Below are 72,089 nucleotides of genomic sequence, written 5' to 3'. Positions count from 1 at the left end.
CACGCCCCCAACCACTTCTCACGACTTCCATTGCTCCCTCCCCAGTCCAAACCACCAGCCTTTCCCCTCAGATGATCATGGCAGCCTCCTAACCCGTCTCCCTTCCTCCACGTTTGTCCCCGAGTTCATTCTCCACATGGCAAAGTGATCCTGTAAAGACAAGTCAGAGGGAGAAGGTCAAATGATTTCCTTCATTAAGTAGTAGATAATAATAACAATAAACAAACACATAGAGACAGACATTGGATTGGTGGTTACCAAAGGGGGTAGGGAGGAGAGTGAAAGGGATAATTCGGCACATGTGTGTGGTGATGGGTTGTAATTAGTATTTGGGTGGTGAACATGATGTAATCTAGGCAGAAATAGAAATATAATGATGTACACCTGAATATTTATACAGTGTTATAAACCAATGTTACTGCAATAAACAAAAAATTAAAAAAAAAAAAGACACAAGTCAATCATACCACTCCTCTGCTCAAAATCATTCTCGCTCAGTAAAAATAAAAGTCTTCACATTATCCTACAAGGCACTGTAGTCAGGCCTGCAGATAACTCTCTGATCTCATCTCCTGCAATGCTCACCTTCACCAACAATTCTGGCCTCCTTCCTGTTCCTCAAACAAGCCAGGCATGCCTTTGCCTCAGGACATTTGCACTTGCTGTTCCCTCTGCTTAAAACACTTCCTCCAGGTACCAACACGGCTCATTCACTCACTTGTTTCACAAGACCAGAGACTCGTACCCCTTCCATGTTTTATTTTTCTCCATAGTACTTATCACCATCTACCATTTAGTGTATTTTACTTATTAACTTTTTATTGTCTTCCTCCTTCTCCTAGAACTCGATTTCCATGAAAGTAGTGATCGTTGTCTCTTCAGTTTATTATAGCATCCCTAGTGTCTAAAGAAGTGCCAGGCACAGAGCAGAAAATCCGCTGTCTGTTGTATGAAAGACTCATATTTGCTGCCGTCAGGAGATGATGCTCTACCTGGTGGATGGACTTTCTCTCACTACCTGCAGTGAGATCTGTCCCCTGCCCCCAGCCTAGACTCTCCTGGTCTGTGAGGTCACTGGATGACTCTCATGTTCTGAGCTACAGCAGGTTTCTCTGCTGCTGATAGAATTAAAGCAAGACCCCAAAAAGCAGAGTGGCCCAAATCTACTTTTGATATCAAATTTGAACCAACCTTGGGATGCAAGGATCACTAAATTCCAAGTTTTGGCTATGATTACTCTGGAGAAGTAACACTATATAAATTGACAATGCTTGTATAGGATGGCTATGCTTTAGTTTCTCCCTGAGAGCTTTTAAAAAATTCCAAAGCTTGACCCTGCTGCTAAGGGATTCTGACCACATTGTCTGAGCTGGGTGTTCAGGCATCAGTATTTTTTAAAAGCTGCGAGGTGATTCTAACGTCCAGCCAGGGTTGAGAAACACGTGTTCAGTACTTTATGACTAACAAAGCACTTTCATACATTATTGCATTTGCTTCTCACGACGATTCCATGTGACAGGTGGGATGGCAGGTGTTTTTGTTCCCATTTTACAAGAGATCCAAGAGGATAACTGACTTGGCCAGTCAGGAAGCCTAAGAGCTAGAATTTGAATCCAGTTCTGGCCCCAAACCCAGGGCTCTTTCCCCCCAGAGTAGAGCAAAAGTCATCTCTAAATGAAGCTGTATATCCATGTATAACAACCTCTACTTCTCCTTGATAACAGATTTCTAATAGCGTTTCATTGTCTGTTGTCTCCATTAGACTGAAAAACTTGAGAACAGAGACCAGGCTGTCTGTTTCGCTCAGAGCCTAGCACATTCTAGGCCCTCCCTGCACATGTTATTTATTCAGTGAATGAGTGAGTGAATGAATGAATGAACAAATGAACACAGCCCTTGGCCCATTTGCTCTGTTGTTCTCAGCAAATTCACTGTCAGTTGGAGTGTCTTGTCCTGCTTTGGTGACGACACTGCTCAGTGAAAGTTACACTCAAATGCTGGTTTTACTCCAGGAACATTTGAGCTCACATTTTACCCAGGTCAGAGGAGCTGCCAGGAACCCTCTTTCCTTCCTTTTCCCCAGAACATTTCTGCAGGTGAAAGATTGACTGAAGCTTCAGCATGAAGAAATTAAATTGAAGTCCCCGTTGAAGACTGCTCAGAAGTCCCAAACCAGCAGGCTTGTCATAAATAGGTCTCAGTGGAATAACTCTCTTTCCCAGCAAGTCGAGGTGGAAAGAGAAGGAAGAATGATCTTCATTAAGATGTTTTCACCAATCAGTTTCTTTCTGGATGAATCTAATGGCTGCCCACAAACTGGAAAAGTGCCATCACCTCCAGTCACTGATGTGATAGTCACATTACCAGGTCTGTGGCTAGAGCCTGTGGACCAGCGTTTCTCAACCTTGGCATTACAAACATTTGGGGCTGGGGAATTCTTTGTTATGGGGCTGTCCTGTGCATTGTGGGATTGCAGCAGCATCCCTAGCCTGTACTCACTAGATGCCAGTAACCCCCACCCCCGTGATGATTAATTTTGTGTCAACCTTTCTGGGGTACAGTGCCCCCAGCTATGTTGTCAAACGCTATTCTGGATGTTTCTGTGAGGCTGGTTTTAGATGAGATTAACAGTTAAATAGACAGACTTTAAGTAAAGCAGATGGTCCCTTTAATGTCGATGGGCCTCATCCAATCAATTGAAAGCCTGAATAGAACAAAAGACTGACCTCCCCAAAGCAAGAAAGAATTCTGCCAGCAGACTGCCTTCGGACTTGAACTGCAACATCAGCCTTTTGGCTTGAAGTGCAGATTTTGGAGTTGCCAGCCTCCGTAATCACGTGAGCCGATTCTCTAAAATCACTCTCTCTCTCTCTCTATACATACACACGGATCCTATTGATTCTGTTTCTCTGAAGAACTCTGACTAATACACCCCCAGTAGGAACAACCCAAAACATTTCCAGGCTTTGCCAAGTGACCTCTAGGGGGCAGAATAGTCTCAGTTGAGAACCACCGCTGTGGACAGATGAGGCTGGCTTTCTCTCAGGACGTAGTTCCTAGAGAGGCTGAGCTAGCTAGAACAGTCCAGAACCTACTAGAAGCTAAAATGTCTCCTGGAAGGTGTTCTCTATGTGTAATTCGGTTGGAGTTTGTCCCAAGCCTGACTCGACAGCAGAGGGCTCAAGGAATCTCTGGAACATCTTAAGCTAAAACTACCCAGCCCTAGCCTTGAGCCAGAAAATTCTCTCTTCTAGAAAAAGTGTATCATATTTGCCTGAATTTTACCTCAAAGAAATATAAAGGTGAATCACCTTTTAATCCAGTCCTGACAAACTTTCTTATTGATAGGGCTCTCTCTGTTACTTTATGTTGAAAAATAAAGTGTTGCTTGAGAAGGTGAGCCATAAACTAGCTCAATCGATGCAGATTTTGGCTGCTCATAGAGGGCATCCAAGAGAATCAGTTAAAAAAAAAAAAGGAAGGCCAAGAAAAATAATACAGTCATTATTCTTGAGCTGTAAACTTTAATGTTGTAGGTCCTTTCTGAAAACAGCATTGGGTGGCTCCAAAAGTGCCCCTATGGATGACAAAGATACTGGCAGCAAACAAGAACATGAAGACTTTATTAAATGAAATGTGAGAGCAGGAAAAATGGTATTTCCAAATTTGTGTGTTATTTTAAGGGTGGCTTTAAATATGTACAGGTCACTAAATGAATTAAATATTACCAGGAGACATTTGGCTTGTTCACCTATATCTATAAATATTTAATTAACCAAGTTGTCCCAAAGACACTTTGGAGATTCTCTTGCTGACAGAGTGTTATGACCCAGGTTCGTTTTTGCCCATTGCCCGGAAAGCCAAACACCAAGACGATGAGATTGCCGCAGGGAGAGGGTTTTAACACAAGGCAGCCAAGTGAGAAAATGGGAGAACGAGTCTCAAATCTACCTTCCTGAAAATGGGGACTCAGGGATATTTATAGGGTGGGGGCAAGGTGGTCTGAAGTGTGGAGATAGATGATTGGAGGTAAGGAGAGGTGAGGTAATTGATGATCTGCACAAGAGTAGTCAAGCTTCATGACCCTTCATAGGACGCATGTTCACAAAATGGTGGTGTTAGCATGATCTGAGGGTGGAGTTTTTAGCCTCTTGACATCAAAAGGTCACTTATCGGGCATCTGTGGGGGCCTAGCTGATGGGTTGGTGGTCTCAACCAGCTTGAAGGGGACAGGGGGTTCTAATTCCTGAAAAACAGCTCAAACACCCATTACCATGGTGACCCAGGTGCCAGGGAGATGTTATCTATAGGAACCTAGTGGGAGTCAGATAGCATATTGCCTAAGCAGCATAGTTATCAATGGGTGGGTGAACTGCTAAAAGCTATAATCAGTAATTGTAAAAAAGAAAAAAAACTTCAGTTACTAGCTACCTAATCATCAATGCCTGTTTCCTGGTTTCAGGAGGGAGGAGCACATATATTCAAGCATACGTGGTATTTGCTAAGGTGAAAGGATCAACGTTCAACAATCCCCTCTTCTTCCTCTGCTTGTCTACTCTTTCCCTTTTTTCTCCACTTGCCTTCCCATCATCCTCTGCTGCTTCACTCTCACTTTGTCTTCTTGTTCTCCTCGCTTTGCTCGCTCTCCTTCCTTTCTTCTTATTCCTTTCAAGTATGCACCTTTCAAAGATCTCCATCCCCTTGGGTATATGTACCCATTCTTGTTCATACATCAATATCTGATGGAAGGAAGAGAAGAATTTAGAAGAGGTGGAAAAAATCAATTCTTGTGATGTCACTGAGAACGTCAGTGTGTAGGAGCCTACACAGACAAACAAGGTCTGAGAAGAATCATGCAGAGGATGGTTCCTTCCATAAACTTGGCAAAATATCATTCCTTGCCCTCCCATATGAATCTCAAAACAGGGCTTCCTCGCACATAATTTCAACAAAGAGAACAGAAAAAGAAAGGTAAAGGTTACATCTTAGTTATTCCTTCTACTGCAGGTATGAATTTGCTGCAAGAATCAGCATTTTTTCTTTTTAAATCAGATTGATGTGGCTAAGCTCCTACCCACCAGAGGTAGGGAAATTTTTTCAGTTGTGTTTGAGGAAACCCTTCCCTTGCTCATGGATCATAAAGAGTCCTACAGGACTTTAGGTGCCCATGAAATTGAGGATTGGGGTCTTTAATCTTTAGTTCATTATGGTTGCCAAGGAAATGCCCATTCTCCAAGCCCCATGACCTTCTGAAGGCAGATCCTTCTGCTCTACCTTGTATTCCCCCACATTTAAGGAGTTCTACCCTCTCGACCCCACTTCCTATCACTAGTCAGATTTTGCCCTTCTAACACCATAATGTCTTCTCTCTTGGAGATTTTAGCTCTATTTTTCCAGAAGTCTAGCTTTTTTTTTTTTTTAAAGTCTATCTGTCTTGCTGAGGAGTAAGGGGGTGAGAGAAGGGGAAATTATCTCTCATTCTTTCAGTTACAGCTATGAGAATGAGACTAAATTAATGCCTCAGTTAATTATTCTCTCATACTTCTATTTTCTGACTTTCAGACTTTGGTGAGTTTTCTCAAAAGCTCCTGCTTGAAATATTTGAACAAACTGTTAGGTTGTACTTACATTATTATTATTATTATTATTATTATTATTATTATTTTTTTTTTTTTGGTGAAGAAGCTTGGCCCTGAGCTAACATCCACTGCCTATCTTCCTCTTTTTGCTTGAGGAAGATTGTCCCTGAGCTAACATCTGTGCCCATCTTCCTCTACTTTATATGTGGGATGCTGCCACAATATGGCTTGATGAGCAGTGTGTAGGTCCACACCTGGAATCTGAACCTGTGAACCCTGGGCCGCCAAAGCGGAGCATGCGAACTTAACTACTACGCCACTGGGCCGGCCCCTTAACTTATTTTTTATATCAGTTATTCCTAGGTGATATTTTGTGATTTGCATTATTTCTTCATTTTTTTTTCTTTTGTTCCCATGAAAGAGACAGAGTGGCCAAAATGAGCATGTCTGGAATTTGGATATGTGTTCTACTCCTCTCCCGTGAGTATGTTTATAAGCTTTGTCACACCAGATCCTTTCCTAATGTGTGTAATTCATAGGCAATTTAAAAGATTAGTCTTATAAATACTTATTTTCTCTACTGTATCAAAAAGAATACATGTGGGGCCAGGCAAACTTTTTGCAAAGGTTAACTCCAAAGTCATTAAATGGCCGGAGTCATTTGTCACCTTATAAGGCAAAGGTCTGTAAGACCAATGCTGGCAATTCCTCCTTTATAAATCTCTTAAAATCTGTTCCTTCTTTTTACTCCTTGCTGTCAGCACATTTGTCTGGACCCACGTGGCTTTCTGCGTAGGGAACTGAATAATCCACTGTTGTTCCCGCCTGTAGCAGATCCTGCCAGGAGCCTGTCCACATCCCACACCCTTTCCTCTTCATTGCACAGTGTCCAGCCACCCCTTACCAGCAGATGCATCTTCATCTGAGGTTTCTCTGATGCCACCAGATGCCATCTTGATGCCCATATGGCAGGCTGGGAGTGCTGGGGAACCCCCAGGAGCGGCTTCAATTAGTGACTGATGGGAGTTCATGTACAAACATCCCAGCTTCTGCGCCCCTTGGATGGGATACCTCTGAGGAGTATGTTCTACACTGGCTCCCAGAGTCCCCCAAATAGATTAATCTCTGGTTACTCACAATGGTAAATCACTTGACAATGAACGCTTTGTTGGCTGCCTTCTGTTCCCTGTCTCTCTTCCCCAGTCTCACACTGGTATTTCCTAGCATCACCCCCAAAATCAGCTATTTGTACTTGAGTCTTTGCTTTAGGGTAGATTTCTGGAGGAACTTACTCTAAGACACTGCCTCCCCCGTCAACCCCCACAAAACCACTTAGACATCATTCTGTTATATTGAATTTTCTTAAAAAGTTCAAAGAGATTTTTAAAAGCTTTGCAAACATCACCACCTCCGCTCAGAAATCATTGGCAACTTCTGGTGGATAAAGTACAAATCGTCTTAGTCCGTGGCCTGAGACTCTGTGTAATGTGGCCTTTTTCTACCTGCCGTAATCCTGTTTCCTACGACCCCCAATCAAAGAGGAGCTTCCAACCATTTGAGTCTACTCACCCATTCTCAGGGGACACACTGCTCATCTTGACCCCCAAGCATCCGTCACCACCTGAATACCCCTCTCCCCCCATTTTGGTGTACCTAAAGCTATCAACCGTCACCACCATCCTCCTCCTTGTGAATGTGTTTGCTGAACATACCATGAATTTGGCACCTGCCTCTACTTCTTTATTCTGATATTTACCATATTTTTGTTTATTCCTATCCTGGCCTCCCATCTAGACTGCAAACCCCTCTTAAGGTAGTTAAACTATTTTCTATCTTTAGGCCTTAGAATGCAGCGCTCTGAACACTCGATGAAGGCAAAATTCTGCCATTTATTAACTGTGTGATCTTGGGCGATATATGTATATCATCTCTCCGAGCTTCTGTTTGTTTCTTGGTGATATATTTGTGATGTAATACCTACTACACATAGTCGCAGTGATGATTTGAGTGACATAAGAAATATGAAAAATGCTCTAAAAACTATCAAACGGTTTCCAAAAGTTAGTCATGATTAAGTGGTTGCCAAATAATTCTTCCTGCTGCTGCTACTGAAAGTGGGAATGATAAAGTTATATAAGATTAGCAGCTCTACTGAATAAATATAGGCGCTGAATTTGTTGCCTTAAGTTTTTACTATGTGCCAGTGACTGAAATGGACACAATCCCTACGCTTATGGAATTATAGTTTAGCTGTCACACTCATTTAACAAATATTATTGACAACCAACTATGTGCTGGGCAATCTGCTAGGCCCTGCAGATATTACAGCAAACAAAAGACAATTTCCCTGCTCTCCTATGGCTAATGATGTTCTAAAACTACATGTATTAATATATTTGAAAATCTTAGCCACCAAATTTAAAATTCTAGCTTATTTTAGTGTCTCTGTCTTGTGCACAGGCACCAAGAGCACCCTGCTTTGCATATATTAAATTTCAACAATAAGGTGTATTAAAACAAACACTGGAGTCGGCCCTGATGGTCTAGTGTTTGAAGTTCCGCATCCTCACCCCTGCGGCCCGGGTTTGTTTCCCGGTCACGGAACCACACCACCTGTCTGTCAGTTGCCATGCTATGGCGGCAGCTCACATAAAGAACTAGAAGGACTTACAACTATGATGTACAACCATGTACTGGGGCTTTGGGGAGAAAAAACAAAACACTGGATTGTGTAGCTTCCCAAGACCTAACTTCTACTTTCAATGCTAAGTCATATTTTGATTCAATAGTTTATATATAATTTATTGTCCAATGAGTTTTTTTTTTTTTTTAGGCCTTATTGCTTTGAGTCGCTAAATACTAGATAATACATTGGAGAATATATGGCAGAAATTAATCTTGTCAAAAAATATATAAAAAGGGCAGAGGACTAGGCTTCTAAAACCCTGGTGATGGTTCTGGTTTTTGTCCTGGTCTTGCCGCTAAACTAGTCACATGACTGTGGCAGCTGGAGAGAGTGCCCCACTCAGATCTCCCTGCAAGAGAGAACCTGCTGTGAGGAGTGAGAGGGGTGGTTAGCTGAAGGCCTCCAGCTCTCACACCTTCAGGATCCACCATGTATTCAAACTAAGGCCACAGTATCCAGGGGCTACTCCAGGCCAGCGACAGAGCATGGCAGAGGTATCAGAGCCAGGCCATTCCTGCCCAACTCGGGACTCTTCTAACGGTCAGTCTTTGCTTTGGGGTTCCTCACTGGCCTGTCCAAAACTTTCTCAGAGCCTTTCTCCGAGTCTCCTCCTACACAATCCTTCCTTCCCACATTGCAGTCAGAGGTTGTCCCGTTTACCCTGTTCCCTCTTTCCCTTATTTTTCACAGGCTATTCCCAGCATAAATCTCCTACATTTCTAACTCTGTCTTTGCTTTTGCTTCCCAGAAAACTTGAAATACCACAATTGATATCAGGAGTGGTTCCAGGAAGCTGGTGAGAAGATGGGGTTTTGAGACTGGATCACACACCACGAGCTGGCAAGGAGGATCACAGTCCAAGTGGTACGTGGGGCACGGCTAGTCCTTGGCACAAGATGGTTGCACAACTGCTAAAAAAATCACCACTGATGACCAGAGGCACATCTGGTGGAGAGGAATGCCCTTGCCAATGCAATGGTTCAGGCATTTGAAAGTTATGAGGGGTACAGTGTATAAAATGAGCGTGGAGTTGGAGGATTTCCTGCAGAGTGATAATGAGAACAGTTAGATAGTTAAGGGCTAGGGGGAGAGCCAGAGGAGTCTTTGGAAGCTTGCAAAGAGGCTCCTATCCCTGCAGGGGAAGAGGACAACATGAGTAGCAAGCACAAGATTTCAAAGAGTCATAAATCTCCAGAATCTTTAAAATGCTCAGCCAAGGCAATCTGTCACACTGAGGCCAGTGCCCTGATTTGGAAAACCTGAGACCCTGAAATATGGAATGGGAACATGGGTGGATGCCCCCAAAGATTTTGGCTCCACTGACTGCCCTGAACATGCAGAGCTTGCAGAGGTGGCCTACACCTCCTTGTTAAGGGCTAGCTTCTCCTGAGCAGGAAGACACTGCAGAGGCCTCTCCCTACAAGACAACACCTGCTTCCCCCACCCCTGCCCTCAGGAGCTGCCCCTACTGCCTCTCCTGGCTGCCAGGCCAATAACTAGGGTTAAATCCAGCATAACCCAGCTGAGGACATGCTGGGCCTGATGAGGGATCAAAAAAGATTATACCCCAAAGGACCTGCAAGAATTGGCCAGCATATACTGTCAAGAGCATTGGAGTACCCAAGGACTAGATTATGAGGGCTCTTGACCAAGAGACTGGAAAGTAAACGTGAAAAAGGAGGAAAACATTGACGTGGGGTTACTTTCCTTGGACATGGGATTTGGTACCTTGGCAGGGACCCCAGGGGATGGGGCAGACATTTTGGTATGTAGCTTTCCGAAGTCTGGAGAGAAAAGGTGAAATGCCTGAGTGGCCATAGCAGATGGTAAAATAAGATGGAAAAAATAGCTGGTAAATAGGATCAGAAACAATTCACATTCCTTGGAATGAACAACAATATTCATTTACAGATTTGTACCAGGGCTATGTGAGCTCGCCCACCTTCTGTCTTAATATAGTCCGAAGAGATCTGGACCATCTGGACATCCCGCAGAAAATCACATTGATCCATTACATCAATAAAATAAAGACATGGCTAGTATGCTAGAGACTTTAGTAAAAAACATGTGCTCAGAAGGTGGGAGAGAAACTACAAAGATTCAGGGACAGGCTACTTCAGTAAAACTTTCAGGAAACCTAAAAGCTAGGACTAAAAAGAAGGAGGTGGGTCAGGGGCATGTCACGATATCCCCTCCAAAGTAAAGACACATAGCTGTGTCTTTTATTCCCTATTACAAACAAGCAAATGCAGTGCCTGGTGGGCCTCTTCGGGTTCTGGAGGCAACATATTCCACATCTGAGAATCCTGGTCCAGTCCACACACCAGATGTGGAAATTTGCCAGCTCTAAGTTGGGCCTGGATCAGGAAGGCGCTCTACAGCAAGTCTAGTGAAAGCAACCTTGCCCACTTAGACCAGAACATTGGGCAGGCCCTGTGGTGTGGGAGGTGTCAGTGGCGAGAAAAGGTGCAGTGGAGAGTTCATGGTGAGCCCAAGCAGGAGGATGACAACACAGGGCCTTGGAGTTCTGCAGCAAGCCCACGCCGCCTGTAATGGAGAATTAGACACATCTCAGGAAACAGCTCCTGGCATGTTACTGAGCCCTGATAGAGACAGAATGCTTGACTATAATGTACCAGTGAGCAACCATCCAGAACTGCTCATTATGAGCTGGGCTCTGTCTCACCTGTCAATTCATAAAGTTAGATGGACTCAGCAACAATCCATTGTAAGATGGAAATGGTATATCAGGGATTGAGTCCAAGTAAGACCAGAGGGCATGAGTTATCTACATGAACAGGTAGCCCAGACCTCCATATCACCCACATGATTGCACCAGCTCCCCTTCCTCAGCTCTCACCTATGGCCATATAGCAAGGTGTCCTCCAAACAGCTGGAGGAGGAGGAAAAAGCTCAAGCATAGTTTACAGATGAGTCAACTCGGTTTGTAGGTGCAAACTGAAACTAGGCAGCAGCATTACAGCCTCATTCAGGCTGAAAGACAGCAGAGAGGGAAAATCTCCCTAATGGGCAAGCAGGGCACCTGGCCATTCACTTTATGTGGAAGGAGAAGTGGCCCAAGGTAAGACCATATAGAGATTCCTAATCATTGGCCAATGGCTCAGACAGCTGGTTGCAGCCTGGAAGGAAAAGGACAATGGGAGACAAGGAGGTCCAAGGTAAAAGCATGGGAATGGACATATGGGAGTGGACACAAAATATGAAAATTTTCACATTAGTACCAATAAGGCATCTGCCATAAACACTCAACAACCAAGGAGACAAAGTGACTCAGCCAGTTGACATCAGTCAGCTTTCAGCATTAGGCACTCTAGAATTGGCATGATGGGTACATGAATGGAGTGGCCACAACGGTAGAGATGGAGGCTACACATGGGCCCAACAGCACAAACTTCCCTTCAGCAAAGCCAATCCAAATAGTGCTTCCTCTGAATGTAGAACCTGCCAATGACAGAAACCAATGCTGAGCTCCTGATATGGCACTATTTCCCAAAGAGACCAACAGACAACTTGGTGGTAAGTTGATGACATTGGGCTCCTTTTATTCTGGAAGGGCCAGCAGTTTCTCCTCATAGGGATAGAGTCTTATTCCAAGTATGGGCTGACCTTTCCTGCCCACAGAGCCTCAGCCAGCAACACTACCCAGAAGCTGATGAAGGGCCTGATCCGTAGACAGAGAATCCTATATAACACAGCATCGGAACAGGGGACACACTTCATAGCAAAGGAGCTCATGTGATCCACAAGTCCTAGCACATGCTGCACCATCCAGATCAGCCAACCTGAGAGTCCCTTGCAGCGACCTGTGGAAGGTGCAGCTGAAGCAGCAGCTTAGAGGCCGTAGTCTGCAAAAATGGGGTGCTGTCCTCCAGAATGCAGAATAAATAAATCTAAATCGGTGCCTTGCCTCTAATAAGAATAATACATGGGTCTGGGAAATGAGAGGTAGATGCAGCAATGGCCCCACTTGCCATCATTCCCAATAACCCTCTGGGGGAATTTGTGTTTCCTGCCCCTACAACTCTGGGCTCTGCAGGATTAGACATCCTTGTCCCCAAAGGGGACACACTCTTGCCAGGGGACAGAGCAAGACTTCCACAGAACTGTGGATGCCACCTGGATGTTTTGGACTCTTTGTGTCCAGGACCAACAGTGAGAAGAGGAGCCACCATTTTGGCAGGAGTCATTAACTCTGATCACAAGGAGGAGGTAGGCTGCTTTTATACAATGGAAACATGGAGGAATAAATGTGGAGCCCAGGTGACCCACTTAGGTGCCTCTCAGTACTCCTTAGCCCCCACTGTAACTGTAAATGGACATGTGTAGCAACCCTTGCCTTAGAAGGGCATGATTACCAGGGTCTCAGATCCCTCAGGAGTGAGGGTTTAAGTCACCAAGCCAACAGTGTCACCAAGACCTGCCAAGTTAATAGCTGAGGATGAGGTGAAAATAGAATGGGTAGTGTAGGAGGGAAATGACGAGTATCTGTTGCAGCCCCCAGGAGGTTTTAGTTCATCCCACTAATCTCTCTCTTTTAACTTTCCCCTCCTATGGAAGAGAGAGCCATAGGAACGGTGGAGGAGCTGTTCCCCTAATATGGATGGAGAAGTAGATCTGTGCTGTGCAAGGGGTGGTCTCTGGTGGCCAGGGGAGTAAACTGCTCTGATCTCCTTTCAAGAGACAACCTGCTGCAAGAGGTAAAGTTAGCTGACAGCCTTCAGCGGCCACAACTTTGGGCTCCACCACAGCATTCATGCTGAGGCCGTGCTCTCCTTGGGTTGCTCCCACCCAGTGATTGAGCACAGAGGGGTACTAGAGCCAGGCCATTCCTACCCAACTTGGGTCTCCTTTAATGGGCAATCTTTGCTCTGGAGCTCCACGTCGGCCTAGCCAAGACTTCCTCAGAGCTCTACTACAGTCCGAAGATCTTTCTTTCACATCTTCCTCCCTTCTGTCTCTCCCTTCACAAGTGTCAGATCAGTATTTTGGTCTGAGGCTCTTCCCACTTACTCCTACTCCCTCTCTCCTCGTCTTTCACAGGCTTTTCCCCCAATACATTTCTTGGCTTCCTAATTCTATCTTTTCTTCATCTTAAAAGGAGGAGGAAAGTTGGGTAGGTAGGTAGACCTAGATCATCACTGTAAGCCCTGACTTCAACTTTCTATAGTTTTAAAAAGTAAAATGGGAGGAATAAATAGAAAATTATTAATTATTAATATGCTTGGTTATCAAATCTTTATTGCTCATACATCAAGGAAATCATAAGCCAAAACCAGTGACTACTTTCCAAAGGAAATACTTATCAAGACTAAAAAGAAAATTTACACAAAAACTTAAACCAAAAACATGTCCACTGTTCTCATTCTGGCTGCAACAGGAGCTGATGCATGCTGCTGGAGGAGCTTTGTTTTACAAAACCACAGTGCCTTGCAAGCGCTCTGTGTGTAAATGATGATTCATGGGCTTTAAGCGATATTAACTAATTTTATTTTTATTTCTCCATCACATGTTGACATGATCTTTCATGAAAGGTGGGACTTCATACCACAATCAGATAAACTTTCATTTTGGTCATATGATTTTTCTGCTGCTCCTAAGCATGTCATCAAAGCAAGTAAATTAGGACAAGGCCAATTTTGTGTTTACTAGGCAGCAACCAGAACATTATGAATGTGCAATTAATGTTTAGACTATATTAGTGCACTTTTTAGCAAACTTATGGTATTGAGAAACATAATCCACTGTACTCAGAAGCGGTTCTTTTTTACTAAAGGAAAATGTATTGGCAACTGCTCCGTTTCCATGGATTTATGATTCTAATAGGTCCTGAAAATAAAACCCAATCTTTGCCAAAATCTCACTTATGCTTCATATCAATAACATGCCCTTTATCTCTGCTTATGCATTTGGGAAACAAAGAAACAACACCAATTAGTTAAAATCCATTAATTAGAACTCTAAAAACTGATTTTATGGAGAGGAGATGTGTGGGAGCTGATACTTAACACACTTTATTTTTATGAAAAAAAAATTGCACAAAATCATGAGGAATTTTTTAAAAAAGCAAACATTTTCCAGAAAACATTTGCAAGTGCATAGTTGAAATTTAAACCATTTTCAGTATCTAATGATATTAAATCACTTCAGTAGACCCCAGGCAACAAGAAAGATGCAGTGATGTCCAAGACATTCTACTTACAGAAACAAGTGTGTTATACCTTTAATTCTGGTGACTGCAAAAGAGGGACCAGAAGGTTACAGGGTTTAATCCTCAGTTAACTAGAAAATCAAATCAACAACTTGAACTAGATTCCTTAAACAAGTAGCTCTTAGTTTTAGCTGCATGTTAGCACGATCTGGGGAACTTTCCAAATTCTCAATGCCCAGGTCCCACTTCAGACTAATTAAATCAGAATTAGTGGTTGTTTTTTTTCTTTTTAAACTCCCCAGGTGATTCTGATGTGTGGTCAAGACTGAGATCCACCACCTTGGATACTACAGTTATTTTAAGTTTTAAACCAGATTAGTTTAAGTTACAAATTAAATCTCTACTGCTGGATGGAAGCATATTTGCCAAGTGATCTTTAATTTTACTAGAGCATTGGAAAAAAAAGAAATCCAAATGCCTGGTTAACATTACGTCTGATGGTCTTCCAATCCTGGGGGTGGCCATGTGACCTAGTTGCAGGCACTGTAAAAAAAAAAGTGAATTTCATCCTTTCCCCATTCTCCTAGCCCTGAAGTCTGATATAAATCCTGAAACTGAGTACATCTTGCAATCAGAAAGAAACTGTGAAATAAGTCAGACTGAGAAAGACAAATATTGTACAGTCTCACTTTTACGTGGAATCTAAAAAACTCGAACTCATAGAAACAGAAAACAGATTGGTGGTTGCCAGAGGCAGGGGGATGGGGGGTGGCGGAAATGGGTGAGGGTGGTCAAAAGGTACACACAGAAAAACAAAACAAAAAGCAACGTGTGTGAGAATGAAAAGTCGACACCTTGAGGATGGTGGAGCAGAGAAACTGTGAAAGAACTAGGGTCTTTGATGACATCCTTGAGTCACTGAACTAGAGCAGCCAACTACCTTCAGAATTTTTGTCATGTGAAGAAAATTATTGCTTAAGCCACTATCGCTGAACTTTCCATTACTTGCAACCAACAGCATTTCTAATGAATGTGTATTCATTATACATTCACTTGGTTTTCTCTCAAGCTATGAATCACTTAACATTTACTATTGGCTATGACTTTACAGATATTATCATTTTTGAACCACACAGCAACCCCAAAAGATAAGTGCTGTTATTCTCTTTTACATATGCAGAAACTGAGGCCCATACAAATTAACTGTCTTGCCTATGGTCATACAGGCCTTGGATTCTAAACCAGATTTGCTTGATTCCAACGCCAATGCTCTTAATCACATTGCTATAAATCTCCTGGATGTGTACAAGTGAAGTTGCTCTGATTAAGTTGTATGTTATATCATTTAGGAAGAGCATTTTATGCTTCTAGGAATATACACAATGCTTGACATTTAGATCATTACATATGTGAAGAATTAATGGGCTTAACTTGCTTGGCTAACTGCAAAATTATAGGATAAACTTTTTTTGTTGCTGTTCTGCAAAACCACAAGATACTTTCACTCCAAACAAAACACTCAAGTCAATCCACTTTTTACAGCGCAGAAGACTTGATAAATACCATTATTAACAATAATTTAGGACTTTGGTATGTGATAACTTTTTTTTCCTCCCTGGTGAAAAGGCAAATGAAGAGTAGGGTTTTGATGTATGTTTAAGACAGCTACATGGATGTGTCTGAGAAGATATGGGGTGCTGCCATCCGTGGTGTTAAAAATACAAAAGTATCCCTCCAGGTGTTATGTGGTAGGCTGTATTTGGCAAGATTTTTTTTTTTCGGCTAGGAGGTACCAGACTCTTTGCCTAATAGGCACTGCTAATGGACCTCCTCCAATTATTGCTCTGTATTCTCTTCTCTTGAGCGTTTACTGGAGAATTAATGGATTAGGGAAAGGAGTCCAGAGGCAGCCATGTTGAGTTTGGAGTCAGGCTCACAGGATCAAAACTAATGTATGTTTCCCCTTTCTCCATAAAATGAAGGGAAAAGGCCTACTTGAACTGTTCTTATGAGATTTAAATGAGCTGAAATGCAAATATAATACTTAAGGCAACAATAAGTCTTATCAGACATCTATGTGCTGAGTAGTGGGATAGCCTGGGAAGTAAGGATGGCCCCTGCTCTCAAGAAGCATACAGTCTAATGATTTACTAGTCTCAAGCCTCATGCCTTAAGGAGCAGGAAACAGTATGAGTTGGAAGACAGTCAACTCTGACGCTTGTCACACCTGGGATCAAGTTCTGATTCCTCAACTTTCCAGGGGGCCCTCCAAAAGATATGTCAGTGTCCCAATCCCCAGAACCTGCAAAAGTGACGGTACTTGGGAAAGGATCTTGGCAAATATAATTAAGGACTTCCAGATTAGATCATCCTGGATTATCCTGATGAGCCCTAAATCCAAAGACAGGCGTCCTCATAGCAGAAGAGAAGACACAGAAGAGAAGGCCACGTGAAGACAGAGGCAGAGATTGGAGTCATGGAGCCACAAGCTGAGGAACCTGGAACCACCAGAAGCAGCTGCCAGGGGCAAAGCATGCTTCCCTAGAACCTTCGGAAGGGGCATAACCTTGCCAATAGTTTGGTTTTGGACTTCTAGCCTCCAGAACTGTTAGAGAATAAACTCTGTTGTTTGACATGAGCAAGTATGTGGTGTCAGCTTCTTCATCTGTAAAATGGGGATAACATCCTAACTACAGTCTCATTTGCTAAAATGGAAAATGGGATAACTGCCGTCAGAAGGAATGGGCAGACGCTAAGAAGGGCAAACGTTCATTGAGCGCTTTTCATGATCCTTCACTGTGCTAAGCGCTTTCCTGTATGATTTAGCTATCTACTCTACTGATCACGTCACTAAAGCTCAGAGAAATTTAGAAATTTGCCCAAAGCCACACAGCTAGCAAGCGGAAAAAGACAGAATTACAATTCAAACCGACTCCCGAGATATCGCTTTTATCCTCCACACTAGACTGCCAAAGAGGATGCAAATGAACACACTGTAAAGACGTTAGCTATTTTAATATTAGTTCAGGCTATAGTATTAACCGCACCAACTAAGCCTCCCCTTCAACAACAAACTGACCAGCCCTCGCGAGACGCGTCGTTTCTCCCACGGCGGGGGAGTGACAGGGTTAATGACGTCACTTTCAAGAGCCGCCAACACGACCTCGCCCTACGGATCCTTTCAAGGGCCAAACAGCGTGTGTTGTGGCGGGGCCCTCGCGCCTCTAGATGAGGTAAATAGAAGCGGACCAATAGAAATGCCGAATTTCCGCTTTTCCGGCTACTTCCCACCGCTTAACCCTAGCTCTGCTGCGGAAGAAGGAAAAAGCGGACCCGGGGGCGGGGCAAGGCGAGGAAGCGGAAGCGGCGGCTGCGCAGCGGGATCTGCGCCTGCCTAGGCCCCACGTGCGTGGTGAGTGCGGTGGGCTTGGCGGCTGCTCCTGGGAGGGCTTCGCCCCCTGCCCGGCGCGGCAGTGGGAGGGTCTTTCGGGGCTGCCAGAGGGTAACGGTATTCACACCTGTCACCCGCTGGACAATCTTCTGTGGCCTTTTCTTTCTGGAGTTTGGGGGTTGACGGGAGGTCGGCGACTAGGGCAGGTTTACTGCTCCTTTTCGTACCACGTTGCCCTGAGAGTGCTTGGTTAGCCTGAACTACCTTCACGTTCTGAAATCCGGGCCGTGCTAGTTGCGTTCAGCCTTTCTGTCGTGTGTTGGACAGACATCCACTCTGCGCCGGATCAGTGCTGAGTCTGCGTTTACAACCTGCATGTACAGATGCAAGTTATAAGCTCTGGGAAGGAAACGAACTGGTTGCTGAGTTGGAGAATAGGGGAGTCGGAAGAAGTGATTTTTAAGCCGAGACCTAAAGCATGACGAGAGGCAACCGTGAAATCTGAAAGCCCAGGGAAAACTACTTTAAGCAGAGATAGTAATTTAGGGCTAATCCCGTGAAGTGGGAGCTCTGGAAAGGGGACCAATGTAGTGAGTTAGGAGTACAGCGATACAAAATCAAGTTAGAGGGGTAGGGTGGGACGAGGTTCTGTAGGACTTTGAAGACCACAGTGGGGAGTTTAGATTTTCTCTATAATGGGAATAGGTTCCCATTTCTAGAAAACATTGAAGGCTTATAAACAAGGCAGAAACATGATAGGCCCTGGTTCTCTTTAGAAAATGTATACAATTTGGATTATTATTGATTATATAATTGGAGATTATTGATGATGGTTTGGATTAGGGTGGTGGTAGTGGAGACGGAAGTTGGAGGGTTAGAGGTATTTTTAAAAGAGATTCAAGAAGACTTACTGCAGGATTGAATGAATGTAGCAGACAAGGGAGAGGAAAATGTCAAAGGTAAATCTTAGGTTTCTTCCTTGAGCAGCGGAATGGGTGATGTGCCATTGGCTGAGATGGGGAAGAAGAGGGTGGGGAAAAACAGAAGAGGATGTTATTGTTTGGAGGTGGTTTGCAATGGAGATCTAGTTAAAGAATGATATATTTTGAACCTATTACATATAAGGTGCCTGTTAGACATAGAAACAGACATGTAGGCAGTTAGATACACAGGTTTGGAGCCTAAGGAGATGTTCCTAGTTGAGAAATAGTTTGGGATTCTTCAACATAGAAGACCATGGGATTGGATGAGGTCACCTAGGGAGAAGTGTGGAGAGAGAGGGGAAGATATGAGGAATGTCAGCATTTAGGGGTTGGATATTCAGTGTTTACTACTTTCAAAGCTCATTGCTAAGTCTCCTGAGAGGAGTAAAGAAGGATCGATCAGATGTCCCCACATCTCTGAGGGGTCTGCTGTTTCCCTTCACAAGGCAGAATTGGTCTCTGTCGGCCCTGTGCTTCCCTGAATACTTTATATATGCTTCAATTATAACGCTCAATTACGTTGTGTTTTAGTTATCTGCTTGTCTCCTCAAATATACCACACTTTAATTTTTTTTGTGTATTTTTTTCAAGCCAATAGCTTTCTAGTACCTAGTGTGTAGGTATTCAATACATTTCAAGTCAAAAGTGTTAAGTTATAAGAACGCCATCAAAATGTGCCATAGGAATAAGGAGGAGAATCATTTGGGAAAGAGGAGGCGTGTGGAGAAATGATTGTCCTTTAAGCTGGATTTGAAGGATGGGTAGGGTTTATATTGATAGAGAGAGTGGCTTTAAAGTTTGGATCCTGAGAAAGAATTGTGAGGAAGTAAGTTTGGCTTCAGTGTGGTATTTGTGATGGGGGTAGGTGTTAGGACCACATTTTGAATGGCTGTGAATGTCAGCTGAGTTTGAGATTTTTCCTGTGGGCAGTGGGAAACTTTTGAACTTCTCAGAGCAGGGAAATGGCATGAAATAGGGGTGTTAGTGGAAGATTAATCAGGCAGTGGAAAGTGTATCACAGCAGACTGGGTCTAATGGTAAAAACTAATTTGAGCCAGGGGCTGGCCCAGTGGTGTAGAGGTTAAGTTTGCGTTGGCCCGGGGTTCGCAGGTTTGGTTCTTGGGCATGGACCTACACACCACTCATCAAACCATGCTGTGGCAGCGACCCACATACAAAATAGAGGAAGACTGCCACAGGTGTTAGCTCAGGGCCTGTCTTCCTCAAGCAAAAAAAAAAAAAACTAATCTGAGCAAGAGATAAAGAGCCTGAGTGGGATAATAGAGGGAATAGAAAAAGGAGACAATTCCAAGAGACACTGGAATGTGATAGTTGGATATGAGGGTACAGGGTCCTCAAGCAAATAAGTGCATTTTGCTAAGTGAAAGCAAGACCCCAAAGTCTGTATATTATCTGATTCCATTTATATGACATTTTTGAAAAGGCCCAAAACTAGAGGGATCGAAAAACAGATCAGTGGTTGCCTGGGGAGCCAGGAGAGGATGATTATAAAGGGACTAAAGAGGGACTTTTTGGAGTTATGGAATAGTTCTGTAGGGTGGTGGTGGAGACGTGGCTCTGCATTTGTCACAGTCAGCACTGTGCACCCAGAAGATGGAACTAGACTGTGTGCCGGTGGAAAAACACAGGTCTGGAAGTGGAAGTGGAATGCAGACTGGGACAAAATGACTCTAACTGGTACAAATGTGTAAAAGAACCTCACTGAAGAAGGTGGGGAAAGAGAGTTGACCTAAGTAACTTTGGAAACAGTAGTTTGAATGGCCACTGTGAGGGAAAACACAAAAAGAACTGTAAGTAAACAGTGTACTATATTTGATAAATTTGTTTCTCATACCTGTACAGGTTAGCAATTCTGAAATTACTTTCCATGTGTGCTAGAGTGGAACAATACCAAATAAATTGTAGATACTGGGAGGCAAGTTTCTCACTATAGAGAAGGAAGCTACAGATAAGCAAGAGAGGAAGATGGGAGTGAACCCTGTGGCACTTGATTAGAGTTGGAGACATGAGTATGAACTTTTTTAATAGATAGATACAGAACCACAGGTTTGTGTGTACATATAGGTTAGTATACATACACAGATTACCCAGCCATGTCTGCTGAAAGGACCTAGAAGCAGTGACACCCCAGTGTTAACAAGCATATGTGGCACGCAGATCCTGGTTTTTAAATGCCATTCTCAATAAAAGGAAACAAGGTTCCTTGGAGAAATGGCTGATTTCAGGGCCAGTGCAGGGAAAACACAAGGTGAACTTGGAATAAGAGCAAGGAAATAAGGGCATGCTAAAAACAGAGGGATGGACCATGTCAAAAAGACACAGGAGCAACCTGAGAGATTTCCCACTGGCCAAAGCTGGAACAATTCGAGCAACAAAATAATCATAGTGTTAGGTTGTCAGCCAAGTAATAAAATATCTATGAGGCCATACTGATGTAAATAAATGATTGAATAAATAAGTGAGGAAGAAGGAACAAATTTTCCCCACAGAAGGATTCAGAATAATAAAGGTCGAAGTAATGAAGGAAATAATAAATCACCATTACAACACCACAGTAATTGCTGCAGGCAAGACCCACCCGAGAGTGCTAAAATCAGTGGGAGAAACACAGGGTGTTTGCATAATCTCAAAATACATCGCCCAAAATATATATTAATTGCGGTGATTTTAATAAAATAGATTTTAACAAATTATTTAATACTCCTCTCTCTAGGAAGTGGAGCTTAATTCCCCTCCTCTTGAGTTTGGGCTGAGCTTAGTGACTTGCCTCTAATAAATAGCGTATGGAAAGAAAAACAGTGGAGAAACCTGGCAGACACTACCTTAACCAAGTGATCAAGGCTAATATCACCAGTCACGTTGATGTCATGTTCCTCCTAACATGATGTAATGATTCGTCTCCGTGGTATTCTTCCAGAAAATCCGTAACGCCAGTCTAATCATGAGAAAACATCAGACAAACCCCAAATGAGGGTCTACAAAGTGCGTGACCAGTACTCGTCAAAATCTCGGTTGTGAGAAACAAGTAGAGATCGAGAAACCGTCACAGATTGGTGGAAACTAAGGAGACTTGATGATCAGATGCAATGTGTCCTGAAACAGAAAGAGGACATTATTGGAACAAATGGAGAAATCCAAAGTTAATAGTATTGTACTGATGTTATTTCCTAGTTTTGACAAATGCACAGTGGTAAGACTTGAACATTAGAGGAAGCTGAGTGAAGGCTATACTGGAACTTCCCGTATATCTTTCCCAACTCTTCTGTAAAACTAAAGTTATTTCAAAATAAAAAGTTAAAACAAATACACAGAGAAAATGTGTAAATGAATGGATTTTTAGAAAACTATATGCACAGAAGAGCTAAGAAATGCAGATATGATTATGGTGACTTTAGCCAAGTAGTAAGTGACCCTACAGTCATAAATGACCTAAGGAAACTGAGTAATTCAGGGGCCATCCATTTTTCAGAATTGTAATAGTGAAGCCTAGACTAGTGCTGCATTTTCCGGAGAGTTCTTTGGAACCCTACTGGTCCCTTGAGATGTTCCAGGAAAAAGGAGTTCAACTCGGGTTGGAAAATCCTGCATACTTTAGCCTGTGCTTGGTGAGTGATGGCGTAAATTGGTAAATTAAAGGACTCTGAAAAGCCTTTCCTTAAAGAAGCCTAGTTAATTATTTTCATTTAACTCACTATTTTCCAAATATATTTCATCCTGGAACCCCTTTTCTCTTATACCTATTAATATCTTGAGAAATTAATTGTTCTTCAATGGAAAATTCCTGTCTAGAAATATCTGATATTGTCTAGGGATCCCTAACATCTACTCTAAAGGGTCAGCTTTAGAAATTTAGAAATGAGTTGAATGTACCACTTTGGAAGGTAGAGAAGTAGCCAAATGACTCTTTCTCTTGATGCGTTCGACTGCTTTCAGGAGCCTTGGGTAGGTGAGGGATTATCTGTTGTCTGCCCTGTGCACTGGGGGGTCTCTGTACCCAGAAGTGATGTGTTAGGCAGATGCCTCAAAATGAAATATTAAATATTTCAACATAATCTTATTTTGGAGGTCACCGAAAATTAACTTGGTTGCCTCTAAAAGAATAACAAATTAAATATTTGAAGTTAGTCTTTGTTTTAGCTACATTGGGCTACGTAGGGAACTTTTAAATATTCATTTGTTTATCTTTCCTTTCATTAAATTTGAATGTATGGTAAGTGCAACCTATTGTTTGTTCCTGGCTTTTTAGGATAAAGACCAAGAAATCAAATGGTAGTATTGTCAGTTTCTTATCACAGATTCTTCCCAGGTTACAAGAAACACAAACTCCGACATCTGCATCATATTTAATGCAAATAATGGTCTATTTTTAGCCAATACTGTTGCTGAAGTGTTGCCTGCAAATACATCACACGCTAGCCAACGTGTGCGTGTTCTTAGTTTTTGTGTTGGTATCTTGTTTATTTTCAGTTTTAAAATCTTAGAAGAAGTGATTTTGTAGTTCCTGAGCTTGTGTGGGTGCCCATGCTGTACCCATGTGATTGGTTCTGCACCTATGAAACTCAAGGACTAAATGTGGCAGTGACTACTTAATGACTCTTATTGAGTGAGAGCAACTCAGTGATTGTTTTTGGGTTTTGTTTTTGTTTTCCAGAGTTGCTATGATGGAAGTTAAAGGGAAAAAAAAATTCACAGGAAAAGGTACAAAGACATCACAAGAAAAAAACAGATTTCATAAAAACAATGGTAAGATAGCCATACCAAAACATGCTTCCCATGTGGTTGTTTTGGCCCTTATCATTGGAGGGAGGGGTTGGTGGGATGAGAGGGTATGGAGCAGATTCCTATCTGCGTACATAGGTTAGGATTAGGATTAAAGTAGTAGAAAAAAGTAGGTGTTATTGTGTATGAGTTGGCATGTTCCCCATGAAATTTAAAGACATTTAAGAAATTACAAGGATAGTTGGATCCTGCATTCACCGAAGACCCCTCATCTCAGCTAGTGATGCTGTTGCCTGCTTTCAGTCACACTAATTCACCACAACATTTTATTTTAATGTTTGATAAATTATGGCTAATTAATATGTACTACTGGTAAACCAAATACTTTTATCTTCAAGATTGCTAATTGTGGTGTCTTTATGATTCCATCAGGTGTCAGTATTGCAAAATAGAAAAGTCAGGGACTATAAATGACTGTTTCCTAAGCAATCTTGTTTTTTTTCCTTGGAGCAGTCTTAGGGCATAGCTGCTACAGTTTCCATCTCATTTGTTAGGTATTTAATTTGCAGGCTTTGTTAACCAAAGAAGATTTTTATCAAATACCTTTATTATAGACTTTGAAAAATTTTTTTCGAAGCTAGAAATTTTGAAAAATTAATATTTTTGTCTATGTGATATACTTTCTAAATTTCAAGTGTTCATTTTATTCTTAGACCCCTATTGTGTTATTGAACCATTGAAAATTATGTGTAAAGACTTTAATGGAGTCATTAAAGTAGAATACAAAGATATATAAATAATATCTCTACTGCGTGCTTAAAACAGAGAAATACACCAGACCCACAACTGGTTATCTCTAGAATTATGAGTAGTTTTTATTATGCATTTCTCAACTGTCTATATTTTCTATAAATGAACCTGTATTATAATTTTTTAGTCAGAGAAAGTTTTTATATTTTGTTTCGATTTTTTAAATCCCACTCTGCTCCATATTTTGAGGGTAAGACAAAGTACGTTTCACTCAAGAGCATGTAATTTTCTGAAACAAATACAACCTAGTAGATAAAAGAGATTTAGGCCTAGGATCATTGAACTAATAATTATTTATTTTTGTCACTAGATTCTGGTTCTTCAAAGACCTTCCCAAGAAAAGTTGTTAAGGAAGGTGGACCTAAAATTACATCTAAGAACTTTGAGAAAAGTGCCACAAAACCAGGGAAAAAAGGTGTGAAGCAGTTCAAAAACAAGCAGCAAGGGGATAAAATACCAAAGAACAAATTCCAGCAGGCAAATAAATTCCACAGGAAGAGAAAATTCCAGGCGGACAATAAAAGTGATGGTAAGCACTGATTCTGTCTGGATAGTTTTTGCCGAAGCCTTGCCCTGCCTGAGCTATTGCAACAGAAAGCATCTTCCCTGGTCAAAATTGTCCTTGGTGCTTAGAGTGCCTTATCTCCTAGGCCCTTGCTGGATTGCCCTAGCTGTGGAGTTAGGCTAAGTTGTAATGGCTTCGTACAATGGAACCTCAGTAAAACTCCTCAATAAAATTCCTTTCTGTAGGCCAAAATACGTTTATTTATTCATTTATTCAACAAACAAATATTTGAGTTTTCTATGCACTGTGCTAGGACATGGGGGAATAAATTAACCACCAGTAAGAGTACAGGCCCAGACTAATCAGCATAGAAGCTAGCCTTAAATAACCAGTGTGTTCAGCTAGATAACTGCCTTGGCAAAGGATGCCTTGGTGAACAAGAGACATAGAGACCCTGCCCTTAAAACCATTGGATGGCTCGGATCCAGTAGGCAGTTCCAGAAAAGGTGTAGTTTACATATGACAGATTTTACTTTAATTGGTGCTGGACAAGTTGTTAACTAATGGGACATGTTAACAGAGCTCCTATTTGTCTATTGGAGCAACCTGCTAATCTCTTTATCATGATGTTCGAGGGGTCATTTCTAACCCAGAGCTTTGCTGTCTATCATACACCATGCCCATCTTGTACATTGTCTTGCACTGGTCTCAAACAAGCAGTTTCCAGTTTACATGTGCTGCCATATATATACCTTCTCTGCAGCATCATGAAAATTTCTCTGGTGTCTTTCATTCTTTTTCTTCAACATGGCATATCCTAACACTGCTTCTCTGCTGCCAACTGAGACCACTGCCATGGGGCCTTCTCAGTCCAGTCCTCTAGCCCTGTCCCTGCTCTGTTCTCTGCATAGGGCTGTTCGTTACTGGGACAGCGGCCTTAAGACAGGGAGGTGGGGAGAGAGGAAGGAAGGGAAAATTTCATTGTTTCTCATTAGGCCTGTAGGATCCTTTTATGCTCCAGCCCCCGTGTTTCTCTGAATCCTTTTCTCTTCCTCTTCCTTCTCTCCACCCCACCCCCGCAGCAGTTTTCTCTTCCAGCTTCTCTTTCCTGGCCTCTCTCATAGGTCCTGAATCTTCCTCTCTCTACTGGAGTTCTTGACACCTGCATTTTAAACACACATTCTCACATTCAGATCCTGTCGTGCTGTAGCCCCAGTTCCTCTGCTGTGGGAGATATGTTCCTGACATCTCAAAATGGAACTCTGATTTTATTTTCTCATATTTTTGTGCCAGCAACTGAGGGGGACTGGAGACTAGACATCCCCAAAGTTGGTATATCTACTGCCACCTAGCATGCCATATGTCAAGGGGGCCCAAATATTTGTGGAGTTAAATGAGCTCTGGATCAGATATTATCCTCTGCTGTATAGTACATGATACCCTAATTATTCATGGTAAATATGCCCTCTGTTGCCTATAATCCTCTATTACCAGGCAGGGAATAAATAAGTAAACAGTAAGGGGAGTAATTAAGTACATTGTAATATATTGTATAGCTATTAAAAATTATGTTCTTGAGGAATATTTAGTTTTATGGAAGAATGCTCACAACATAATGTTTAAGTGAAGACAGTAAGATTCTGAGTTTTAAAAGAAGATTAAAACATGCATAGGGAAAAGGGCAAGAAGGAAATAGAATGTTAGTGGTTATGTCTAGATGTGGGGATTATTGGAGAATTTTGTTTTTGCATTTTCCAGGTTTTTTAAGATTAGTGTATTTTCTTGTCAGATAAAGGCAGATATTTAGAAATAACTAATTCTGCAAAGAGTTCTTTGCAGGATGCTTGTGTAAATCATACCCATTTTATTAACTTGTTCTTGGGCCTTATTGGGCTTTTTGGTTTAATTGGTAAGTTATTTAGATTTTGAGGACAAAAAAAGTATTAATAGAAGGATACCCAACTTTTATAACATTACTCTGCTTGTAGAGAACATAGAAATTTTGATTATGTATTGTCATGAGTAAGAGTCAGCAGAGCATACAGTTTCAGAGTCATCTCTGGGTTTCAATCCTGGCTCTACCACTTATGAGTTGTGTGACCTTGGACAAGGAACTTAACTGCTTGGTACATAAAGGGTAGATAATACTAGTGCCCACCTTGTAGGGTTGTTGTAGGAATTAAGTGACTTAATATGTAACCGTACTCAGAATAGTGTGTTTTTGAATACATTGTTTTGTTTTTTCTATTTTAATTTGGACTAATTTCTGTTTCCATTGAGAACTGAGTATACCTAAAGTCCAATGATCTTAATGTTCTAAAGTAGAATTTTATTTTACAATTGAAAAAGATACTTAAAATTTTTCAATTGCTTTTACAATCATTTTAGTTTCCTTTTTTTTCTTAATAGATATCCTGTTAAGAATCAATAAATAGGGGCCGGCCCCGTGGCTTGGCGGTTAAGTGCGCGCCCTCCGCTACTGGCGGCCTGGGATTCGGACCCTGGGCACGCACCGACGCACTGCGTCTCCAGCCATGCTGAGGCCGCGTCCCACATACAGCAACCAGAAGGATGTGCAACTATGACGTACAACTATCTACTGGGGGGCTTTGGGGGAAAAAAAAAAGAGGAGGATTGGCAATAGATGTTAGCTCAGAGCCGGTCTTCCTCAGCAGAAAGAGGATTAGCACCGATGTTAGCTGAGGGCTGATCTTCGTCACAAAAAAAAAAAAAAAAGAATCAATAAATAGCTGTTGAATGAATGAATGATTAGTTTCAACCAAATTTAAAATATATAAACTGCTCAGAAAGTGAAATAAAGTATAAGTTTATAGGGAATGATATTTTTCCCCCTCTATTTTCCACAATGCGTATAGATCCTGATTAGTAATTGCCCTATGTACCTAATTTATACTTGTTTTCGGCACTCAGAAGGTTCAATGTAATTGAAAATAATTTCTATAATGACTAGATTCAGCAGCCAAGAAACCCAAATGGGATGACTTCAAAAAGAAGAAGAAAGAACTGAAGCAGAGCAGGCAACTCAATGATAAAACCAACTATGACATTGTTGTTCGGGCAAAGCAGATTTGGGAGATCTTAAGAAGGTAATACTATCTAATGGCATCTTTATTAGTCCCTTTGAGATGATGGAGGAGTAACAGTGTGCCTTGTAAACAGTGAGATGTCCCAAAATAAATGACATAGCACTTGAGTTATTTAGGGAGTACTCAGAACACTCCAGTAGACACATTGGTATTTGGGAGTCTGCCCATTGCAGAAAAGTGTGGAATCATTAGGATGGTGTCAGATATGTTTATGAAAATGTATGAGAGTTAAAATGGATTTGACATCCTTCTTGAGAGATTTCTGAGAAAATGAAAGATAATTTCTTATCGGCTAGGTTTTGAGGTACTTAAGTGTTTGGTATCTTGGACTTGTTTTATTATTTTCTTTACTTTCGAAGTTCTGGCTGTTAAGATTTAGATTGATGCCTAAAATTATACCTTGTGAGATGAGTTTCTGCCTTTGAGAAAATTACTTTTCTCTGGCTGCTCTGGAGCAGTAGTTTTAATGTCAGAGCTTTGCTGCCTTCGAAGAGAAAATATTACTGAACTGGGTGAACGTGTACTGTTACGGTTTTTAGTTTCGGTGTTTAAAGTAATGTCTTTACTTAAGCTATGTTTCCTCCTTCTTTTCTCATTTATAGAAAAGACTGTGACAAAGAAAAAAGAGTGAAGTTGATGAGTGATTTGCAGAAGTTGATTCAAGGAAAAATTAAAACTGTAAGTAGGACGTACTGATGTTGCAGTTTTAACAATTGAAATTGACTCACTCTCAATGGCTGACAACGACAGATGAAATTGTTGTTTTAAATGTTCTGGCCAAAAACTTCTAATGCCTTTTATAATACTGACTAGACAAAAAATTTAATAATGAGGGAGCTTACTGCTGGGAAATTGTGAAAAGACTATCAAGTATTTGTGTCATTTTTTAAAATAATTTACTTAAAATAAATCAGTGTTCTTTAAAGTTATCTTGAGGAATTTATTAGTTCAGCAGTATTTATTGTTTTGCTCTGAACTCCATTAAATTGCTGGCTTTTTTTGTGTGATATAAACATATGATTACTTCTTTCATTTCTTCCTTGCTTTTGTAAACATCAGGCAAAGATCTTTAAAATATAATAGATTTAGGAGTTCTGAAGTAATTTTCATTGTTGCTGTTCAATCCTGTTTTATAATAAACTTCCACTGAGTCTTGTGTATTTGGATAAAACTTAGTGACTGTTCACTTGTAAGACGACAGACTCAGTTGCTTTGGGGACCCTGGAGGGGTAGCCTTTGCCAAACCATGTATATCGGTCTAACGAGACGCTATATTGCAGTTTGGAGCAATATCCTGAAATAGGAAGTTCCCAGCTGCTGCTTATAAATCCAGCACACGTTTTTTTAGGATAAAACTCCTCCTCCACTCCAGAGTAGTCTGTTATCTGCAATTTATAAATATTTTACACTCAAGATCCTTTCCCAGCTACCCTTAGCTTATTACTGCATGCTCAAGGACCTGGGAGTTAGTCTGGAGTTCAGATCCTCACTCTGCTGCTTAAAATGTATGTGCCTTTGGACAGTAACAGCCTATTCACTGATTATTTACTGTGTGCTAGGAGTTGTGCTAACCAGTGCATACGTTGTCTCCTTTAACTTAATGTCATCATCCCTATTAGACATTTGATACATCTGGGGTTCAGAAAAGTTAAGTTTCCTTCCAGGGTCACAGGAATAGCAAGTTCCATAACTTCTCATGAACTTAGTTTTCTCATCTGTAAAGTGGGAATAACAACAGCCCACTCTTGCTTTGAGGTCTAAATGAGGAAAATATATTTAAAGCACATATATTGGTTATATAGTAGGTAAAAAGTATATGCATAAAACAATCTTACTAAAAAGAATTTTTTTTTAGTGTTATCAAAGGAATCTATACAAATCTCCCTTAAGGAATTTCTTCTGAAATCCATGACTTTGATGGAAGTGTACCTTCACCTTCTGATTTGTTGGAATTAAAAAATTTTAAAGACAGACTGAGCAACAAATAATAAGCACTTTTAAAGTAGATTGGTACTATAGCATAGTAAGAAATAACTTTGCATGGCTGATTATTTGTGGTTATTGCTATAGACAATTGATCAGCGAGTCCTTCAGTAAAGATCTAATCCATCTAATAGTTGTGATGGGGGACTGGGTTGGAGAATCAGATTTGCAATACAACAACTTTTCTAAGACTATAACTGGATACGTGTTCAGGGATTATAATGAAAATGTGAAAATTTGACTGATTAGCTTATAATATAATTGCAATGTGTGTATGGATATATTCATATAGCAAGACTTTTAGATCTAATATCTATATCTTTAGTTGCCAAAGCCAAACATTCTGAGATCATTTATATTAAAAAAATCATAATTTTTGAATTGGAAAATTCCCCTTTTAGGGAAAGTAACTTTCAGAGAAATATAGTGTGTATAATCATAGTGTGTATAGTATCTATAATCATTAGACAGTTTTGGTTTGTTTTGGTTTTAATTACAATGATAGGAATCTTGCAAAATGGTTAAATGTGTCCCTGTCTCAATGCCATAGGGTAGGTAACAAAATCAAAGAACATCATTCTGTGCAGTTAAAATAACTATGTCTACTCCCAACTAACCTAGGTTTGATTTTATCCATGAAGACCCTGTTTTGTTTCTAACAAGGAATTCTAAAAGATGTAGCAGTAAATCATAAATAACGTGATAGAAACGTAAATCTTCAGAGAGTTAGTCTCAAGGCCCAAACTGTCTTTCCTACAGATTGCATTTGCACATGATTCAACTCGTGTGATCCAGTGTTACATTCAGTATGGTAATGAAGAACAGAGAAAACAGGCTTTTGAAGAACTGCGAGGTATTTCTTATATATTGAAGATTAATTGTAGTTATTTGTAATAAGTCACTTGTTTTCTCTTGAAATACCCAAGACTGTCCTGGAAAATAATTCTCTTGTGGGAAAGCTATGTGTCCTATGCAGGACCTCTTTTGTTTTTATTTGTTATTTGCTGGGGACAAATAGTTATTTGTCTGTGTTCCCAGGGTTGTGTACTTATTTAGTTCTTTCCTTTGTTTCTGGAGCACTAAAATGAGGTAGTCAAATCATTGTAATGTATTTTGTTTTTCAGGTGATTTGGTTGAATTAAGTAAAGCTAAATATTCCAGAAATATTGTTAAGAAATTTCTCATGTATGGGTGAGTTGTTTTATTTGTAGAATATATTTTTATTAGTTTTTTAAAAGTGTGGATACCAGTTGTGCACAAATGTTACTTAAAAGTCTGTGATCGTAATAATGGCACTTAGCAGATGCTTGTCATGTTTCTGGGGAGTGTGGTCTTAAAAACAATTATTGAAATGAATGTAAAATGATGGTACTGCCTTCACCATTCTTAGGAGTCTATCTTGAAGCCCTGGAAGAAGAGATATGGAGTAATTGACTTGTAATTAGTTACCAGTATTTAGAGAGTTGGGAGGGGAGGTGAGTAGACTCAGAGGCAGAGTCACTGGGTTAGGAAATGTCAAGATGGGAGGATTTCCTAAATTAGGTAGAATCGATATTTGTCTTGACTTCTCCTTTGGAGTGTAATAACGTCCCAAAATATGCTAACAACAAAAAAGTACTGTTGGCAAAGTTTTCAAAAACTGCATTCCTAGCTATAATTATCAGCTGCTTGATTATTTTAGGATATAATATGAATACTTGTGATTAAGTCCTGTTTTCAAAGAGAATCCGAGAATATGTTTTATTCACATTTCCCTACCTCTTTGACTTTTACCTTGTCCTTTTCTCCGATCCCGCTTTTTACAAGCTAAACGGTTTAATAACAGGGACTAACGTCTATTGAGCACTTACTACATGCTGGTCACAGGTCTCAGTGCATCTTAACTCGTTTAATCCTCACATCAACTTGATTCTTTCTGTTTTGCGAATGAGGAAGCTGAGGCACAGAGAAGTTAAATGACTTCCTTGGTGTATTCAGCGGGTGTGAACAGCCAGCCTCAAACCTAGGCCGGCCGGCTGCTGAGTCGCTTCGGAAGCTTGAGGTGGACACACAAGTCAGTTTGATTTTCCTTCTCCTCAGCGTTTCTCTGTGACAGGACTCCCCACACCCCCATACACATACAATGATGAGTGGGTCTCATGTTATGTTTTGCTGACATCTAGCTTTCTCCTTCTGTCACTCATCTTTTCCCATGATCGGCTTGGTTTAGGAGTAAACCACAGATTGCGGAGATAGTGAAAAGTTTCAAAGGCCACGTGAGGAAGATGCTCCGACATGCAGAAGCATCGGCCATCGTGGAGTATGCATACAATGACAAAGCCATTTTGGAGCAGAGGAACATGCTGACAGAGGAGCTCTATGGGAACACGTTTCAGCTTTACAAGGTGACATTTTGAGACATTTTTTCTAGTTTTTACTTTTTCTGTATGCTATTCCTTACCTTCCAATGCCCTGTTTTCGGAATGTATTTTTACTTTGGCTGATCCTTTAAGAGACTGTCTCATACCCTTTATTCTCTTGGATTATTTTGTCTCTGATGTAGTGAGCAAGTGATCATACTTTCTTTTTCTCCCAGAGCACTATCTTTAATCCCCTTTAAATTCAACTACTTTTGTTACTCCCTCCCAGGTGCTCTGTGTAATGCTTCAGTACTTCCATTTCTACAGTCGGATAGACCAAGGTAGAAGACTCTGAATAGTTAGTGAAGCTTTGTAACCACCTACTAACCAGCTCTGGCTGAAGTGCATTGGGCCCCCTGTTGCTACCTTCTCCCATGTTTCCTCATGTGTGTGGATTACCCTTCTCTGGGTTGTATCTAGAGAGGAAGGGGCGTAGAGAGACCCAACCTTGGATATACTACAAAGATTGAATCTGAAGAAGGCCACTAGTGGGACTAGGACAGTTAAAGGGTCTATTTCAGACCTTGCAACATAAATGCACACATTTATCTCCAGGGATATGGATTAATTCCTGGGTTGCCTCCACTTTTCAGGCTCATTTCCTGGGTTGAATTTAGTGCTGTATTTCTTTGGTAACAGACAGTGTAGGAATATCCAGTTAATTACAAAATACATGGTGGCAAGAACTTGACTACTTGATCTTATGATTAGGCATGTGTTAGGTGCGTGGCAAATACCTGTTGGGTGGTTGAGTTGGTTAGTTGTTTAGCCTGGCTCTTTAAATACATTGGTGGGTGAATAGACTGAGAATCAGATAATCAAGGATTATTCCATAAAGGGCTGGCCTCGTTAAGGCTTAAGTGCTATGCCACTTAACTGGTGGCATAGCAGTTAAGTTTGTGCGCTCCACTTCGGCGGCCCAGGGTTCGCCGGTTCGGACCTACGCACCACTCACCAAGCCATGCTGAGGTGGCATCCCACATAGAGCAACTAGAAGGATGTACAACTATGACATACAACTTTCTGCTGGGGTTTTGGAGACAAAAAGAAAAAAGGAGGAAGATTGGCAGCAGGTGGTTAGCTCAGGGCCAATGTTCTTCAAAAAAAAAAACTCCATGAGTATACCTACAGCAGGGCTTTAGTTATGTGAATTTGGGAAATCTGAAATTTATATTGTTTATTTAAAATGACTGTAATTGATTTTCTTTGTTCTGAAGATGAAGAAACATGATTACATTTAGAGGGATTTCATTTTTCTTTTGTTGCAGTCAGCAGATCACCCAACTCTGGACAAAGTATTAGAGGTACAGCCAGAAAAACTAGAGCTTATCATGGATGAAATGAAACAGATTTTAACTCCAATGGCCCAAAAGTAAGAAAGCCTTTTTTTATCTCTTCATAACAAGTGGCATTTGAAGGAGGATAGTTTTCTATAACCTTGCATAGAAAAGGTGGGTAGTTGCATGCACACAATCTGTTATTTAAGTTGGATTGTTAAGACTTAGAAGCCCGGGCGTGTGGCCTTCTTGGCATTTGTACCATAGTGGAGTGGTTAGGGCGTAGCCTCTGGGACCAGACGGCCTGGTTGTGCATCCTGGTGCCCCCCTCAATTACTAATTGTGTGATCCTGGGCCACTTAACCTCTCTGCCTCAGTTCCCATATCTATAAAGTTGAGATAATAATAGTACATATTTCATAGAGTTTTATGAAGATTAAATGGGTTAATATTTTCAAAACACTCAGAACAAAAAGGCAACATGTTTTTGCCATCTAATTGGATACTCCATGTGAACTTAAAGTCTTTGGTGCCTGATCAGCCTCCACTGTGCACCTGAATTCACCAAGTGTCGCACTACAAGGCTGGGGTCCATTAGGTGGTGTTGCAGTTGCTGACACTGTTTGATCTATTCAGGTTTTAATTCTGCTAAAATTATTGTATGAAACTGGTGCATTGTGAAGGGTGCTTGACAGAAAGAAAATAGCTATAAAAAAATAGGTCCACATGGATTTCTAATCATGTGTCTATTGGCAAAAAAAATACAGATGTCCTTATTTAAGAGAGTAGAGTGTATTTTGAATGATGATTTCATCTTTGCTGATTAGATACTAGAAATTTGGACTCTGATTTTGGTTATAGGTAGCACTAAAAGATATTTATAGTCTAAAAGTTTTTTTAAAAAAAATCTTAGTGTTGCTGAAAGATATAGTCTATCTTATGATAAATTACGTTTCCTAAAACCGTTTCACTTGCTTTAATTACTTTAGGACAACCAAGGTTACCTGTATCCAGATTACTGTAGTGCCGGATCTGATGTATTTTCTTTTTTTCTGTTTTCAGGGAAGCTGTGATTAAGCATTCATTGGTGCATAAAGTATTCCTGGACTTTTTTACCTATGCACCCCCAAAACTAAGATCAGTAAGTTCTTGGTTTTAGTTTTTAAACCAAAACATAGAGGAAAAGCCATATTAAAATGTGAAACACTGCTTTGATGTATATTACCTTTTGGAAAGAGACTAGCTTATTAGGGAAGATAATGCACTAAACTTCCTTTGAGCAAGTCTGCTAATTCCATTCAGATTTTTGCCAGAAGACAGGCAGATTGACCATAGTTTTATCAATTCCATTGGATTTTTATATTTTAATTATAATTCAGAGAGTATTCTCTAGCTAACCTGATCTGAAAATTAACTAACAAATGAAGGGATTTTCAGCATTCAGGTAGTTTGAAATTCACCTGTGCCAGTCAAAAAAAATTACGTTGGCGTTAAAAGATTAGGGGAGGACACTTACGTAAAACTAAATGGACCATGAAAAACTGGACCTTATATGATAGAAGAATAAGAGGAGCAGAAAGTGAAGGTAAATTGCACTGCCCTTCAAGATGATGATGGGCGTACAAACGAGAATTCATCGTTTAGTCCCCTGAACTTGGCTTGCCTCATCATACGGTGAACTCATTGTCCGTTTGTGCTCATCCTAATAATAAGGGATAACTAGAATAATGACACCGACTTTTTAACAAATAGGCCAGATTAAACATTCATAGGAATTTTGACCTTCTCAAAATTGACATACAAAACATTTTCCAAGAGTAGCCGCCCACCAAAGCTTGTGGTTCAGCGACCACAGCAGCTGCTGCTTCTCTTTGGGGGACTTCTCCTCCTTTCCTGCAGAGCGCAGTGTCTCACGGTCTCGCATTTACTGAGGCAGGACTGTATTTTCAGAACTGAGAAAACGATCATTTGAATATATTCGGTGGTGGAAAATCTTTATCTTTTTAGTGTTGAATGTGTTTTAGTAATAGCAGCAAGTCATTGGGAACATAGGGTGACTATAAAGTAATAAGACAAATCGTTTCTGACCCTGGGGGCATTTTCAAAAGAGAGACTTACACCTTTGGGGATATTGGAAACATGACTGGAATATATGTATAACTCTCCAACTGGATAGCTTTGAAGAGATTTGTAAGTTTACGTATGTAAGCTGAAAGCCGTATTGAGATTCATCCTGGGAAAGGATTGTAAGATAGTTAAGGGTGAAATTGCTTATTCCGTATTGATGAAAATATGCACCCATCTTTCTCTATCCTGGCAGGAGACTGTACTTATTTATTTAGTTAATGTAAATTTTTGAATTGGGAATGGACTGAAATGGGGCCCTGCAGCTGTTAGCTGCCAGAATTCATTTGCATCTATCTGCTAGACTTCCAAAATATAATTAAGAAATTATATACATTGAGAATGAAGAATAAAGATAAAAAATAAGCCTAACTACTTTGTAAGAAATTAATGACTGGGTTTTTACTAAAGGGTCATTGATAAGTGAGGGCCTAGTCTAATATAGAGATTAATTTTTCTTAGGGAAATGTTATTTGTTTTTATGGTGAATTATTAATATGATTTCTGGAAGTATCCAGTGATAAACTAAAAAAGAAACTTTTTCAGCCAAAATTAGTGTTTTAGTTCTCTGCTCATTATATACATAACTCTTTTAGGGAAGAGCATTTTATTTATTTTATCTGGCTTTTCTATTAAAAACTCCCCTGTTTCCACAGCCACCTCCTAGATTTCTTTTTCTTGAAAAATCATTTAGAATATTCTATACGTGTACATACTTTTTTGAATAGACATTGGTGAAACTCAGGTATTTTAATAGAAATTGCCTGCCAGCAGTGTTTGCTGCTCTTGATGGAAAAGAATGTTTCTAGAAAGAGGTTGTGTTTCTGTGTGCTTGTTTACAAAATTAAAAACTAAATTGTTTGCTACCTATACTCTTTCATTCTCTATGCATAACTGCTCCCCAGTAGACAGATTTTTAAAAGGCAGAAAGAAAGAATAAACCAAAACCCTGACGCCATTTGTTCCGCAGGAGATGATCGAGGCCATCCGAGAAGCTGTGGTGTACCTGGCTCACACGCACGATGGTGCCAGAGTGGCCATGCACTGCCTGTGGCATGGCACGCCCAAGGTGAGTGTGTCAGTCAGGGCTTGACTGGCCTTTCCTTAGACTTTCCTCTCCTTTGGTCTTTGCCCTGTTGTGCATAAACAACATTATCTTCATCCAGTTTGGCCTCAGGGCCTCACAGGAATTGGCTTTTCTTTGGACCTAGTGTTTTTTTTGTCTGCTGGAGTTTTCCTTAAAGTATGAACCCTTGGGTTGTCATTGTCTGGGAAGGGATCTGTCAAGCAGGTGGACACAATCTATATGTTAGGCTTACATTTGTAGAAGTTTTGGTAACTATCAGGTTCTTGATTCCCCATTTAATGATCTTAGTGGAGGAAGCAGGAGATAAATTTGCTCATGTGGGTGTTAAGTACTTTGAGGGAAAAGGTAAAGATCCATAATAATTACAGAAGTTTAACAGAAATGATCTTCATTTCCTTGATCAGCATAATTCTGCCTTTAAAAGACGGTTGTACTTTACTTTTTAAATTAATACAGATTTAATTTCTTACAACAAACATGTATTGAATGCCATCTGTATGCTAGACTCATGCATTTGAAGACAGTTCAGACATTGGAAGAGGGATCTCAGTTCTCACTGTAAAAGGAGGTAGTTTCGCTAGGTTTGCCTTGCAGCTAATCGTTTTATGGTTCCACATTTATGTCTCAATGGTTTGTCATATGCAAGTAAGATTATAATAGCTCTGAAAGGACTTCTTATAGTATACTGCAGTTTTTTCATTCTGGCTGCATAACTTTTCACTAGTGAAAAGTAGCCACTCCAATGAAAGTTAATATTTAAAATCTTGGACTATGAAATACCTGTAAACTATAACTAAAAGTTAATTGAGACAATTTTTCTTTTTTAAGGACAGGAAAGTGATTGTGAAAACAATGAAGACTTACGTTGAAAAGGTGGCTAATGTAAGTATAATAAAACTATATATTTCTTCTAACTATTTTTAATAATAAGATAAAATCATTTCTATTTAGAGAAAATTTGAAAAATTCAGAAAATTACCAAGAAGAAAATTATTCATTGTTATATTACAATCTTTTTATATGTGCATGCATGTATTTTTATGTAAAATTTACACAAAATGAGATTTCTCCTTTTTTCATTTAACACTGTATTGTGACAGTTTTCCGTTTTTATTAGATTTTTTTTGAAGAGCTGATATTTACTAGCTTCTTTAATGAATTTGTCCAATCATGTTATTAAACATGGAAGTTACTGCCTAGAATAAATTTGTAATGTGGTCAAAGAAAATTCTAGTCATTAAGTTTTATAGTTCTTTGGAATCCTTTGGAGATGCTGTAACAGCTTTCCTATGAAATTAGAGGATACAAAAAGTTTTTTCTGTGGGATTAATTGCCTGAAGAAATTGTGTTTAAATACTAGATACCTCACGGAATATATGTAGTAGTAAACATTTTAAAATTTTTATAATTTTATATATTATGTGTTTTTTTGTTTGTTTGTTTTTTGTTTTTTTGTAAGGCAGATCAGCCCTGAGCTAATATCTGATGCCAATCCTCCTCTTTTTTTTTTTTTTTTTTTTTGCTGAGGAAGATTGGCCCTGGGCTAACATCCATGCCCATCTTCCTCCACTTTATATTGGGCGCCACCACAGCATGGCTTGACAAGTGGTGTGTCAGTGCGCACCTATGATCCAAACCTGCGAACCCCAGGCTGCCGAAGTGGAGCAACTGCCCTTAACCACTATGCCACCAGGCTGGCCCCTATATATTATGTTTTATAGCTTCTCATTTACTGGTGAACTAAAATTAGTGATATCAACAAGTTTTTCCTATGAAAAAATCCAATGAGAACTACTAGCATCTGGTGAATACTTAATACGGTAAATGCTAATTCAAACAGATAAGTTGGTGCTGTGTGATTGTATACATAGATGTTGTCTTCTGTAGGGTTGGAGACTGAGAAGAGAGTATAAAACGTCTTAGGAGGCATCTAACTTTTCTCTACAAAATGAAATAAAAGATTATCTAGTGAGTTATTTCCCAAGTATGAGAATATTTTATGATTCATTATTCATCAAGTAAATTTTTTTATGACAATTTTTTTCCCCCAAAGCCCCAGTAGATAGTTGTATGTCATAGCTGCATATCCTTCCAGTTGCTGTATGTGGGATGTGGCCCCAGCATGGCCGGAGAAGCGGTTCGTCGGTGTGCGCCCGGGATCCGAACCCGGGCCACCAGCAGCGGGGCGCGTGCACTTAACCTCTAAGCCACGGGGCCAGCCCTATGACATTTTAATTTGAATATTTTAAATTAAAAATGAATAAAAAGAATGTTAATAGGTCTAAAACATATTAATAATAAAGCCATTCTTAAGTAATAAAATTAGTTTTAATTTTACAGTTTAGTTATATCAACAGTTTTTTTTTTGAGAACCTAATCCCAGCAAGGCATTGTGATGGTAACAAGAAATGAACAATGTAATGTTCTTTTTTTATCTCAAGGAGTTGCTTCTAAAGGGGGGAGATAAACTAATATAACCCATGAATTTGATATATGTGTTATTTAGAAGTGTTTAATTTCCAAATATTGGGAGTTTCTTGACATACGCTAATATTTCAATCCTTTTAAATTTATAAAGACTTATAGCTCAACATATCGATATGAAGGCGTCTTGAAAAGAATGTGTTTTGTGGTCTTGTTGGGTGTAGTACTCTATAAATGTCAATTTGATAGATCAAGATGGTTGATAGTGTTGTTCAGATCATCAGTGTTTTGTTTTTTTTTTGCAAAAGATTAGCTCTGAGCTAACATCCAATGCCAGTCCTCCTCTTTGGTGAGGAAGATTGGCCCTGGGCTAACATCCGTGCCCATCTTCCTCTACTTTATATGGGACACTGCCACAGCATGGCTTGGCCAAGCAGTGCGTCAGTGCACGCCCTGATCCACACCTGCAAACCACAGGCCGCCGAAGTGGAGCGCGTGCACTTAACTGCTACGCCAGCGAGCCAGCCCCCAGATCATCAATGTTTTTACTGATTTATTTATCATTGCCTAGTTTTATCACTTGCTAAGAGAAGCATATTAAAATCTACAACTATAATTGTAGAATTGTCTGTTTTTCCCTTAAATTCTGTTCCAACTTCTTTGGTATTTACCCAGAGATATTTTGTGCTTGGGCATGCTTGTGTGTGTCGGACTTAAAAAATCAGAAACCAGGGTGTGGCCCTGTGGCCTAGTGGTTAAGTTCACTGAGCTCCGCTTCGGTAGCCCAGGTCCGGTTCCCAGGCTTGGACCTACACCACTCATCGGCGGCCATGCTGTGGCAGCAGTCCACATACAAAATAGAGGAAGATTGGCAGGGATGTTAGCTCAGGGCAAATATTCCTCAGGGTAAAAAAAAAATCAGAAACCATTCGTTGTGTACTATATGCACATTGTTCTCTACTTTGTTTCTTGCACTTAATTCATCTCAAGGGTCATTTTATTTCAGTATATGTACATCTGTCTACCTCACTCTTTTTAATGACTTGATAATATTTCGTTATATGACTTCCATAATACATTTAACCGATCCCTACTATTGGACACTTGGGTAGTTTCTAGTTTATTGTTATTTCAAATAGTATGCCAGGGCGTATCCTTTGTGCATATGTGGTAACATGTCTGTAAGATAAATCCCTAGAACTAGAATGGCTGGATCAGAAGGTATATGCATTTTACATTTTTATAGATGTTGTCAGTTGCCCTTCAAAGAAATTGAACTACTTTACATTCTCACCAACAACATAAAAGTGTGCCTGCTTTTCCCCAAACCTGTGCCAAATTTGTATATTATCAAGGGTTTTCACTTTGGCCTGTAGGATAGGTGGAAAGTGGTACTTCACTGTTTTAATTATTGTCCTTGGTGAGCATTATTTCATTTGCTTAAAGTCATTTGTACTTTTCTTTTTCTGTGAACTGACTCTTCTGTTCTTCTCTCATTTTTAGTAGATTGTTGGTCTTTATATAGTAAAGATGTTAGACCTTTGTTATTTTTGTCTGGTTTGTTTCTAATTGAAACATTATTACCTGCCATATTCATCGGACCTGGCTGTGAATGAGTGATCAAAAGTTAAATTGCCAGCGCTGGCCCGGTGGTGCAGCGGTTAAGTGCGTGTGTCCCTCTGCGGCGGCCCAGGGTTTGCAGGTTCAGATCCCGGGTGTGCACCGATGCACTGCTTGTCAAGCCATGCTGTGGCAGCGTCCCATGTAAAGTAGAGGAAGATGGGCACGGATGTTAGCTCAGGGCCCATCTTCCTCAGCAAAAAAAAAAAGAGGAGAATTGGCATAGGATGTTAGCTCAGGGCTGATCTTCCTCACAATAAATAAATAAACAAACAAACTCCCAAGGCTAATTATACATAGACAAGATTATACCTATAATCAGTGAAAGCATAAAAAAAAAAAAGTTAAATTGCCCTTCAAAATAAAAAAAGATTTATGTCATTACCTAGGATGCAAAAAGAATATGCCACAAGCTCTGAAAATATTCTTTTTTTTTTTTGACATAATGTAGAAGTTCTTTAACTTTTTGGAATAATAGCAGCATCATGGAAATAATTCTATTATTTCCAGAGGTGACCATTGTGAAAGTCATAACATGTATCTGTATGATCTCATGCTGCTGTACTTTTTTAAAGGAATTATTTTTATCTTATTCTCATATTCAGTATATAAGTGTATTCTTCTAGTATTTCTATTCTAATTATATGGGATTATTTTAAAGAAATTGGACAATATACAAAAGAAAATGAAAAATTATTTGTAATCCTTCAACCTGGAGATGACTTACATTACAGTGTTCTTCCTTCTAGGATTTTCTATATACGTGTATTGTGTGTATTTTGTATATATATAATTATATCTGAGTTTATATGTTTTGTTTTTTCATGACTGGAATTCTGTGTATAGTTTTATATTCTTTTTTTTTTTTCACTTACCACTTGAATTTTTTTTATTCTTTTTTTGTTTGTTTTTCAGTTATTTTATTGAGATCATAATGATTTATAACATTGTGTAATTTCAGGTATACATCATTATTTATCAGTTTCCATATAGACTGCATCATGTTCACCACTAATAGTCTAATTTTTATCCATCACCATACATATGTGCCCCTTTACCCCTTTCGCCCACCCCACAGCCCCCTTCCCCTCTGGTAACCACTAATCTGTTCCCTTTATCCATGTGTTTGTTTATCTTCCACTTACTTGAATTTTTTTGAGTTTAATTTTCAAGTAGCTATTCATTATTACCAGGATACCTGTGTTTAGAGGTGTTGTATCCTGATTAGTTAAAAAAAAAAGAGTCTCAGCTATTTGATATTGAAGAATGTGCTTTTCTGTTTCTGTCTTTTTTTTTTTTGATCAACCTAGAATATAATTAACTAGGTCCTGATAAGGGAGGAAGTTCCTTTGAATGGCTTTTATCTGTCTTGTTTATATTATGTTCGACAAGTTGTCAGGTTGGTAACCTTTATAACGTGACTGCATGGGTGGAATAAAACGGAGAAGCTATGCATTTTTTTAACCTTTCCTGGCTTACACTTCTTACAGGGCCAGTACTCCCATTTGGTTTTGCTGGCGGCATTTGATTGTATTGATGATACTAAGCTTGTGAAGCAGATAATCATATCAGTAAGTAATTCCGATGGCCTTGAATTTAAGTTAAATTGATATATCACTTGTGGGTGTGTAAGCTTGATTTCACACTATATGTGTAAAGACTTTGAAGTGTGCTTTCTGCCAGTATTTTGTTATTTTTTAGTTGCCTCAATTAAGTCTATTTTGGGAGTTTGCTTTATTCCTGTATAAGCCATAATCTTGTAACTTGATATTAATAATTAATATTGTTTTTAATATGTAGAAGACTGGTTAAATTAGAGTAACATGGCTTTTTAGACCAAATGACCTTAAATGAAAAATGAGCAATGCAGTGTTTAGATTTGATTAGAAATTCGTTTACATGGTAATTCTTCAATTATTCAGGAACTCATATCCAGGCGGAGGATCTCCATGACCTTTCTCTCTCTCCCTTTGGAAAACTACCTCTGCACAATTACCCAGCTTATCAATACATCTGTCCTAGATTGTGCTGGAGAAGAAAAACTGATAACACTCACTCAGTTGTGATACTTCTTACAGCTTTCATGAAAGCTTTTGTAGAGGCAGATTAAAAATTATTACTAAAATTAAAATGCTAGCTTCCTTTTCACGTTTGAGCAATTCCTTTTCCCCTGGTATAATAACCATAAAGTGGTAATAATTGGATGCAGTTTATTTAACCCTAAGTTTGCCTTCAGAAAAACTGAGCTGTCCTCTTGGAAAAACTACTCCAAAGTAAAAAGTGCGTTCTGAAATAATTTCCTTCATTCTCTAAGGATTGCCCCTTTTTCGACTTCTGAATCTGCGATCTTCTCTTCCCTTTCTTTATTTCCGTGTGCAAGTGGTGTTGGGTATATGGTAGAGGTTGTAAGAGTAGGGATAAGAAATTGCAACATTGGTCGCAGTGACCAAACTCAGAAACATTTTAAAAATCACATAATCTGTATAGACATAGGTTATTCATCTGAAAATTACACAGACCTTTCTCTCTGATAAACATGGTTGGGCCCTTGGAGAAATCTTAGTGACAGCAGCTACTTTCACGCCATCTGCAGGGAGAAGCATATAGATGTGCAGAAAGAGACTTGACCTGTTGGCGTATGGTGGTGCTGTGGCCTCTCTCTATAGCCTATGTGGACCAGTAGAGCGGGGTGTAGTAGAAAAAATGGATCAGCTGGTGGAGGGGAAGGAGATTTGCTTTCTTAGATGCCAGCTGTAGGTCCCAGTGTGTGTGAATTTCTCATGCCCTTGCTGTCATTTTCCAACTTGCCCCTTGACTATTTTAAGATTGCGATGACTTTCTTTGAGATAGGATTGTGGGAAGAAACAAATTGGCAAGACTTTCATGTCACAAACTGAGTATTTTGACAAGTTCCTTGTGACTTTATTACCCTTTTGACTCCGATCAATGATGATTGTTTTTCATTCTGGTGACAGAGATGTGAGGCCATAAATTGGCTAATGAATAAAGTTGTTTCATGAAAATGGAAACAGGCTGGGCTATTGAAAGTTTGCTTTTGTTGAATATTTTCATGACAACTAAAATTTGCATAACTGTTCCAAACGGATTTCAAGAGAAACCAAACTTCCTTCAGGATTTGCCACAATTATCTGCTAGATTAATTTTTTCCAAACACGTATCCCGCTTAAAGTTGCTGTTGAAACAGTTCTAATTCCGTGGGCTTATCAGTTTGATTCTCACAACTACTTAACCCACATTCCTAATGACTTTCTCATACTTAGGGCAGCTTTCCCTGAGAATGGCCCGATTTGCTGATCTCTTGACTCTAATTGACAAACGCTCAACAGGTTCTGTGTATCATTAAACTGTGTAGCTAGTGATAAAATTCTGGAATGCTAATTGCTCTTGCATTTTTCCCACCCATCCACCACAAAACCTGTTGCAGTATACAGTGCTTTTTAAAAATACCTGAAAAAGCATAGTGTTGCTAAACATTCTGTTTAGGGTAACCAGACTTCCTGACATGTCAGGTTGAAATCACAGCCTGGTCAGCTGAGCCTTCACCTTCCAAAATGGATACAGACTTTCCCACTCACCTTACTTTCCAAAATAAACATAAAATTTGATCCATTTTACCCTGGAATTGTTGGTATGATGAAGCTGCTTTGACAGCAGTGTTCTTCTGAAAAGGAAATAAGTATACTGGCCAGTTGCTGTTTGAGAGTGAATAAATATTGATGCATACTTTAAAATATACAGAAAGGTATAAAGAATAGTACAACAAACACCTAGCCTCCCACCATCTGACAAATAAGTAAAACATGACAAATGCAGTTAAAGTTCAAGCCCTTTGTGTACCTGTCCCTGATTGCGTATCCCACCCCCCCTTACCCACTGTGATGAATTTCGTATTTATTATTTGCATGCATTTCCTTATCCTTTCGCTATATGTAGATATATATAGTACTCTTTTGCGTGTTTACGAATTCCGTATGAATGATGTCTTGTATGCTTTCCTCTGCAACTTGCTTTTTTCTTTTGGTATACTTACAAGATTCATCATCAGGGCTTGGCAAGCCTTTTTTATAAAGGGCCAGACTGTAATTGTTTCAGGCTTTGTGGGCCATATATGACCCTGTGACCTATTCCTGTTTGTTTTATTTTTGTTTTATAACAGCTCTTTGAAATGTAAAAACCAATCTTATCTTGCAAGATGTGCAAAAAGAGGCTGAATTTGACCCGCAGGCCATGGTTTGCCTACCCCTATTCTAAATTATTCAATTTTCAATACCAAATTGTATTCTGTTATGAGTATGCCACAATTTATTTGTCCATTTTTCTGTTGATGGACATTTAGATTGTTTACAATTTTAAAAACTTGAAAAATTCTTATTTTTTGTTATTCCAAGTAATTGTGTGAGCATTCTTGGATGTCTCCTTGTTTCTCTAAGCATTTACTTAGAATCGTTGAGTTGCCACATAAGCTGCACATACGTTTATATAGAGTCACATGTCCGTGTTTCCCACCCAGCCACTACAAAACCTGTTGCATTATGCAGTGCTTTTAAAAATAGGGTTGCTAAGGATTCTGTTCAGAGTAACTGAATTTCCTGAAATGTCAAGGTGAAATCATAGCCTAATAAACACTCTTCCTTTTCTAAGACCAAGTGCCAGTTCAATCTCCAGATAGTGTTCTCTGATCTCCCAGCCAGACCTGCTGTCCCCATCCTCCCAACTCCTGTAGTTTGTCTTTGCCATCCATTCATTTAGTGGTTAATCATGATCTGACCCAGTGCTCACAAACTCAGAAATGTTCGTTGACCAGGTAGGTAAATGAGGGAGGCAGGCCCTGGGGTGGGGTGGGGTGGACTGTGGGGAAAGGAGAGAGCACAGGGCCTGTCTAGGGTGAGAGCCTCCAGCATCTAGGAATGTGCGCTCCATGGTGATAGATCTTCCAATTTTTTCTTCTTTTTAATTGCAGTAAAATACACATAACTTAAAATTTACCATCTTAACTGTTTTTAAGCATGCAGTTCAGTAGTATTAAGTATATTCACATTGTTGTGCAACCAATCTCCAGACCTTTTTCATCTTGCAAAACCAAAATTATATGCATTAATCTACACCTTCCAATTTTTTGAGTGTGGCCAGAGAGGTAGACTTTTGGATAAAAATCACTGTATTTTTAAAACAAAACACTCAAGAGGCTGCAGTCACTGCCTAGTGACCTAACCTTCCTTCTACACTTCCGTTATTATCTTTTCTTTATATCTCTTATTTTTACTTTTAACTTGTTGAGTCTCTCCTGCCTCTTCCAGTGGATTTTAGCTCTGTCAGGTTCAGACCTGTCTACGTTTCTTTTTGTCCTGTGCACAACCTACCATAGACGTGTGTGCGCTGTAGCTTTGGTTCTTAGTAATGTCTGTTGCGTTTTGCATTTCTTTCTTCCACTGAAAATGCACATGCCCTCTAACCCTGCCCCAGTGTGCACCCTTTGTTTGGACCTTTACATCCTCTTTTTAAAAGAGTGGTGGCAAAACAAGAGTGCCAAAGAAGCAGACAAGGGTTCCAACACGAGGAGGTCAGAAGCGGCGAAACGTGTCTTCAGAAGGGAGATCTTTTGTTCTTCCCACGCTTTACTTCTGTTCACATGCCTGCTTTAGAGTAAAGCGTGAGAAGAAGAAATTACAACAAATGGGCCTTGTTGTGATTTTCTCCACGTTAATTCTTGTAAGAGGGAAAGCTAAGTTGAAAACCTTTAAAATTGAACCTTTGATGTTGGGGTTCTCTGCTTGACAAGCAGTGCGTTGGTCCACGCCTGGGATCTGAACCTGCAAACCCTGGGCCACTGAAGCAGAGTGCGTGAACTTAACCACGACGCCACCGGGCTGGCCCCAAATGATGTCACGTTTTTAAGTAAACATTTTTTAGTTTCATATGATTATTAGTTTTATAAACATTGCACTCTTTTAAAAACCTTAAAGGAACATAAGTTTAGATTCTAAATTCCTTAATTATAAAGTGAAAGGCAGTAAAAAGTCAGTGAATTTGGGGAGTAGTCCTTGAATAGCATTTGTACATAGATTTTATGCATATCTTGGAAGTCCTAGCTTCTCATGTGGAGGTGAAACCATTTCTGCCCAAATCTTATGTGTCACACTCATCCTTAAGTGTAGAATCCACAGAGAAGGTTAAGAGCATTGAGGAGTAGAATGCTGGCTTCATGCCACCCCCTTTCCTCCTTACACCAAGAAAAAAAAGTTAAGTAAAAATAAATAGCAGACATTTATAGTTCTTCACTGCATACTCCCCCCATTTTTTTTTCCGAAAAAGCAAGTGTTTTAAAGGTGTTATACCCCAGAATGTTTTTTTAAGGACAACAAAGTTGTGGGGTTTTTTAATGATTGTAGAAATTGGCCTAAGCTATGTATCATTCTCACTCTCATCTTTCAACAAATTAAAGCATCTGTCTTCTTTTACGAGTTGGTTAAGACTTAAGTAGAAGAAAAGCCTCACTAAAGGTAGCCCATGTGTGTGGCAGTAAGTGCTTCATTATCAAAAGTGCATATATTGAGTCCACTTTGGGGCATGTTTACCTTGAAATTACAAAAGAGCTCCCACCCCCATGATAAGGTATGTACATTTTTTTTTGCTGACTTCCCCTTTGTTATTGAAATTTTAAGATCATTTTCCCTAAATGGTTGAAATTTATATTCATTTTGAGGTGGTTAGATCTATTGCCCCTATTCTCTGAAAACCTTTACGGTGTGTGGGGAAATCTTTATACGTAACCTTAAACTTCTTCAAAAGTAGGAGAGCACAGTGGGGTTTAGAATCATGGAAACAGGCAATCATATCATGTCATGGCTCTGTCATGCCCTGGATGAGTGGCCTTTACTTATCTACTGTGAGTCATTTTACCTGTCTGAATCTTAGACTTCTTATCTGTAAAATGAAAGTAACTACAGTACCTGTGTCGTGGTGATCTGAAGAGTATTTAAGATGATGGACGTACTGCTCTTGGCATAGGGTCTGGTTACTAGTAAGCACTTAACAAGTGTTAGCTGCTATTACTAATTATAGGAAGCCCAATATACTTTTATGCAGAAAATGAGAGAATTTTGGGATTTTAAAAAGAGAAATGTGGTATGTGGAATCTGAAATTGCATCATCTACCTTGGAGTCACAAATTTCACAGTGTCATGATCCCCTGGTTGATACTGACTTAATTTTTAGCTTGGTTCCTTACACTAAAATTACTAATCTCATTGTAATAAGTAGCTAGAGAATAGCAGATCTGAGTATATCATCTCATGGAGAATTCTTTTCCTTAAGAGGGGGTGTATGTTTTTGAAGGAGACTAGAGGTGGAGTCAGGGGACCAAGACTAGTCAGAGCCCTGCCACTGATGCTGTGCGTCCTCCGACAAGTCACCTCTCCCCTTATGGGTTCCTCATCTGTAAACCTGGGGAGTTGAACTGAATTCTTGCCGTGGCCCCAGCCAGTTCTGCAGAATCTCTGGTGCTCAAACATGTATGGCTTTGAATATCTATTAGGCTTGTTACAAGAAATAGGAATGTTGAGGGGGGAGGAAACATGATTTTTCTGTTGCATATTCTCTGTTAAGAATAAAGGAATTTTTAAACAGTGACTTTTCTGTCTGAAACCCTCAGCAGATTTACACAGGAGCTTAGTTGGGATGGGGATAACATTGCCTTTGTTACTTAAATTCAGACAACTAGGAAAGGAGGTTACTGTTCTCGGTAAGTTGATTGGAAATGTCATAGAATGTAATTGCTTGTAACTGCTCCTTGGAGTCTCTGTGTATGTATTTTCCTCCCCCTGCTTTTGTTTTCAATGTGATACTTAAACAGCCTTCATTTGCCATGAATAAGCAACCTAACTTAAAACCTTTATTCACTTGTTCTGTTCAACAGAGTTTCTTTATCCCGCTTCACATGCATTTCAGTGGGGAAATTCTATTAAGAATGTTCTTCATCGATGTAGATGCTACATTTAAGTGCAGCTGCAAATTAACTGTATCTGCTCAGTGACCCCAGCAAGCAATGTCTCTAGTAAGAGCAGCCTAAGAAATACTGGTTATAGTGAATGACGATAATTCCCTTAAATATTCTTAAGTCCTTGAGCTTGGTCAGTTATATAAATGGATTGTTCAGTAATGCTAGTCACAGTAGAGAATCAGTTCTGTGTTCTGAGTGTTGTAAATCTCTTTGTGCTTTAATGAGACGGTTTCAGAATTAGCTCCACATTTTCCATTAAATACACTGGGGACAATAGTTCAGTATGCATCCTTCTTTACCATTTAGATTCCAAGTGTACTGTATTTTAAGCATATAGATTCATTTTTGTTTTTATAATTTTACAGGAAATTATTAATTCCTTGCCTAACATAGTAAATGACAAATATGGAAGGAAGGTATTATTGTATTTACTAAGCCCCAGAGATCCTGCACATACGGTACGAGAAATCATTGAAGTCCTGCAGAAAGGAGATGGAAACGCACACAGGTAAGAACAAGTGGAATGGCTTGAGCCCGTTATTCCTCCCCTCTGATTGTTTATTAACTTCGAGTAGCACATGCTTCCAGCCATCTACTCACGCACGCATAACTTCTCTCATGCTCCTTCCCTCCTTAAAACTCAAAAGATGAATTCCATTTTTAAACTTGTAGTTTTGGCAGATTCTTAAAGTTTTTATCTTGAAAAGGAAGTGAAGTGTCATGCCGAAAGTATGCCTCATAGCACCTGGAACATAGTGGGCACTCAGATGTGTGCTTTGTTTTGGTTTTTGCTTTATTTGTAAAGCTACTGGTACCACATAATTGAGTACTAGAGAGTAGAATCCATAAAGTAGTCGAAACATGTATTGTCTTGGAAGATATTTTGTTGTTGTGGTAGTTTCATTTTTGGATTGGTTTGGGGTGTTTTTTTGTATTGCATAAGGCAAGCTTTCCTTATTGAGTGCTTGTTCTGTGCCAGGCACTATTCAGATCCTGGGGGGACAAAGATGAAAGACAGATATCCCACCCTCAAATCGATCACTTATCTACATGCACAACAGAAAAAGACAATAGAGTGTGACACAGACTGTTAGAAGCCCTTAGAGGTTTTTGTGATAATGAAATCACTATATTTTCTTTGCTGTTTATCTTACCTTAATACTTCAACATCTTCTGACAGTAAGAAAGATACAGAGATCCGCCGACGCGAGCTGTTAGAATCCATTTCTCCAGCTTTGTTAAGCTACCTGCAGGGACACGCCCAAGAAGTGGTGCTAGATAAGTCTGCGTGTGTTTTGGTGTCCGACATTCTGGGAGCTGCCATTGGAGATGTTCAGCCTGCCATGAATGCCATTGCCAGTTTGGCAGCAGCAGAGCTGCATCCAGGTGGCAAGGATGGAGAGGTAACATGCCATTATAAGACAAGCAGGAAAGCTGCAGAGGCTGCAAAAATTCCAATCACTGAGAACATTGCTATAAAGAGAATTTTAATGATAATTAACTCACCTCATAACAACAGTATATTTTATTTATTTATTTTTTGTGAGGAAGATCAGCCCTGAGCTAACATCCATGACAATCCTCCTTGTTTTTTTGCTGAGGAAGACTGGCCCTGAGCTAACATCTATTGCCAATCCTCCTCCTTTTTTCTCCCCAAAGCCCCAGTGCCCCAGTAGATAGGTGTATGTCATAGTTGCACATCCTTCTAGTTGCTGTATGTGGGACGCCGCCACAGCATGGCCGGACAAGCGGTGTGTCAGTGCACGCCCGGGATCCGAACCTGGGCCGCCAGTAGTGGAGCACGCACACTTAACTGGTAAGGCATGGGGCTGGCCCCACCAACAGTACATTTTAAAATTGTGAATTCAAAACACAATGCCATCACAACACTGTCTTTCTCAGAAACTTATGATGACTCCATATTACTTACAGAGTAAAAACAAAATCCTTGTAGTATGGCTCTCTGTTGTCCGTGATTGGCCCCAGGTTGTCTTTCCAGCATAGTCTATGCTCTTAATTCTATTCTGAATTTGCTGTGTACTTTTTCACCTCTCTGAATTTGTGTGTACTTCTTCCCTCAGCCTCAAGTGCTGCCCATGTCTCCATTTTCCTGTGCTCTCCCTGTAGAAAGCCTTTCTCATCCATCTTCATGGTCCCCAGAACCCTTCTCTATGAAGTCTTTCCTAATTCCCTCTCATTAAAAGGTCTTTGCTCTTTCCGATAGCTCCTGCCTCTATTATTTGGGCCTCATGTTATTCTGCCTTGTATCTTAAGTTCATTGATTCCTGCACCTGATATGTGCTAGGCAGTGGTCAACTCTGCCCCCCATCCCCTCAACCCCTCAAAAAGCATGCCATTTGGGGGCCGGCCCGGTGGCGTAGCGGTTAACTGTGCGCACTCCGCTGCAGCGGCCCGGAGTTCGGATCCCGGGCGCACAGCGACGCACCGCTTGTCAAGCCATGCTGTGGCAGTGTCCCATAAAGTAGAGGAAGATGGGCACGGATGTTAGCCCAGGGCCTATCTTCCTCAGCAAAAAGAGGAGGATTGGTGTCGGATGTTAGCTCAGGGCTGATCTTCCTCACAAAAAAAAAAAAAAAAAGCATGCCATTTGGGGGAACCCAATATTTAAATAAATATGCACAAATAATATTTAATTCAGTATTGAGATAAGTGTTGTGAAAGAAAACTACAGGTTCTATGGGATTGTGTAAGAATGGGAGCCAGCCTCTCCCAGGAAGACTTCCCTGAGGCAGTGAAAGCTAAACTGAGACCCAGAGGATTGGTAGCTCAGTGAAGAATGGTAGAAAGAAGATTCTGGGCAGAGAGAAGAGCACCTGCAGCAGCCTGAAGGAAGGAAGGAGCTCAGCGGCTCTAAGAGCAGAAGGCCCAGGGGGCTGGAAATCAATGAACAGAGGGAATGGGAAGGTGGGAGCCCGCTCATGTGGGGCCTTCATCCTGCACTAGGGTGTCAGCTCCTGGTGAACAAACATGTAGTCACCTGTATTTACACATCATTCAGCGTTAGGTTAATATTTCTGCTGTAGTGTTCTGTCCCATAGGTTTATTTGTACTTCAGAACTGCATATGGCAATCTGAAACGTGGTTAGTGTTATCTTAAGAGGACATTGTGGTGATGCTGTTCTAACTGGAACTCATGAAGCTGAGTCTGAGCTGCTTCTCAGTGGCTGTCTTGAATAACCATCTTCCTTTCCGTCTGGGGATTTCATTCTGGGGATTGGAATAGGTCTCTGGTCCCTCCAGGTATAAGCTGTGTGGAACTTTCAACTTGGCTTATGAGTGTGTGGTGGTATAGCATGGATTGTAGGCCAAGGCGTGGATGAAAGCAGCACTTTAAATTAATGTCTTCTTGACCCCTCATAGCTTCACATTGCAGAACATCCTGCGGGACATCTAGTTCTGAAGTGGTTAGTAGAGCAAGATAAAAAGATGAAAGAAAATGGAAGAGAAGGTAGGCTGTGAAACTTGACCTTTTCTTGTGTCTTATGCGGAATTTCAGTAATTCCTGGCATCCCTGAACTTTATGCCAGCCATTTAAGTTCAAATGGAAGTTTTTTGAGTGTTTAGAAATGATGCCTGTAAATAAATGATTTAGTGTTTGCAAATAATGCTTTAGTAAATGCTGGAAGTTTGTGTCTTAGAATCCTTTAATTTTCTTTCTCTTTCCCATGCTCCCTCACTTTTCTCTCCTCCCTCCTCTGCTACTTCAGACTTCTAACTGGCCTCACCCATTGCCCTAAAATGCCATTCTATTCCTTGAGGATAGTGAGAGCAGAATAGGGGGGCCATTTGTGAGTATTGTTACCCCAATTAAAAAGCATGATATTTATCTCTAGTTTTGAGGAAAGGATAAGCAGAAGAAAATTATCCACATCAGAGAATTTTGAACTGGTGCCTATTTGGCATTGAAATACATATGACCAAAGAGCAAGCCAGTCCTTGGCACTTTCTGGTTTTTCACAAACCTTACAGCTGCTCTGTAGAAATTCCACTCACAAGAGAACAGCATCTTTTATGTCATTGAAAAGTTACATACCATTCCCCACTCAGTCCTGTCTTTGACTAGACTTTCTCTTACTAAATTCAAACTCTTTTTGATATTTTAGCCACTAAAGAGATTTTCCCCCACTGAGTTAAAACAGTTTGGGCTTTCTGTTACTGTGTCTGAAAGAAGTGACAGATCGTGAGTTTATGTCTTGAGGCAAGTTGCAGTTCTCAAGGCTAGTGAGGCGATCAGTATAGCAGTAGAGCTGTCACTTCTCACTCTTCTTTTGTGAATAGAGACTTAGAGCTATTTTTACTGTAAATTTTTTGTAAAAGAAAGCTTCTTAAATTTTGGAGAAACAATAATATATTGAATCATCTTTCTCGTTATTAAAAAGTTGGTGCACAGTTGAGCTGAGTATATGTCAGAAAAGTTGTCTGGCTTACTTTTAAAATCCAAAGAATTTTCTAGTGACTTTTCTCCTTAATTATGTTGCACTGACAGCCCTAAAACATGCCAGTTTGGACCTCATGTGTTTGTCATATTCACATAGCACCAAATACGTGTGGCCAGCTGTCTTGGTTATCTGTTGCTGTGTAACAAGCCACCTCAAAACGTAGTAGTTTTCAAAACAACAGTCATTTGTTCGGGGTTTGGTGGAGCTTGTTTCTTCTCTACTCAGAGTTGTCTGGGCTGCTCAGCTTGGGGTTGGAGTATCTGCTTTCACAATGGCTGGCAGTGGCTGGGCCAGCAGCCTCGGTGCCTCTCCCTGGGCTGCTTGGGCTTCCTCATAACATGGTGGTCGGGTTTTAAGAGAACAAAGCAGGTGCATGGTACTTTCATGATTTAGCCTCAGAAGTTATTTAACATCCCTTTTACCATACTCACTTGGTTAAGTCAGTAACAAAGGCCCACCCAAATTCAAAAGAGGACATTGATTCCACCTCTGGAGGAGGGGAGGTAGGGGCAGTATTCTAGAAGGGCACACAGGACAGGAAATATTGTTGTGGTCACCTTTAAAAACGCCATCTGCCTTACTGGCTGATCTCTGTCCCTTCTTAGCTTGTGCCATGAAAAGCTAAATAGCCATAGGCCTCTGGGCTTTTAAACAGTCCTTACATTTGGGTATCTTTGAGTGAGTTATACATGCTACCTACCCAAGATGTTTGCCTTCAAGATAGATTGTCCCTACCTTCATGTGCACTAAATCTTAGCCTTCACCATTTCTCCTTTGTTCAAGAATTAGTTACACTTAGATGGCACAGTGAATAAGATAATACGCTAAGCCGTTAGGAATCAGATGTGCTATAATAACAAAAGATGAATGGTATTTTTGATGGGTGAATGTCTTTCTCTATAGAGAGAAATTGCCAGATGTTGGCCAGAACAGTCATTTGACTACTAGTTGTGTTCATAGTACCTTCTGAGTGAGCATTTTCCATGAGGGAAAACTTGATTTCAGCCAAACACGAGGTGCTGCTGTCAAACATTTACCTCCTGAATACCTTTGAGGTCAGGGTTAAATCATTAAATAGTACAAAGAAATGCAAACATGGCCAAGTGAGCATTTTATAAGAATTTGTTGTTTCTCTTGAGTAATTACTGCTAAACATAGCTTAGGATTGGGATCAGAGTTGAAAGAAATGGCTGTATTAAAAACGTATTATATAAGCCTAAGCTGGAATTTTTGGTGTTAAGGGATATTAGGTGAGAACTCTTCTTAGTAGCTTTTATGTTAAAACATATTTGCAAATTTAAGGGCAGTAGAAAACAAGATTGGGAGTTTAAATCTTGGTATGTGATGTTCACTGAGTTTCAGTATATTTTACAGGTTGTTTTGCAAAAACACTCATAGAGCATGTTGGTATGAAGAACCTGAAGTCCTGGGCTAGTGTAAATCGAGGTGCCATTATTCTTTCTAGGTATGTATAATGTGTGTCTTTCTCTGCGCAAGTTCCTCATCCTGAATGCCTGTTCCTGCAAAAGACGCTTCCTTCACATTTATTTTTTGGTTCTAATATTTATTTCTAATAGTCCAGTATTTCTCTCAGTCACTCATGGTCTAGACAAGTATACCAAATATTAGAAAGCAAATGTTAACTCTTGCATTCAGTCCTTACAATTCATCTGTCCTCTTTTGGATGTCAAGGATCATAAAATTATGACATTCACAAGGTGTCATTTGATTGTTTGACCACATTTATGGTTTTGACCAAAATGTGATTGTATTCCTTTTTTTCCTCTTGAGAAAACCATTTACATCTGATTAATTTGTAGGGATCCTTTTCACTGCCTCCTATTTTTTTTCCAGATCACTGGATAGAAAGCCCCCCCCACACAATCATTGTAAATTATGTAATTTGTAGTATTTGCAAGTATATCATGTTTTCTGTAGCATTATTTTCACCATGATTAATTACAAATCTCAAAAAAAGAAATCCATATCAACTAGTTTACCTATTGGCATATAGCATTTTTTTTTTTGGCTAAAAATACACATTATTAAATAATAAGTCAATAGTCCAGCTAATATCACAACTCATAATCTGGTCCTCATTCCTGTAAGCCTGTTGCAACCCATTTACACACCCTGAGAGACAGATGTGGAAGAGACCATATGGTTTTTTTATTTTGTTTTGTTTTGTTTTTTCCCTTGCTCTTTTTAATTTAATTTAATTAATTATTTCTTTAGATTCCATATATAAGATCATACAGTATTTGTATCATTTGATTGTTTCACCACATTTATGGTTTTGACCAAAATGTAATTGTATTCTTTTTAATGAATTAGTCTTGTCCCTATGAAAACTATGACAGTTGTTTTTTAAGTCATGACTGACTTTACATGTAATTTTGTTTCATTATTTCACCTAGTCTAAAACTATTCTAGAAGCATTTGCTACTGAAGTCTGCATGCTAATCACTTATTTCTAATTAAAATGATAGAAAACTGATGATTTATGAATTGAGGCACATGCTCAACTTGTGTATTGTTCTCTAGGCGTAGTTATGTTGAGTTTATAATTTACAGGTCATTGAAATTTCCATGCATTCTATTCCCAGATGAAACACTTCTGTTAACAACATTCATTTTAAAATAGATTTGTATGTTGTTTTGAAACATTCACTGTTGATTTTTTCCCCCTGCTGTGTTACCGAGGTTTGGAAAAACATACCAATCTTAGTTTGAATTTCCTACAGTATTTCACATGCAGCATGCTATGCAATAAGTGTTTATTCAATGTATAATTTGATTTGGTACATATGTACTCATAAACATACACACTCCATACAAGCATTCATTTCTTCAGGTGTATCAGCATCTCCAAATGTATGGGTGATACAGATCATTTTGTTCATTTCTCATTCAAATTAGTTAATTTTCCAGTTGATGTTGGACAGCCAGAATCCATTAGCTGAAACATGAAATTTTTTGATAAGAATTTTTTTACCAGGCATTTGGAATGTTAATACCTACTGATACATTCTTTCATTGCACTTAATTAACTAAAAATTTTTCAGTGATGCCGTGAAATTAATTTATAAAGATTGCTCATCAATCAGAGCTCCCTTGGAGTGGATTTCAAACATAAGAAGGATACTATGGGTTTATTATGGAACACTACTTAGAATTGGAAAAGAGCAATTAATGTACTTGAGGTCTGAAGGAGGTTGGACTATAGATAACCTAACAATTGATTAATACAGTAATTATTTTTGTTTGGTTTTAGAATATTGTCATATGCTTGACGTGTTTGGTAAAATTCTCTGTTTATTTATATTTTACTTCAAACTTGTGCAATTTTTTCTTTTTTTTCCTAAATCTTTTTTACACTAAGTGAAAAAGCATTCTGAGTGAAAAAAGAAAATCAACCTTGTATGCAGTCTGAAAAATAACTGAAGGAAGCAGAATTCCCTAGCATTTAAAAGCATGAGCTCTAAACAGATGGCCTGGCTTCCAGGCCCAGCACAGTGTGGCCTTGGGTATATTATTCAGCTTTTCTGAACCTTAATTTTCTTGGCTGTAAAATTAGATTAATAATAATCCTAGGTTGTTATGAAAACTAAATGAGATGATGCATATAAAATGCTTAGCATTATGTCTAGTGTGTGTATTCAATAAATATTAACTTTATTACTATTATGCATTATGTGACTATGTGCTTAACGAAGGTATATAAAATAAAAACACCTAGTGAGTCACAAATCTGTTAAAAGGGCACTTTACTTTTCAACTTTTTCACCTTTGCAGGTGGCAAGCGCTATTTTTGCTTGTCTCCCGCAAACAGCGGAATGCTGCTTGGTGCTGCTAACTTAGCCTCCTCTTTATTGACATGATGGAAGTTATTGGGACTTTCAAAAATGCCAACTGATTTCTTTCTAGGAGGTGTTTCAGAGGTCAACATTTAAATGTGGTTGTGAAGAAGTGGGGGGAGACCAGGAAATTCAGCCCTGGCGTTCTGTGGCCAAGTGCCTGTGTCCCAGCCCCTGTTTACAGAGAAAGGGGCCTTCTTTTTACTAGCCTCCAGGACTCCATTCACTTGTTGGGGTAGAGCACTCCAGCAAAGTTTCAGAAAGTAGAGCTGATGTTATTTTGTTTAATGGATCCCATTTATTAAGTCCTACTCAGTGTCAGGCTCTGGTTAGGTGCTTTAAATACAAGATCATTTGAGCATCAAAAAACAACCCTGTGAGGTAGAAGGTGGATTCTGTTTTTGATCCCATTCTTCAGGTCAGGAAACTACGTCTTTAAGAATTCAAATAGCATGTTCTTGGTGGTACAGTTACTGAGTGGCAGAGTCAGGTTTTAAACGAGGCAGTTAAGCTCCAAGGTAAATCTCTTCACCCCTTCACTGAATGTTTGAGCTACAGAGTTCAGTAAGAAGGCCCTTAACTGCTTGTGTTTCATGCCCCCACCTTTCCTCTGTGTGCACCCATTCACTCATGTTACTTCAGTCGCTCATTGAGCATTTCTTGGCCTTCTGCTCTATACGTGTGATGCTGTGAAGGAAATACAGGGTCCCTGCTCTTGAGTTTATCTGGGTGAAAAAGGAAAGATAGAAGACATGTGATAAATAATTTTAGGGCATTGTGTTAGTCCTAAGATAATCAAAGTGAAAGGAGAACCAATTCTGTATGGGACACAGTTGCTTCTACATTTGCTTGAGTGACTCCACCAGTAAGATTATAAAATGTTTTTTATTTATGTGGTTTTAGAATATGGGCTACAGGCCCCCATCATTCATCTTATGAATGAAAAAAATGTATTATAGTTACAAAACTTGTCTCACAAGTCAATGAATTTTTTATACTGTGGGTGCAGATAGTATTTGCAGATGATCTAGGAATTTTTATGAAATTTAATTTTTTGTTTGTTAATTTTTGTCTTCTGTCTTCAGCCTTCTCCAGAGTTCTGATCAAGAAGTTGCAAACAAAGTCAAAGCTGGACTGAAAAGCCTGATTCCCACATTGGAAAAAAACAAAAGCATCAGCAAAGGAATAGAAACTCTGCTTGAAAAACTGACCACATAGGTGGAAGCAGTTAAGAACAAGATGAAATCATTTTTCCTGTTCTGTTCCATTTTCCCAGTGTGGAAAAGAAGGGCTAGGGTCCACCTTATTGGTAATTTGGGTGCTCCGTAGATGTGTTTCTTCTTTGTGTAAGAATCTATTTATAAAATGTTTTCTAAAAATGGTGTTTTTTTTAAATCCTAGCCATCTCCTTTGTCATATGGAGTAGTAAGTAAATCACAATATGAGGCAGTAAGGTAAAAGGTTTAACAGTCGTATACAGTGGGACCAACCAAATATATTTAAAGTAGTTGTGTGAGTTGATTCAGGGGAGAAGATATCTTTAGTGAGCAGTAGTCTCAGAAGGCTTCCTAGAGGAGGTGGGACTTGAGAGGACCTCAAAGGAAGGCAAGATGTGGAAAAGAAGAGCCAAGGGGAGTCTTTGGTGGGAGTAGTGAGGTGGAAGTTAATGCTTTTGAACTGAACTTTGGGAATCATTAGGGCCTTGATGAGTACAGGGAGGGGGCTACTCTACAACCAGGGCAGCTGCATTCCTAGCTGCCTTATGGGTTGGGTTCCATGCTAGATTTGGCTTGAAAGCCACTCGAGTACATTAAGGCTTGTAGGGACACATGTGCTAGATGAATTAGGGGATCACAGTGGGTGGCAGTGTTAAGGTCAAGGTCACTGGGAAAATCTCCCTGTCTTTGGATCTGGGCCTTCCAAGTAAATAGCTCCTTATGATGAGACTTTCTCCCTTGGGACCATCCCTAAAATAGTTGAAGCCTATAGGGTTTGAATTAGAAGGAAGGATGTTCAGAGAAAACTTTTAACAAAAGCAGCAATCCTTCCCCTGCCCCACTCCACACCCCTGCCTTGCCCTCCCCAGAAGCAACTACTTCCAATTTCTTTTATCTGTGCTAAGTTTTGTTTTGTTGTTTTTTTTGTGTGTGTAAGGAAGACTAGCCCTGAGCTAACATCCGATGCCAATCCTCTTTTTGCTGAGGAAGACTGGCCCTGGGCTAGCATCCGTGCCCATCTTCCTCTACTTTATATGGGACGCCGCCACAGCATGGCTTGACAGGCGGTGCATCGGTGCGCGCCCCAGATCTGAACCTGCTAACCTTGGGCCGTCGAAGCAGAGTGCATGCACTTAACCACTGGGCCACTGGGCCGGCCCCTGTGCTAAGTTTTTAAATATAAAGTTTTTAGTTTTTTGGGTTTTTTTTTTAATATATCAGTTTTAGGCATTTTCTTTTGACTTCCTATTATGGGGAAATACAGATTAAGACTTTTCACCACTACTGTTCCCTCATTTCTTTTCTGTCTTCCCAATAGAATCGCGTCATTTTGGGTAAACTAGGGTTTACATGTTGATGCCAACAAATTGTTAAATACCGAATTAAGTAGTGGACTGTTATTACATTTCCTATACCATTTTATTTCTTTTGGAATTAATAATTGCCTCACTTATTTTCATTTGCTTACTCTTCTACGTTCCTATTATTTTTCCCAAACTTTTCATCAGAATTGCTTGAACTGTTCTCTAGCAGGCACCATTTTCCTCTTTTCTTTCAGCCTAGTAAGGTTCCCGTAGAGTCATGGTGTCCACCTTTTCCCCATGGCTACAGTACCCTGACTGGCCTGATTCAGTGTTTCCCACCCAGTATGCCTCGAGCGGGTCATAGAAATGCTGAGATTTTAACAGCCTCATCTGTTGCTCCACCAGGCCATACAAGCATTTCCGTTCTGTGACTTGTGCAAAAGAGCACTGGTGTGAACTAATCCTGGGGGCCTGTCCCTTAAGTCAGTGATGGATTTAGGCAGGACCCTGGCCAGTGAACCTTGGAAGTTAAGTGGTCTTCCTGGGAAAGGTTTCTTAGAGCTCAGACCCACAAGGAAGAGTCCCTTTCCTGCTGGCAGACTTCAGTTTGTGCAGATTGGATGCTTAGAGCTGTTGAGCTATCTTGCAGCCATGAGAGAAGGTAGAAAGCATCCTGAGGATGGCTGAGCAAAAGATGGAAAGAATCTGGAACTTTGATGATGTTGAGCTGTGGAATAAATCAACTCCTGGAGCTGCCGTCCTCCTGAACTTCTGGCTCATAAAATGTCCCGTTTATCATTAAGGCCATTTTGGATTGGATCTTTAGAAACTTGCAGCTAAAAGTGTGCTAACCTCTCTCTGAACACTAATTTCTACACTCTCCAACACGTGAAGTCAGCTGGCAGACATCCCTGCTGGAGCCAGCTGGCTTTCTGGATGTCCTGAAGAACTGCACAACCATCGTCCTGGGCCCTTCCTTCATTTCTCTTATGGAAAGCCCATTTCTAGGATCCCATGCATTTCTTTTTTCTGGCTTAACACCCTCTTTTGAATGGGGCACAATCTTTAGTAACTTCGGGGAAAGAGTGCATGTGAGGTAAAATTTTCAAGTCTCAGTGTCTTTGTTCTGCCCTTTCATATCTGGGTACCTAGTTTAGCTGGACATAGAATTCTAGGTGGAAATTAATTTTGCCTCAGAATTTTGAAGGCGTTGGTCAATATTTTCTTTGGCTTGCAGAGTTGCTATGGATGTCCAGTGCCATCCTTATTCTCAGTCTTCCATATGTGACCTTTTTTGGGTGGAGGGAAGGGCTTCTCTGAGAAGTTACAGGACTTCTTCTATCCCCAGCCTTATCTTTCAGGATCATGTGCATTGGTGTGTGTCGTGTGTCTATTGTTCATTCTTCATGCTTGCACTTGTTGACCATTTTAGTCAGAAAAGCAAAGTCTTTCCATTCTGCGAGCTATATTTGTATTGTTTCTCTGATTTTTTTTTTCCCCCTCTCTGTTTTCTCTATTCTTTCTTTTTGGAACTCCTGTTTTTCAGATTTTATATGCTCTTTTGCTTCCTCTGATTTTCTTTCTCAATTGTTTGGCTTTTTTGTTTTGCTTTCTGCGTAAGGTATTTCCTTTGCTTTCTCTGCCAGCCCTTCCATTGAAGTGTTCCCTTCTTGTTCCTTCGATGAAATATCTCTTACATCTCTGGGGATGTTGTATTTTATGTTTGTTTTGTTTTACTTTGCTTTTTCTATTTTCTGTTGTCTTCACTTTTGGTTTATTTTGGCCTCTCATGTTTGAGGCTTTCTTGGAAAGATCTTTGGCTCTCCTTATATACTTAAAACACTTAAAACTGATCAGAAAGGGGACAAGCCCAACCTGTTCTCTACTGGTGACTCTTCATTGCACAGGTGATTAGGTGTGGATGCTGCTGTTTCACTGGAGCCCTCCAGATGTTAGGATCTGTAGGCCTTTTGCCTGGGGCCATTCAGTGCATCCAGAGAGAAATCCACCTGGCAGCCAGTATTCTGGTTGCTCAACAGTCAGTGTGCAGATTTAAATTAACCCACCTACTTTGAGTACAGTGCCTTGCCCTCATACTCTTTTGTACCTGGGGCTCCTAGTCTGGAGAAATTAAACCAGCGTGAGTCCACAAAATAAACTCTCAGCCTCTGCCAAGGTGCAGAGTGGCAATCAACCAGTTTCAGCCAATTTCCCTGTTTTCCATCCCAGGCCTCACCCCGGCTTTCCCCAGTACTTAGCACCTCTAATTGCTGGGATTTTCCGTGCATCACGGTGAGAATTAACTTGTCCTCTGCATGCACTTGATGTTCAGCTTTCTCAGCCCTGCTGCTTTGTCCACAGCTTCCTGTTCTTCCCAGTATTTGCCGCTGTTGCTCACCCACTGATGGCTTCTCGCCTGTTTACTTTGTTCTTGTGAATTTACACCATTTTTATTCTTAGCAGAAATCAACCGATGTTTTTAACCAGACTGAAAACTGAGTGGAGGGTGTATTTTCCGTGGAAGAGCTTACTGAATTTAAGAATGTCTTTAATTTTCAAATTCGGCTTTTTGTGGTTTTCAAATTGCACCAACCCCATGCTTTTCCCAGGGATCAGACATTGCCTAGAAGGAAGGAGAACCCCGTTTTCCCTTTAAGCCTGGGGTAATGTGTATAATGGAATTAGGGCCCTTGTAGGAAATGCCTTTCTGTGTGCCTAAACTCAAAGGACTGGCTCTTTAAAATGAGATGGCACTTGTGTTGCTATTTTCAGTGAAACTTTGAAAAGGTTACATCTTAATTATAGCAGATTAATCACTCGTAAGAGTAAATCTTGTAAAGATGAGGGTGTGTATTTTTAGAATAATGGTTAAGAGAGCACAAGGTCTCAAAAAAAGCAACAGTTAATACTGAGCCCCTAATCATAAACTATTTCTATACCAAAACTAATGAACTAAGTAAACAAACATAAAAATCTGCCACTTGAGCTCTTTTCTCTGGTATTGTTTAACCTAAGGAAACTAAGTTTATAATCATCTCCATCTTTTGTGGGCTGAATTTGTCCTCAAGTTTGTATGTTGAAATCCCAGCCCTCCAGTACCTCAGAATGTGACTATTTTTAGAGATAGTGCCTTCAAAGAGGTAACTAAAGTAAAATGAAGTCATATGCATAAGCCCTAATCCAATATGACTGGTGTCCCTGTAAGAGGAGATTAGGACACACATATAGAAAAGACCATGTAAAGACAGAAAGAGAAGATGGCAATCTACTAGCCAAGAAGAGGCCACCAAATGAAACGAACCTGCTGACACCTTCATCTTGGACTTCCAGCCTCCAGAAACTATGAGAAGATAAATTTCTGTTGTTTAAGCTACTCAGTTTGTGGTATTTGTTAGGCAGTCCTAGCAAACTAATACACCATCCATCCTTTTCTAAATTTAAAAATACCACCACCAAAGTGCTGCAAATTCCCTAACCTTTTGCCAAGATGCATTCTTACGGTTTTTAAATGAACGGTTAACCAGGAGATACAATATGCTCTTTGGATTGCGTGTCTTATGAATAGTAACTAAGTGGCTGCTCTGTTCTGCATTCCAAAGTGTGCAAACACACACTGATTGCTGTGTGCATGTTTGTACCCGAAACAGTGCCTCGGAAGACAGCACCAATGTTTCCACTCCCATCCCTATAAAGGAGTGGTGTGTGGAATCTCATCAAAATGTTTCATCCAATTTTTAAACATGGACTCATGCCCATTGCTGAATGGAAGTGGACTAAGAGAGCTGCAAAAGCATGATAATGAGAAATTTTGGTCCGGGCTCTTTTGTTCTTAGGGGAACTAATTATATCTTGGGAGAAAATATTTAGCTCTTAGTTGTGCCTGATATGTGATGACTACTTGAGAGGAAGGTGGTAGCAATCTGGTAAGGTTATGAGAATCATCTGACTTTGTGTTCTTAATGACTATAATTAAGCTTAGTGAATAATTTAAATACTTTAAATGACTTCCAGATGTTTGAAAACAGACTTTCCTTTTAGATAGAAATCCTCTTGCATTTAAAACTCATATTCTTATTGATATACCTACCAATAAACACATTGACTTGCTGTTATTACATTCAGCAGTAGGCAGTGATAGAACAAACGTGATTCTTAAAGACTTGGGTAACACCAAGAAAGTGGTTTTGAGGAAATGGACAAGTCTTGGGTTTTGTTTTTCTTGCCAAATCAGCTATTCTGCCCTATCTCTATTGCTTAATATGTAAGTCTAGTTCTAAATATAGATCTGTTGGAATCTGCTGTGTCTGCTTGTACTAATAACCTGGTGGACATACGTTTTGGTCTGGCTGACACCTCCTTGGGGGTTCTCCTTCTCCCATATTTCGCAGTCATCTTATTTGGGTGGGGCGAATCCTTCATAACCTGCCCCCACCGGGTGCACATGACCCAGGCCTCCCAAATCACAACACCATTCCCTTGGCCATGATGATTAATGGGTTAATGGGTGAAGTACTCTTATTGATAAGCAGCATCAAATGAGAATCTGGCGTGGGACCAGAGCATAGAGTTCTAGGGCTTCTGTGAGAGAAATGGTGAAAGATGCTCTCTTTCCTCTGGGATGTTAACTGTGTTTCTTCAATTCTAAAAATGCACTTTTTTTTTTTCATTTTAGCAAATCTGAAAGGATGCATCTTACAGTTGGTAAATTAATAGTATTTCATCTTTTCCTCTCTCTCTACATAAGCCTGCTCTGCTTTTCTGTAGTAGCTTTTTACCCCTCTCAAAACTTTCATTTTTTGCTGGACTCCTACGTGTCTTCTGCTGTATCTTTGCACACAAATACCACTTGGGAAAATGAAAATCAGGTAGAATTAGAGGCAGTATAGGATAGTGGCTAGGAGCGCCAGCCCAAAACCACATTGTAATTTAAAGCCTGGCTCTGTTAGCTGGGCATGCTTGGGCAAGTTACATAACCTCTCTGCTTCAGTTTTCTCATTTATAAAAAGATGATGACGCACACTTCACTGGATCACTGTAAGAATTAAATGAGTTTGTATATGTAAAGGACCTAGAACTGGGCCTGACTCACAGATGGTGCTCACTCCCAAAGCCAGGCTTGCAGATGGGCAGATAGAATCATGGGAGATGTGGGACTTGCTGGAAAGGCGACTGACAACTCTGAAAGTCATGACTTGGAAATCAAATAAAGTTCCCATCTTTGAGATTTTTAACATCAAACTTTTCAACAACCCTTATCCCAAAATGCAAAATTATACTCGTACTTTTGAGTATATATTGGCTAAGAAATCACTTAGAAACTTCCATGAATTCATTACCATTTTTAGGGACATACTGTACAATTTAAAACAGCCATGTACATTTGAAGAGCAGTCAGCGTGTGAGCCATCATTCCATTTGTAGTTAGTGCCTGGGTTTGTGGGCCCCTTGCAGTCACTTCTGCCCGCTGGTTAGGAAGCAGAGGGTGAAAGCACTTGAGCCCAAATTGACTCCTTTTAGAAGGCAGATAACCCTGGTAGGAACAGCACCTTTAGCTGTTGCCTGTGATTAACACCTTCCTTGGAGTCTGTCAACTTGCTCAAGTAGAATGCTGAGAGCTAGACAGGGTGGAAAGGGAGTTTGTTTCCTTGGGGAAGGGGGGAGGGGTAATCAGAGGTCACTTTCCTGAGAAGTAGGGGGTTTTCAACTTGTGTAGTGGTCTTGGCATCCAGAGATGGAGTGTGGGTCAGCACTAGGAGACAAAGGGGGCAACTCCAGGTGATTATTCTGTAGAGGAAAGAGCCTTGGACTTCGGGAAACTTGGACCCACTTGCTAGGCAGGTGATCTTGGTTCTCAGTTTCCTCATCTATAAAACAAGCCACCTGCCTCATGTTCCCTCAATTTACAAAGACTGGTTTAAAACAATCAGATTCTCTACAAATGTGAGGGGTTGATAGCAGTACCACAGTGAAAAGCACTTGGAGTTTGTTTTCAGAAGATCTAGCTTTGAGACTTGGCCCTGGCTCTGGCCAAGGATGTAGGTAAGTTGCAATCTTTATGAACCTCTGTTTTCGTATCTGTGAGAATAGAGATAATACCTGAAAATCGCAGAGGGTTGGAGTGAGAATCAAATGTAATTGTGTACGTGCAAGTGCCTTGTTAAACTCTAGGTGTTTATGATTCCCCAACTAGATCAGATATTCTTTGCCTTGTTTGGTTCCCAAGTCACAGGGTTGCAGTGTACAGATAAAAATAAAAAAACAAGAAACTCTACTACTATTAAGTAAAATTATCCAAAGCCTAGAAATAAAGCAAAAAGATTTGCCCCATTCAAAGACATACTATTGCATGGTCTACAAAACCACAAGGCTATTTGACTTTTCTGAGAGAATGTAACCTTGTTTCACATACTGTTCTATTAATTAGGGTCCAGATTCTGGAAAGGTGGTGGATCATAATATGTAGAATATCAATAAGTTGCAAACAATTTCTGTCCAAAGTAGAGACAACTCCAAAGACTACAGTGTTATTGCCCTGTAGAATATTACTGCAATCTTATTCTAGTGATCTTTCTTTCATGGAATATATATATGTTTTGGAGGAGGAAAAAATAATTTCCTCTCTATCTTTCTAAGTTCTTCTAAGCTACCTTTCTAAACTGGAGCCCTTGTAGCAAAAGACAGATTAACAAGAGAAAGGCATACAAATGTATTTAAGTTCTGCGCGACGTGGGAGCCTCCATAAGGAGATGAAGATCTGAAGAAGCAGTTAAACCTGAGCGTTTTTCTGCTGGGTTTGATGAAGCCTGGACAGTCAGGGGAAAATGTGATAGGACATAAAGGGTATAAGCTAAGTGTAGTCAACTGGGGGAGAGAGCAGGGCCCGCTCGTTCAGGTTCCTCTCAGCATCCTCCGTCTTCAGAGATCAGGGGGCTCCTGTTCCTTCAGGTTTAGAGAGGGCACCTCTCACATGAGGATCATAGGACCTGCTTCACGGGAAGTGCAGAAAGTCCTTCCCACACCTGCCGTTCCTCAAATTCCTTCAGCTTAAGCATTCAGTGTGCCAAGGTGCCATATTTTGGGGTAGCATGTCCCAAACCCCATCAATATATATAGCTTTACCACCCTGCTGGGTTTCTCGTTAATGAGTTACAGTGTCTTAGATGCATCTTATATGTTTGTATGAGAATCATGTTTTTAATGTTCTGAAAATAATACCTTTGACTTTACAAAGTAGCTTTTTGTTTCTGTATTGCACTTTAGATGTAATTATGTTATTTTGCAGCCTTTTAGTATAACAAACCCTAGGAGATGTATTCACTCCCTTTCTAAACAGTATCAGCCAGTCGATGCCCATTTCCCGAACAGGAGAAGCCAACTATTTCCACTTCCCATTTTGTCAACTGCAGTCATGATGTGACTATTTTGTGGAAAGCTATTCTGTTACATTTAGATTGCATTTCAAGCTTAATTTGTTTTAAAGAAAGCTTTAGATAGTTATAGTTTCAGTTACTGACTAATATTTAAACTTCTCACCAGCTTGAGATTTTTAAGGGAGATTCTATAATTGAGGAAAGTAAGGGTCTGATGGAAGAATTTCCCCTTTCTAATTAAAAGACCAAAGTCAGGTAATATTATCCATCTGTAACTTACTTGTGAATTGTTTGAACCAAGAAAAGCTGTGAAAGAAAAAGCAGGCAACAAGATGGGAAAGTTTATTGCAAGACTTAGGTGAGCAAAAAGTACAGCAAAAAAATCCAGCAATACTTCGATGAAAAATGAGCTACTTCAAGTTAAAATGTCTCTCTAGAGAATCTTCTTAAGGTAAAGTTCTGCCAAGACAAGACCAGAAGCACAGTCAGAAAGACATGAAATTCCAGCAAGGGGAGAGGAGTACGTTGGCAGCCCATATTAAGTCAGTCGGCAATGAAAATGAAAGATTGAAAAGAAAATATCTATGGTGCCTGCATGTGATATGTCTTTAAATCTTGGTGTTTTCTGTTTTTCATACTCTTAAGATAGCTTCTATCTGTGCTTGATTTATAAATATATTTCCTGTCCCCATGACCCCAGAGGTTCCGCCCCAGAGGTACAGGTGCTGCCCACTGGTTCCATTCCCTGCCTCTTGCCTTCCCCTGGGTGTGCCCTGGACTTGGCCAGAGGTGCAGGGTGAACCAAGGGGAGGGAGAGAGACCAGCCATTCAGGGGGACAACTCCAGGGACTTAAGCGGAAGGAGTACCCCGCCCCCCTCCACAAGGGCTGTGGTGGGAGAGGCATGTTCTGACTCCCATAGAAGCAGGTAATACCTTGTGCTTTGATTCCATAATATAACATTCTGCATTTGGGATAAGGTGAGAAACAGCTCGACAAAAGGCTTTTGAGGGCTGGCCTAGGAATCAAAGGATTATTACACTACAGGGAAAAGATCTGTGGACAGATATGAGCTCTAGTCCCCAACCTGCCGATAGCTCACGTGGTTTTCAGATGGGATCCTTGAAGACCGGGGGTGCCCTGAGAGGCCTGGGGGGCTGCACTGTGGTGGGAGGTGGGGGCAGGGCAGGTGGGGCTCTTGACCGACCTCCTGGGCTCCAACCAGAGCAGCCCCGGTTATGTCTGTCTAACGTCTTCAGATTTGGAACAGGGTGCTACCGTTAAAAGCAAAGTTAGAAAACCCTGATCAGTGTCATCTGGAGATGACATCCTTTTCTAGATGAAACCGTCCGTGATTGCCTGACTGCCATCACCTGCACTGTCCTCAGTGCCCATGCAGTCAGCCAGCAGTGCCAGGAAGGAAGAAGAGGGTGGAAGCAGGTTTCCTGTGAAGCCAATGAGGCTTAAGCATCAATGCCTCTTGCTTGCTGGGCTTTGCAAAGCCTGCTACCTAATTGTGTATTCATAATTTAATAATTTTTTTCCTGAGGGGAGATCCTAAATTGTACAAGCTTCAGGCCCCACAAACCCTGGATCCTCCCTTGCATTAGGCCCGAGCTTATTAATGTGCAGACACCACTGCAGACCTGTCCTAATGAACTGGTAATGCAGTTTTAGGAAGAACAATCCAGCCATTTGGAGGAAGATGGGGGTTGCTTTGCAAGCTCAACCTTATAAAGTGGTGGCAAAATCAGTGTTATATTCCTGCTAATGAGGAATGGGTATAAAATATCAGTATTACTCGTCTTCTTTCATCTCCACCACCACCACTGTTATCAGAGTAGCATAGCTTTGAGGCTAAGAACACAGGATCTGCAGATAAACTGCCTCGGTTGAAATTCTGCTCCATCGCTTCCTAGTTATGTGACATCAGGCACATTAACCAACCTCTGCAAGCGCCGGTTTTTGCATCTACAGAATGAGAATAATTCCCCAATAAGAATTTCCCATAGAATTGTGAAAGTTAAACAAGATACTGTCATATGATATATTTAACGCAGTGCCAGAACACATAGAAAGCACTCATAAGTTTTAGTTTTCCTTATTACCATCATTGAGTGATTAGTTAAGGCAAAACAACTAGTTTCCTGTCTCAGTACCTCAGAAACAGAACCCTGATTTTTAGCGTGGTGATCTGTGTCCAACTCAAAGACCACATTTCCAGCCGTCTTCACAGAAATGTTTTTTGCCAATGCCATGTAAGAGGAAGTGTTGTGTTCAGACAGGAAGTCACGTTAAATGAGAGTGAGTGCCCTTCTCTGGTCTTGTCTTCATCCTACTCATTTGAACTTAGATGTGATGGGTGGAACTCCAGCAGCTATATTGGGTCATGTGGGCAAGATTTTTACCCTAGGGATGAAGGAGTGGTGAGCAGAAGGGAGTCTGGGTCTCTGGCAATGTCATGGAATTGCTATTCTAGCCTTGGACTGCCTAATTCTCATTTTAATAAGGCAGTGTTCTCGAATCAACTGGAGGGCTTGTTAAAACAGATTTCTAGCCCCCACCTCTGAAGTTTCTAATTCAGTAGGTATGGTTTGGAGCCCAAGAGTCTGCATTTTTAATAAGCTTGCAGATGAAGTAGATGGTGCTGGTCCCAGGACCATGTTTTGAAAGCCAAGATTTTATGTGTTAGGGAAATAAACTTCCCTCTTGTTTAAGCCTCTAGTATTTTGGGCTATTCTGTTATTAAAGATAAGTCTAATACATTATTTAACTTCGGTAACTAACTCTCCTTGCTCTGTTAAGTGATAATGAGCAGCAAAATGATTAAAATGCCACTCAAAGTGAAGCAGAGAGATGGCGTGAATTGCAACTTGAATTGTTGGCCTCTGCACCATTCATTCGTCAAATGAGTACTGAGCACCTAGTATGTGCTAGGCATACACAAAAATAACTAAGCCACAGACCATCATTTAACAGTGGTTACCTCCTAGCTAATACTCATGTGGAAATCAGTTAAGTCAGGCTCATTATAACCAATGTCTGCAAGAGAGTGATGAACTAAGCCAATGATTTCCCATCACTCAATTAGTCTGGAGGGACCCAGGGGCACAGTGCTGGAGGGGCCTTTAGAGACTGTCAAATGCTGTGGTAATCAACCTCACCTGTACATTAGAATTACTTGAGAATACTGATGCCTGGGGCCATTCTCCAGGGATTCTGACCTAATTGGTCTCGGGTGGCCCTGGGTACCTGGATTGTTGCAAGTTCCCTTTGTGATTCCAGTGTGCATCCTAGGTTGAAAACCACTGATCTAACCCAACCCAGAGGGATGAGATGACTGTCCCAAGGCGACACAGAGGGTCAGAGGCGGATCTCCTGCTATCCAGCCAAGCGCTCTTCAGATGGCTGGCTCTGGAAACCTGCTGCCAGGTTAATTCTCCCTCGCCCTTCGTTATCAGTAACATAGGATGTGCGGTGCTATAAGCACACGTCTGCTCCCAGCTCAGTGACAGAGAGCTCTCTGTAGCTCTTCAGTTTCCCTAACAAGATTTTCCTTGGTGACAGGGAAACAGATCATTTTAATTAGCATTAGGTAATGGATTTAAATAGCGTTCAAGTAATTCCAAAATCTCCCTTAACTGCCCTAAATAACATCACGCAGGAGGTGCTCTAGTGGGATTTATTGTTGGGAAATATCTGTGGTAAGGACACAGTGAAGTCTCCTTACATGGGATTATTTTCCCTAGTTATCCTTGGAACACATAGTTGGGTTAGAACCAGAGGCTATCAGAGCTGCGGGGACTTAAATGTCATCTGGTGTCCTCACCCCTTATCGGATGTATGACCTCACCCCTTATCGGATGTGCACATCTCCTCATCCACTTGTCCCTGTGATATGGCGGTGACCCTCAGCTGAGACCCTGCTGGTAACCGGGAGTTCCTTCTCAATCTCCTGAGAAGCCTCCTCCACGCAGAAAGGCCTTCTTACACTCAGCTGAGAAGGTCCCCCTGTAACTTTCCCCCTGACCCCAATTCTGCTCTCTGGGAATTCATTCCCTGCCCGTCACTGCCAAAGGAGCAGGGCCACATCTCGGGGGGCTTCCTAAGGGATTTGAATGGATGTTGTGTTTGTGATGAATACTACTGCTGTTAGTCTCTGATTGAAAGGACTGGGAAAATAACGCATTGTCCTGTGGCCCTGAAAGAGCTTGCAAGTAGGTTTCCCCTCCCCCTACATTTCTGTGAAATCGGCAGTGGGTATTTTTGATTCACAGTTCTCTGAAAGGAAAAAGGAAAGGAAAAATCTTGGCAACCTTTAAGCCATTAGGCTGTGGGCGTGCTCTTCTTGTTATTATGGTGGTAGTGTCTCCTGGGTCATATTCTGATTTAGAAAGAGGAGCTGCCTTCTCCTCCTAACTGGCCCACCCTCACTGCGGACAAGCTTTTTATGGTAACAGGAGTCGGTCACGTACCATTGCATGAGCCAAAGACTCTTAGGTTCCAGTTTTCTTGCATCTTTTGAACATAAATTTCAGAAAGTGAAATAGTAAAAGACAGTTACTCAATGGCTTTTCTATGGGCCAAGATAAAAGTATTAATTTTGCTTGGTGTCTACTTTAAAAAAGTAGAATTTTTGGAGTTATAAGACTTGTTAGAGGTACTATACAATCACATCCCATGTTTCTTTAAGTTAACAATTGCTCAGACTCCAACTTGTGTACTGCCGTACAATTTTGACGCTGATCAGCCAGAGTTAATGTCAGACTCCATAGGTTTAAGGGTACGGTCCCCAACAAGACTGCCCTTTCTTCAGATGCCAGCCACACTTTGGGAGTCCCCAGGCCACCCGCACTTCTGACCACTGGCTACAAATTCAGAGGTTCCCATCAGGTTCAATAATTTACTAGAATGACTCACAAAACTCAGGGAAGCATAGGCTTACGACTACAGTTTTATTACAAAGGGTACAAATCAG

The 72,089-nt window shown here is 40.3% G+C and overlaps 1 protein-coding gene across 3 annotated transcripts; it reads left to right on the top strand.

Moving 5' to 3' along the window:
* The first annotated feature begins 17,769 nt into the window (after positions 1-17,769).
* Positions 17,770-62,719, top strand: PUM3 (pumilio RNA binding family member 3). 3 transcript variants are annotated; one of them, XM_058565733.1, is made up of 18 exons: positions 17,770-17,846; positions 23,481-23,572; positions 24,669-24,887; positions 27,835-27,970; positions 28,573-28,648; positions 30,713-30,806; positions 31,078-31,144; positions 32,163-32,337; positions 33,621-33,724; positions 34,692-34,770; positions 36,724-36,822; positions 37,669-37,722; positions 42,375-42,455; positions 49,270-49,412; positions 50,085-50,307; positions 52,286-52,373; positions 54,739-54,829; positions 58,307-62,719. In XM_058565733.1, the coding sequence occupies exons 2-18, from the start codon at positions 23,488-23,490 to the stop codon at positions 58,437-58,439; spliced, it is 1,947 nt and encodes a 648-aa protein (XP_058421716.1). In that variant the 5' UTR covers positions 17,770-17,846; positions 23,481-23,487; the 3' UTR covers positions 58,440-62,719. The 3 variants fall into 3 exon arrangements, with proteins under 3 accessions (XP_058421716.1, XP_058421717.1, XP_058421715.1); XM_058565732.1 differs by lacking the exon at positions 17,770-17,846 and adding an exon at positions 20,407-20,619; XM_058565734.1 differs by lacking the exons at positions 17,770-17,846; positions 33,621-33,724; positions 34,692-34,770 and adding an exon at positions 20,406-20,619.
* Positions 62,720-72,089: the final 9,370 nt, after the last annotated feature.

The sequence above is a fragment of the Diceros bicornis genome, chromosome 22, assembly GCF_020826845.1.
Source record: "Diceros bicornis minor isolate mBicDic1 chromosome 22, mDicBic1.mat.cur, whole genome shotgun sequence".
Taxonomy (NCBI): domain Eukaryota; kingdom Metazoa; phylum Chordata; class Mammalia; order Perissodactyla; family Rhinocerotidae; genus Diceros; species Diceros bicornis.
Note: the sequence above shows the minus strand (reverse complement) of the source record. Positions and strands in the feature narration are given on the sequence as shown.

What these genes read in the sequence shown, in the direction of transcription:
- PUM3 (XM_058565733.1), top strand. Translation starts at nt 23,488, where the DNA reads ATGATGGAAGTTAAAGGGAAAAAAAAATTCACAGGAAAAGGTACAAAG. An exon ending in AAGAAATTTCTCATGTATGG is followed by an intron (nt 31,145 to 32,162) that starts GTGAGTTGTTTT and finishes GGCTTGGTTTAG; the next exon opens with GAGTAAACCACAGATTGCGG. An exon ending in TGAAGCAGATAATCATATCA is followed by an intron (nt 42,456 to 49,269) that starts GTAAGTAATTCC and finishes ATAATTTTACAG; the next exon opens with GAAATTATTAATTCCTTGCC.